At 37.8% G+C, this 71,259-nt stretch overlaps 2 protein-coding genes across 2 annotated transcripts; one reads left to right on the top strand and one right to left on the bottom strand.

The window, feature by feature from the left end:
* The first annotated feature begins 29,949 nt into the window (after positions 1-29,949).
* On the top strand, positions 29,950-30,482 carry LOC143596713 (uncharacterized). The gene is made up of 2 exons (XM_077075424.1): positions 29,950-30,003; positions 30,111-30,482. Exons 1-2 carry the CDS (start codon positions 29,950-29,952, stop codon positions 30,480-30,482), a joined length of 426 nt encoding a protein of 141 aa, XP_076931539.1.
* A 20,646-nt stretch (positions 30,483-51,128) lies between these two features.
* On the bottom strand, positions 51,129-51,662 carry LOC143596723 (uncharacterized). The gene has a single exon (XM_077075429.1). The coding sequence runs from the start codon at positions 51,660-51,662 to the stop codon at positions 51,129-51,131; it is 534 nt and encodes a 177-aa protein (XP_076931544.1).
* Between the last annotated feature and the right edge of the window lie 19,597 nt (positions 51,663-71,259).

The raw sequence follows: 71,259 nt of genomic DNA on the forward strand, positions 1-71,259 counted from the left end.
TTATCGTCCTCAACATATTCAGCTGTAACATCCTACTTTTGGTTATTATAATAAAATAAATTTCATTATTTTATAGTGGGTCGTTATCGGTTTAGATAAATAGAATACGAGTTGGGCTAGTATTGGGTAAATGAATATGGGTTATGGACTTGGGTTAGGAAAGAAAGAAGGAAGGACCATGGGCTTAAGCCCATGATCCATAAATATATAAACCCTTAATCACCATTTAATTTCATTTCACACATATTCCTTACACCACCCAAAACACACACTTAAGCTTCTCTCTAGTTCTCTCTTTTATCTCTAGCCGAAACCAAGAAGGAAACCGAGCACCGACCCGAGGTGATGATAGTTTAATATTGTATGAGCTAAACCCATTAGATATAGTCACGAAACTGTAGGTTCCCAGCCGGATCTACACAGGAGTATCTCGTAACACGAGGGTGCGGAATCCCCACGTAATACGATACGAGCGTAAGATAGATAATACGTTGAACCGATAAACAAACACACGTCACAATACTAATAAACACGATTGTATTGCAACACTTCAACACGTGATATCAATAATCACCAATACACGTTCGGAAAAAACTTGTTTCAAAATAAGCCGAAGTGAGGTTTAAATAAACCTCGACAACTTCGCGTAACATACTAGGCGAAGTTGTCTCCAAGTTCGCCTACATCCCAGGCGAACTTGTGTAAAACAATATTCAATACCAAAACAAACAATCTAACACGATTACAGACACATACAAAACACGAGATACTGAACTACTGACATTATGCACTAACAGACTCCCCCTTGGCAGTAGCTTCATATCTCTATCTTCATTCTCGTGTCTAGTAATCCCAAAAATCTCGTGCCACCCGTCTTCAAGCATGAACGCCCTGTCTTACACAGACAGAGACCACCCTCTGGTACTTCTTGGCTTCATCTTTCAACGCAGGAATGTAGAATATCTTCTTATCGTTTAGTACCTGCAAATCAGCTTGAGACAAATTTACCAATTGCATGGGATCATACACTCTCAGAATCTCCTGTTCGTCTTCATCTTCCATAACAGCTTCAGCTGTTTGATTATCAACGTACCACCACTTGAGACTCTTTAAAACATCCTTGGGCATTATCTTCATCGGCTTTCAAACACCGAATCGGCTTATATTTCATCACCATCCAAGGTTTGCCATCAGCTCGTATTCCTCTTTCCTTATCTTCAACTAGCTTCCCTTTCTGAGGCTTTGACAACTCAAACTTCTTCTCTTTCACACTTTCTTCCACATAATCTTCCCAATTATTCTAGCCATATTGTCATCACTCCTATTAATCAATCTCAATCTAGCCAAATCCCTCACCTCACACTCAGGCAAGGTATTGAGCGATCTCAACGTCCTCTTAAAATACTGAATCCCATCAAAGCGTTTAATCACAAATAACTTTAACTGCTCATCATACAGCCAACAAATAATACCTTTCTTTGACTCAGCATACCCCTTGATATTGTAACTCTTTTTGAACATCGTTGGGACCGCTGGCTTCTTTGTCTTAACAAACCACTGAGCGTAGCCTTCTTTCCATCTCGGCTGTTCTTCCCACTCAGACTCATCAGACACATCCATATCTTGACTCACATTCACCTTGTTAACATCTGGAATATCATGTTCTACACTCTCATCCACAATCTCACCTTCTTCTATCTCACTATCAATCACAATCTGTTCACCTATCTTTTCAATCTCCTCAATAGTTAACACATCATCGGTTAAATCATCATCATCACCCAACATGTCCTCATCATCAACAACCACGACATTTTCACCACCTGCCGTTCCAGTTGACTCCCCCTGAGATGTGGAAGTCCCAAGAATTTGTTCAGTTCTTGGAAACTCACCACCTGCACCTTCCTATGCATTGGGATCATCGTCTCTACCCTGTCTCTTCTTGGTTCTCAACTCGTCGCCCTTGCAGCTCGTCTCCCCCTGAGATGCTAAGAACTGTTTTAGAGCATCAAATAGTTTACCATGTTCAACAAGGAGGGATGATTGGATCTGATTTTCTGCTACAAGTCGCTAGATAGCTTGAGTCTGAATTAGATTGATTCTTGACTGTTCAGCAACAACCCGTTCAAGAGCAGCTATCCTTTTAGTATCAGACAAGGTAGCATCAAAATCAAAACGCATGTGAGAAACGTCTTGAGCATAAGGTGGAGGTATTCCCAAACTAGCTGGAATATCAGAAGTAGTCTGAAAAGTAACTGCGGGTGGTATTAAAACCGGCAACCCCACAGTAGCAACCAACGTTGACTCAACAAATCTTGCAACAACCTCCGATGGAGTGACAGTAGGAGGTGGCAAGCAGACTATCTCCGGAGCAGTAAACTGAAATGTGGTTGGAGGAATACCAAATGATGATGATGTTGTCACCACGGGAACACTTGAGGTCATCGGCACTGTCACAGGCATAGAAGCATGAACCATAGTCATACCAGATAACGAGGGTGGAGAGAAACGAACCATCCTTGAGCTTTCACCAACTCCGGAACCCTCACCAGTTCTGACCTTCTTTGATTGTCGTACCAACTTGTCTAACTCCTCCTCATAGTCAGATTCACTGTCATCTGAGTCTTTCTTTCTCTTGCCATGTATTCTTTCTTGTCTGACCAGAATCTGTTGTGCTTCAGTAATATCGTCAGTGGAGGAGTCAGAGTCGGTTCTCTCAGAATCCGCCACAGACGTAGCGACCATAGAAACATTCACACCAGATGCCTCAACTACTGGAGCTTGAACTTCAGCAGCTGGATCAATTTGTTCCATGTCGAAGAAACCTTGGCCACCAAAGGCTGCTTCAAGATCGACCTGTTCTTCTGGAGTTGCAACAGGATCAGCAGGCAGTGCTTGCTGTTTAGGTGGTTGAGGAACATCAGCCTGTTGCGGTGCCGGGTCACGAAATTCATCTCCTAGAGGAGCAATATATGCCGGATTTACCAGATAACCAAATGGTTCAGTGTGTCGCGGACGAAGCTCTGGTTTGCTACGAGCACTTGACGACCTGCATTGCGCAAAGATTCTCTTACTTACACTCTCAACATAACGGATAAGACGTCGTTGAGGCAGCGTAGGGGCTACTTGATTCAAAATCATCTGTAAAAATCTCGGGTACATTAAAAATCTTTCCCTGGCAACCGCGCGTCTCTGACAATCAATTTCATAAAACACCATCTGACTAAAGCTGTAGGGCTTGTTGTAAGTCAGTGCTGTCATTGCAGATTGCATCGTCGCCCCCATACCGTCAGTACCAGCTTTACGACCAGACATGCACACTATCATCACGTGCATCAGAAAACGCAACTGATCTAATAAAAATCCCTTTCTCCTTTGAGTGTCACCCAACGGACCCTAATAACCCATCCGTAGAAACGCACCATCTCTGAATGGAGCAGGAAAATCTGTTGGATCATTTGTAGTTTCAACCCCGAACTGCAAAGCGACTCTGATTTGATCTGCCGAGAACTGTACCACCTGATTGTTCACTGTAGCGCGCATAACCGGAGGATCAACTCTACAGTCATATTCTACCGTTCGCCAAAAGTCTTCAATATTTGGTAGAGAAATAGGAAGAGTAGTAGTGATGGCATGAAAAATACGTGAGCGAACGAGGAAGGAGATGATCTCGCGATAGTCTTCGATACCACTAGCATCCGGATCCAAAGTAATATACTTGTTGTGACCCGGAAAGAACTGTCGGTTGTTGTCACCACCTTCGTCACCACCAGCACCACCAGCTCCTGCCACAGCAACCATATCTACACAACAAACGGTCTAAGTTAGAACATAGACATAGCAGATCATAACTTCGCCTGTTACCATGAGCGAAGTTATGATAACTTCTAATGTGCAGGCGAAGTTAGCCATATGGCGAAGCTGAATACAACTTCGCCTAAAACCCTAACTTCGCCTGAGAACAAACCAGAACTTTTAAATAAAATAAGCTTGAGCAGGCGAAGTTAAACCTAAGGCGAAGTTGAGTATAACTTCGCCTAACCCTAACTTCGCCTAAATGTGAAACGACGTATTATTATGATCCGATCAAGGTGTTGTCTGAAGTTTTTAGAATCAAAACATGAAAGGATTGTTCTATTGAGATCTAGAAGACTAAATGGGTTACAAACACAGTAGAAACAGATAGTTTATGGGGTGTTTAAAGGGTTGCATAAACTATGTCACAAATCAGACCACAAAGGTTTCTGATTAACACCATTAACGTGAATTACCGGTTAAACCGATCCTACACACCTTGATCACGGACAAGAAACAGATAATAATGAGGTTCGATTCAAGGATTAAGTTCGCCGAGGGAAGAAGTGCAGTTATAAGTTCGCTGAGAGTTTGAAAGTTTGGAAAGAGTTTGACCAAGTTGACCCCTTATATAGGTTTGAAAATACATGGGCGAAGTTAAGGTTAACTTCGCTCCTGTAACAACTTCGCTGGTCAACTTCGCTGTGATAATAACTTCGCTTGATCCAACTTCTTAATAAACAAAATCGCCTTAAAATAGATTAAAGAGAAAGGAATCAAGACTAGTAACCAAGTGTTTATTAAAACGTACAAAGGTGTAAAACGTAAAATAAAGTAAAGATAATTAATTAAACGGGATCAAATTTCAGTCTTGACGAGGACCTGCATGTTTTAGAAAAGATCCAAACAGGAATCATACTAATTAAGTGGTTGTCACATAGATCCATGTTCAGCGATATTATGACATAAAGAAACAAGTTGTAAGCAGGTATAAAACTTAGTATGGTTTTCATCGCTTCTGTGATACGGATTAGGTTCAATTAAGCTCAAACTTTAGATGGACATCACCTGAAAGATTGTGATGCCTCCTATCTATTCTCAAAGCGTATTTGGCTTTCCTCAAGTCACCCCGAGTTGACTTCGACCCGTAGTCTCTGATTAAACAGTAAGCACACATCGATCTTTAGAGTCTTCTTCCCGTTCTCTTTCTTGCCTCTTTATTGATATTTGAAACAACATAAGCTTCAGAAGGCTTAACAACATGTTTTTTTTTTGTTTTTTTTAATAAAGACATTAATACAGCTTCAAATTATAGACAACTGCAAGTCCCGAATCTAGATCACTGCAGGTACTCGACACTATCTTCTCGGGAATCAGAACACTCACAGGCTCGTGTATGACTGGGTAATCACTTTTCTGCCTATCATTCGGAAAGATGTATATGGAGACATGCACAACTCAGAATGATTCTCCACATTAAATCAAGGAGATTTAGTTTGTATCACTTCTACTTTTACGCACCATAGAAAGCTACCCTAACATACAATGGCTGTTCTAGAGTCTTTTAGGCCTAATAACTTCACCAGTTAAGCACACAGAATTAGCGTTTCTATCACTTTCCATGGTTGGATCAATTTTCTTTTAAACATTGTATTGAAACTTCTTACGAAGTTATAGACTTGAAAAATTATATCATCTCCCACAAAAAAATTTTAAATTCTATCGCCCCGATCAAGTCAAAGTCTTCAGGTAAACGGCTATCCTGAAGATCCAATGGATCAGCTGGACCGACCACATACGAGTATGTGTCCTTCTAACTAAGTATGAACGACTATTTTTCAGCGAAAGAATAAAAACCCATCATAAACCGCCCCGGTCACTTTCAGTCATCTGGTTAATGGCTATCCTCATAATCTACTAGTAGAAGTAAGGACCAAACATATCCGAAGATGTGTCCTTCAAACTTAAGCAACCGACATAATTTTAAGCGATAGTGATTTTTTTTAAATAAAAACGGAAAACAAGGTTACTCGGGATTGATCATCCCATTAAGCTCAACAAGATTTTGAAAACGGGATCGATCAAACGCTTTAGTAAAAATATCGGCGAAATTATCCAAAGAATCAACCTTTTCAAGCACAATTAATTTCTTCTCAGCACAATCCCGTATAAAATGATGACGAATGTCAATATGTTTAGTTTTGTTGTGTTTGACGGGATTGTTAGTTACTGAGATTACAGCAGTGTTATCAATGCAAATAAGAGTTTGAGTGAAATTCAGACCGTAATCGCGCAATTGCTGTTGTATCCATAGAACCTGGGAGCAGCAGTTTGATGCTGCCATGTACTCTGCTTCGCAGGTGGAAATGGTTACTGAGGTCTGCTTTTTGCACTGCCACGACACCAATCTTCCTCCCAGAAACTGACATCCACCGGTTGTTGACTTCCTGTTCTGATTGCAACCTCCATAGTCAGAATCTGTGTAAGCTACCAAATCCAGTTCTCCCCCTTTTGTGTACCACAATCCCAACTTAGGCTTGCCTTTGAGATACCGCAATATTCTTTTCACTCCCTTCATGTGAGATTCCTTCGGGCTTGCCTGAAAACGAGCACAAAGACAAACTGCAAACATAATATCAGGTCTAGATGCAGTTAGATACATTAAAGAACCTATGATTGCTCGATATTGGGTGGGATCAACGTCTTCATCACTGTCAGAATCAGCACCCAGTTTGTGATTGACGCAAACTGGAGTATTAAATGGGGTGCTATTGTCCATCTTGAAGCGTTTGAGCACATCATGAACATATTTTGTTTGATGAATAAACATCCCATCTTTCTTCTGATCTACCTGCAATCCCAAAAAGAAAGTTAATTCGCCCATGGCGCTCATTTCAAATTTCTTTTTCATGACTGCTTCAAATTCCTGACACATGGCGACTTTTGATGCAGCAAAAATGATGTCGTCCACATAAACTTGAACTAGTAGAAAATCTCCCCCTTTTCTCTTGACAAACAGCGTGCTATCGATCTTTCCTCTTTCGAACCCATTCTCAAGCAAGTAATCGGACAAGGTTGCGTACCAGGCACGAGGTGCCTGATGTAGCCCATATAAAGCTTTACTCAGTTTGTACACATGATCAGGAAAATCTGGGTCAGCGAATCCCGGAGGTTGTTCAACATACACCACCTCATCGAATTTACCATTAAGAAAGGCACTTTTCACATCTAACTGGAACACTTTCATCTCTTTGTGTGCAGCAAATGCCAAAAATAGTCGAATTGCCTCCAATCTTGCCACAGGAGCAAACACTTTGTTGTAGTCGATTCCTTCTTGCTGATTAAACCCTTTTACTACCAGCCTTGCCTTGTTCCGTATGATTATCCCTTTCTCATCTCTCTTACATTTAAACACCCACTTTGTACCAATAGCAATTACATTCTTTGGTTTTTCAACTAATTTCCATTCTTCCATCTTCTCAAACTGTGCTAATTCTTCTTGCATGGCTTCGACCCACGAGCTATCCTTTAGAGCCATTTGATAATTCTTCGGTTCAATCTGGCTGATGAAGCAGGTGTACAAGCATTCATTTATGATACCCTTGTCTTTAATGCTTGCGTAAACACATGTGTGTTCATCCAAACTTCTTCTTGTTTGAACACCGTCAGACAGATTACCTATCACGTTCTCCAAAGGGTGATTTTTGTGAATTCCAGTAGTCTGAACCGGACCGACTTCCAGATTGTTTTCTAAATTCGAAGAGAGTTCATCAGTGTGTGATTGATGTTGAGAGTGAAATGGATTGTAGAATTCTTCTTCAGTAGAGGCAGCAGGAGTATCAACGGCACTTGACGAGGAAGGTTGATTTTCGTCGTATCGCGGACGTTGCACAATATTCTCCTCCTCATCATACAGAATCTGTGAAGCAATTTTCTCATCAACTTCTGCAAAATCCAAGTAAGGCATATTAAAAGATTTGAATAGTTTATCATAGTCGAAAGCTTCAGCGGGTCCCATGCTAGGCCTTGGTGATTTGTAACTCGTAATGTCAGTGTTACATATCACCTCAACCTTGCTGTTCGATAAATTATAGACTCTTCTGTTGGGAGTCCCAACAACATATCCGACTAAAATACCTTCGTCGGCTTTCTCACCAAATTTTGAGTTTGTCTTTAATATCGAACATGGGGACCCGAAAGGTTCGAGACCATTCAAGTTTGGCTTTCTACCACGCATGAGTTCATAACAAGTTTTATTTAATCTTTTAAAAGTTAAAACACGATTAAGGATATAACAGGCTGTGGCAACAGCGTCAGCCCAGAACACCACGAGAAGTTTAGCATCTGCCAGCATGGTTCTGGCTCCTTCGATTAGCGTTCTATTCTTCCTCTCAGCTACCCCATTTTGTTGCGGAGTATACGGGGCGCTGTACTGATGTTCTATCCCTTTTTGTAAGCAGAACATTTCCATCTGATAGTTCTTGAACTCTGTACCATTATCACTCCTGATATATTTAACCTTTCTCCCAACAATATTTTCAACCTTGGTAATCAAGTTAATTACCAACTGAACTGTCTCATTTTTCGCCTTCAGAAAGTATACCCAAGAGTATCGAGAGTAATCATCGGTTACAACCAAGCGGTATGACGTTCCACCTAGACTCTTTACATTCACGAGACCAAAGAGATCCATGTGAAGTAGGTCTAGTAGACAATTGAGTTAACCTTCTTCGAGTGATGAGGTTTTTTGTGTTGCTTTCCTTTCTTGCACGACAAGCATTGATCTTCAAAGTTAAAATTCTTCAAGGGAACTCCAAGCACCAGCCCATTCTTGACAATGTAATTCATTTTGAGAAGATGTATATGTCCCATTCTTCGATGCCATAACTCTGACTCCGACTCAGTTGCCTTTGACAGAAGACATGACTCTTCTATTGTCATCTCAGTTGACCTCATATCCATCACATACGTGTTCTTTTCTCTTGGAGCTTTCATCACCACCCAGGCCTCTAGTATCTTGAAACCAGGATAAAGAACGATTGCCTCGTTTTTAGTAAAATGCACCGTGTATTCTTTGTCACAAATCTGAGACACACTCAACAAGTTATGCTTCAACTCTTCCACAAAATTCACCTTCTCTAACTTCATTCTTCCATTTGTCACCGTTCCTATACCACTGATTCTACCTCCACTCTCTCCAGCGAAACTAACCCTTCCTCCTTGAACAGATTTCCAGTCACGTAACAAATTCTTGTTACCAGTCATGTGTCGGGAACAACCACTGTCAACAACCCACAGATTGTTGACAGCCCTGTTTGACTGTTCCTGCACAATTAAAGAAATAGATTAAAATCTGGGGGCCCAAGACCTACTGGTCTTGGGTCGATTAAATCTGTTGACCGGCATCCAGTACTTTGGTTGCCCAAAGTCAGTTTGAGGATGGTTTCTGTAAGTTCTGAAAGGAAACCTTCTAGAGGACTGGCTATGAGGCCATTCAAACCTTAGTGAATTAACTGAATTATAATTGTTGGTTTGATAGTTAACTGGGAAAAAATGAGACCGATTTCTTTGAAATCTTGGATTAGTCCAATGTCTGAAATTTGGTGTGTTCGCATTCTTACTAGTATCATAATTAATATTCGTTTTATTCTCAGTTTTCGGAGGCCTCATACCTCTAAATTTTCTCTGTTTTAGAGGACAATCAGCAATAAGGTGTCCTACTTGATTGCATCTAAAACAACTTATGTTTTGAACTTTCGTCTCAACAGTTGTTGCCGATGTCGAGGTTGCATTACTACCCGTTTGTCTAACATATGGTGGGATAAACGGATTTAGGGAAGACTTTTTTTAATCGGGCTTTTATTCCTCCCCACGTTTTAGTAACACTACCTCTTCTTTTATCTCACCCAATTCGGATGACTTGTCCGAATTTGATGAGACAGAGCTAGGGACAGAGATCGCAACGTTAGAACTTGACTTACTCATCTCGCTCTTATTAACTTCAGTTTCTTTTGTAGAACTTTTGATTGGAACTATCTGACTAATCTCAACATTCGCAGATTGCTGATTACTAGGATTATAAGTATAGTTATTGTTATACGGTGGTGGAACTTCAGAAAATACAATTCCCCCTTTGTTAACTAGGGAACATTGAACACTTATGATGTGATCTAGCATTGCTGAAGAATTTCTAAATTGTTCAATTTTTCTGTTTAGTTTCACCACTTTTACTTGGTAATCAGCTATCTGTTTATCTTTTTCAGCAATTAGTTTGGTTTTTTCTTCTAACACTTCATAACTAAGATCAATTACTTGTATTTTTTCAGCTAGACTGGCTTTAAGACTTCTGATATCCTTTTCACTAGCTTTTATTTTTACTGAGTAACTGTTTTCTCTAGTTTTAGTATAGTGATGATCTTCTTTTAACGTTTTAAATTGTGTGTCCAAACTAACAAACTGATCAGTTATTGTTTTCAATTGTTCAGACATATTTTCACATTGTATACAATGAAGTTCAGAACTTACCTCAGAGAGCTGATCGTTCACTTCTGCCATATATGCTTGATTTTCTCCCGTCTCCCTCTCACTTTCTCCAGTTTCGATGTTTACCAAATTAGCCTGTTCGAACACTTCCTCAACTTGTATATTCCAGTTGTATCCACCATTCTGCCTAGATACTATAGCTCTATTCTCACTACCTCCCCCATTCTGTTGTGCAGGCCTGTTCTGACTTCGTTAGACTCTCTCATTTGTACATTCCTTAGCAAAGTGACCATTTTGTTGACAGTTGTAACATCGAACCTTTGATTTATCAAACCCTGGTCTTTCTCCAACGAAATTTCTACCCGTTTTCTTCATGAATCTCTTTACCCTTATTACTATCATAGCCATCTGCCACTGCAGGTCCATCTCTTCCAAATCATCAGCATCAATCTGATCATAGTCGTCATCCAAAGTTGCAGGGTCAACTATTTTACCTTTGATGTAGTTCTCATAAGATGCAATGAAGAATGCGTATAGAGCAAACTGCTGTTCAGCTGATTTAACACTCATGGGCATCTGTGAGTAGTTGTAGTTTGGAACATTTGATGAGAAATTTCCAGTTGTGGATTGAGGTTTTGAAGGATTACTACCTCCAGCTACGAAACATACGTCGCCATCCATATTGAGAATCACATGACCATCTCTAGTTGAGTTTGAGTTTGATTCTCTCTTTGAGTAGTAGGCAGAGGATTCTGATTTTGAACTTGAGCTTGGAGTGACTTTCGCACCATACATTCCCGGATCCTGAACCTGATCAGTTGGTGTCTCCTTCCGAACCATGTTAAGTTCAAAATTTCGTAACTTATTGACTGCTGTTTCCAAATCAATCTTGGCAAAGTCTTTATCCTCTCTCATCAGAACCGTGTACATTTCCCATTTCGGTGGAAGAGCATCAAGAAGTTTCTCTACTATCTCTTCTTCCTTGTATTCAATGGAGTAATTACTAAGTTCGGTCATCAAGTGATAATATCTTGTGATGATATCGTCAAGTGATTCATTTTTCAAATACTTGAATACAGAGAATTGGTTTTTAGCAGCTTTGTCTTGGAAGCACGTATCCCCACATTACCTTCGTATCTATTTTCTAGTGCTTCCCATAGCTCTCTAGCAGTTTTGTACTTCTTGAAGGTATGAAGAATCTCTTGTGGAAGAGCCATTGTTATTGCTGCATGAGCTTTACTCTCTGCCTCATACATTTTCTTTTCCTCCTCTTCCATCTTACTGTACTTCTTAATTTGTTCACGACTTTCAAACAAGGATGTTGGTGGAATGTATCCGTCTTGAATGCAAACCCACATCTTAGCATGTTGATACTTCACATACTGTTCAAACCGATCTTTCCATGCAACGAAATCGGTACCCTTAAGCCTTTTTGGAGCTTTAGTTGCTGAACCGGCTTCAACCTCCATTTTTACCAGTTCTGTAATGTTTATTGAAGTCATAGTTGAAAGAAACACGACTCGAAATACAAAGAAAGTATTTTATTTTTTTTATTTAATTTTTTTAAACAGTGTTCAGATAGCGAAGTTATCAGAACTTCGCTTGTGCTTAACTTCGCTTGTGCTTATCTTTGCTTGGACTTAACTTCGCTTACTTAACTTCACTTACTTAACTTCGCTTGTGCTTATCTTCGCTTGTTCTTAACTTCGCCTTCACTATAACTTCGCTTAAACCCTACGAAAGATGATGGCAACTTCGCCTGATGAACACGAGTTTTTGCAGGTTTTAATTGGATGTATTGCGAGGTATGCGAAGGTGTATTGGGTTATATTTGATGGTGGGAGATGGGCAAGACAAAAAAACTAGGTATTTCAACGTAAACTCGTTCCGCGAATAGTCAAACGGAACGATCTTTACACCCGTGTGATAATCCCGAACCACACAATCACGAGCAAATGCTCTGATACCAATTGTAGGTTCCCAGCCGAATCTACACAGGAGTATCTCGTAACACGAGGGTGCGGAATCCCCACGTAATACGATACGAGTGTAAGATAGATAATACGTTGAACCGATAAACAAACACACGTCACAATACTAATAAACACGATTGTATTGCAACACTTCAACACGTGATATCAATAATCACCAATACACGTTCGGAAAAAAACTTGTTTCAAAATAAACCGAAGTGAGGTTTAAATAAACCTCGACAACTTCGCCTAACATGCTAGGCGAAGTTGTCATAACTTCGCTTATCTCCAAGTTCGCCTACATCCCAGGCGAACTTGTGTAAAACAATATTCAATACCAAAACAAACAATCTAACACGATTACAGACATATACAAAACACGAGATACTGAACTACTGACATTATGCACCAACAGAAATGACGAGCCGACACCGTTAAACCGTTTAAGTCACGAGATCCGGGTGGAATCGGGTATAAACCGAACCTATGATGAGCTTAGGGGTCACCCTAGCTCAGATCTGGATCGAACGGGACGAAAAACAGGAAAAACGAGTTAAAACCCGTTTTTCCGACGTGTTCGCGGTTTTCCGGCGGCTTTCCGGCAATGGCGGCGCTGGAAAAGTTAATACGAGGATAGGGGTGTCAGGGAATGTTCTTACATTCCCTGACCTAGCCCTAGTTCGCTAGGGAGTAATTGACGAATTAGAAGCAATTCGCTAGCTGATTTGTCTAAGGGAATATAACGAACTAGCTTTGATTCGTGTACTAATTCGTTAGGGAAAGACTGACGAACTAGCTTCAGTTCGTTAAGTCTAATTCGTTATGAGGATTGGTTCGCTATAAGGGTTCAATTCGCCAAGAAGACTAATTCGTTAAGCAGACCAACCGAATATGGACCAATTCGCTAAAAAGGCCAATTCATTATGAAGTGACGAATTAGCCAGTTCGTTATGGAGGAAAGAAGTAACGAATGAACCCCAATTCGCTAAGAGCATCTTAACGAATTAGAACTTTGAAAGAATGACAGAACAGTCCTTGGGCTTATAAAAGAATGAATTAATTACAATTGAGCCCTTGAACCTTTTAAGTTAGTAAATTAATAATGATTCAAAATTCTAATGGAAAATGTGTTAAGACAGTTCTGTCAGGGGCTCTGCCCCTTGGACCCTGCTAGGGGCTGCCGCCCCTAGACCCCGCTGCCAGGGGCGCTGCCCCCGGACCCCCGTTCGTTGAGGGTTATAATTAGAATAGAAACGTGATATGGCTAGTGATAGATAATTGATACGAGTAATTGTTATACAGTTTGTCGCCCATAGCTAAAGAAGGGAATAACTATTAACGGTGAACTAACCGACTTCAGGTGAGTTTCTAGCCCCATTCCTTGTTATGTTTTTGGGGCTGTGTGCATACTCGATGTGATTAGTTAATACACTTATCCTAAGTGATAAGTGTATGCCATATATGTATTATGTGAAATGTATGAATGGTTTCTTGTCGATACATGAACGATCTTCGGAATAGCATGTATTTCCAAGAAATGGTTGATGTTATACGTATGTTATGAGATGAAGATTGAATGATGTATGTATGAAACTTACGATTATGTATATGGAAAAGTATGTTAAAAAGGTATGGAAGAAAGGGTACTGGACCCTGATAATATCCGAGGATGAAGGGTACCGGACCCTGATAATATCCGAGGATGAAGGGTACCAGACCCTAATAATATCCGAGGATGGAGGGTACCGGACCCTAATAATATCCGAGGATGGAGGGCACCAGACCCTAATAATATCCGAGAATGGAGGGTACCAGACCCTAATAATATCCGAGGTATGTAGGGCGAATGCTTTTATAACGTAAGGTTAGATATGTATGTGTATGAAAGATTGATGAACAGGTTAAGTATGTATTGCGTACCTACGGGCACGTGTATGTGTATGTAAAGTAAGTTATGTGATTAACTAGAACTCACTCAGCGTAGCTTACTTTTAGTATGCACGCAGGCAAATAGGTTGAGGCAGCTAGCATGATTGAAGACACATGGCATGGAATCGAAGATACTGGCATCCCGAAGAAAATGTTATGATGTTTTCAAAGACAATGTTTTATGTTTAAATAAATTTGAATGTTGTTAAGACAAGATTTGACAGTTTTGTAATATGTTATGGTTGAAGTTATATTCTGCGTAAAGTTTTAATTAACTATGATATTTAGAACTGCGTTTATGAGTAAATCCAACACCAATTGTAGGGCTACCGGTAACGGGGCCTTACATCAGCTGTGTTCCAAAATTGTCTGATAATACTCAGATACACTTTAGGTCTAGCAGTTATAGCATAGTGTATCACTGAGCGTCGTAAGAAGGCTAACAAATCCACATTTACCACATCTTGATTCACGTAAGCACAGATATTACGTTTCTTGTCAAATGGTAGTAAAATAACATCGTCTTGTTGCTCTTGTTGTGGTGGTTGAACTTGTTGCCCTTGATCGGCAATTGGTGGATCTTGATTTACTTGATCAGCCATGTTTACTGTATAAATATAAACATATATGAGAAATGTGAAGACGTAATATGTATTAAACATCAATATATGTCTAGTTATTTATAAATGGTGTATATTCAGTGTCAAAAGATAGGTGTATTTAATTTATTTATGCGTTTAGACGATTTAAATACTTATAATTATTTAACTAAGATTGAATGTCATTCGTTAAATATCTCACTGATTCGTTACTATTCAGTAACGAATCGTGCGATTCGCTATCAGGTAAATAAGCTAACGAAGTAGTCTTAGGGAATTACTATTCAAAATGACGAACTAAGGATCTAGTTCGTTATACTTTTAATGAATCCACATCTGATTCGTGAACTCCATTCTTCGCTAAGCTAGTTCGTATATGTCCTTAACAAATTGGACACGAAACAGTTTCAATTCGCTAAGGAGAACGAATGGTCCATTAATTAGACTTAATCTTTGACCTTCAAAGTCAAAGTCAAAATTGCGATGAACACAAATAGTCAACAATATGAACCCAGAAGCAATTAGTCCATAACTATCGTTGAATCATCAAGACAATGAACGTGTTGAACTCGGAAACACACAATGAAGCTCATGGTGATGAGATTGAGACTCAAAACCCAGAGATACTGAGGTTAACCGAAGCAAACAGAAACACAGAAACTATGTAAACATAATCAACCCGGCAAACTATAATCAAACGTCGATTAAAGTCCACCAAGGGTATCGGAAATGCATTCCGATTTCATTGAAACATAAATAATCAAGTTCATCAACACAAATCATAAATAAAATGGGTTTATAAACTCGGAAAACTCTTAGACCACAAAAATCCATAATTAGACTATCAAAGCTCAGTCATTTTTGACGAAAATCATATCGCCATGAGCATCTATACCTTAGACACACAGAGATATCCTTGAAATGTCGAAAAGTGAAAGTCGAAATTTCAGGAAAAATTTGAATAGGGTGACTTTAGTGTGAAGGAAGAAGACGAACAGTGAAGGACTGTTCGTGTTTCTTGTCCTATATAACTTAACACGCTACCCGAGGTACACAGTGTATGAATTACGCAATTCGTTTGAATTTTAAATAACGAATTAGCTAATTCGCTATTCCAGTTCGTTACCTTTATTGTAGCGAATGAGACATAATTCGTGTCTGTGATTCGTTAAATATGCATAACAAAGAAAGGATGATTCGTTACAGAGTGCAGAAGCGAATTAGGTGAGCGAACTAGAAACCGGTTCGCTAAAGAATCACCTAATTCGTTATCCATAAATAACGAAGTAGCTTTTAACGAATTAAAATCTTTATTTAATTTTAAATTAAATTAAATGAATTAATGTAACATCCTACTTTCGGTTATATTAATAAAATAAAGTTCGTTTATTTTATAGCGGGTCGTTATCGGTTTAGTTGAATAGAATACGAGATGGACTTGTGTTGGGTAAACGGATATGGGTTATGGACTTGGGTTATGGAGGAATGAAGAAAAGACCATGGGCTTAAGCCCATGATCAAAAATATATATACCCTTAATCCTCCATTTAATTCATTTACACATATCCCTTACACCATCCAAAACACACACTCAAGATTCTCTCTCTAATTCTCTCTCTCTCTAAACCGATATCAAGAAGGAAACCGAGAACCGACCCGAGGTAATGATAGTATTTTATTGTTTAAGCTTAAATCCGTTAGATATAAGCATGAAACGACGAGCCGACACCGTTAAACCGTTTAAGTCATGAGATCCGGGTGCAATCGGGTATAAACCAAACCTAATATGAGATTAGGAGTCACCCTAGCTCAGATCTGGATCGAACGGGACGAACAACGATGAAAAACGGTGAAGATACGTTTTTCCGGTGAGTTTTTCGGCAACGGCGGCGCCGGAAAAACGTGTACGAGGTTGTCAGGGAATGTTCTGACAAATCTGACTTAACCCTAGTTCGCTAAGAAATAACTAGCGAATTATAGGTAATTCGCTAGCTGATTCGCTAAGGAAAGATTAACGAACTAGCTGTAGTTCGTATCCAATTTGTTAAGGGAAAAGGGTAACGAATTACCCTTGATTCGTTATGACCAGTTCGTTAAAGGAGGTAACTAATTAGAAGGTCCAATTCGCTACATGGACTGATTCGTTAAAAGTCCAGTTCGTTAAAAGTCCAATTCGTGTAAGTAACCAGGTCGTTAAAGGTTCCAATTCGTTACAAGAACTAGTTCGTCATGGCAAGTCAGTTCGTTAAGGATAAGTAACGAATTAGAAGTTTAACAGAATGACAGAATGGTCCCTGGACTTAGAAAAGAATGATTTAATTACAAATAAGCCCTTGAACTTTTAAGTAGCATATTATCCAATGATTCAAAATGCTAATGGAAAATGTGTTAAGACAGTTAATCAAAATGCTTAACCCCATCCAGGGGCTCTGCCCCTTGGACCCCGCTGCCAGGGGCGCTGCCCCCGGACCCCTGTTCGTTGAGGGTAATAATTAAACGAGAAAGGCGATATGTGTAGTGATAGTTTACTGAAACGTATAATTATTATACAGTTAGTCGTGCACAGCTCAAGAAGGGAATAACCGTAAACGGTGAACGCAACCGCATTGAGGTGAGTTTCTAGCCCCACTTCCTTGTTATGTTTCGGGGCTGTGTGCATACTCGATGTGATAGTTAATACACTTACCTTAAGTGGTAAGTGTATGCCTTGTATGATGTATGTATGATGATTGCTTGACGGTACGTGAACGATCTTCGGATATTGCATGTACCGTCAGGTGGTAGCTAAAGACGTGATTGCTATGTATGATGTAAGATAAGATGCATGTATGAATATTTATGATGTATGCATAATTGTAACATCCCGAAATTTCAAAGGTAATATTAATTACATTACTTATTAATAGATGGGAAGTTTACTCGGGTTATCAGGGAATAAATAAAAGAATAGGAGTTGGTATGGGTCGGGCTAATGTCGGGTAATGGAAGTGGGTTATGGACTTGGGTTAATTGAGATAGGTTAAATGAGAATGGGATTTCAGGGATATAAATACCCCCAAAATCCCAAAATATCTCATTTTCTCACCAAACTCCCTAACACACACTCCTTACACCCTCAAAACACACACATTCTAACCGATCAAGATTCGGAGCCGAGACCCGAGGTTTTGTTGATAGATCTGCGTTGGTAAGGTAAGAACATATCCAACAAAGCTAATATTACTGAAAATGGTTAGGATTGGATGGGTTAAACCGGACCCGAACCCAAACTGCCCAAATCGGACCTCTAAAACGTCGATTTTAGGCCGATTTGATGGTTAGGGTTTGTAGGCGCCGATCATACGATTCCGTGGGTACCAAAATCGAGTTATTTGGCTAAGAAACGAAGGAGTTATGGGCAAACAGATCTGCAGCGCGACAACTTCGCCTTCATCTGGGCAACTTCGCCTTCAAGCGATGAACTTCGCCTGCAAGCTAAGTTCGCCTGATGAACTTCGCCTGCAAGCCAAGTTCGCCTGATAAGTTCGCCTGAAGCCAAGTTCGCCTGATGGCAACTTCGCCTAAATGGTAACTTCGCCTAAAAGCCAAGTTCGCCTAAGGTTTAACTTCGCCTGAAGCCAAGTTCGCCAAAGGTTTAACTTCGCCTGAAGCCAAGTTCGCCTGAGGTTTAACTTCGCCTAAAAGCCAAGTTCGCCTGAGGTTTAACTTCGCCTGAAGCCAAGTTCGCCTGAGGTTTAACTTCGCCTGAAGCCAAGTTCGCCTGAGGTTTAACTTCGCCTGAAGCCAAGTTCGCCTAAGGTTTAACTTCGCCTGAAGCTAAGTTCGCCCGAAGGGTTAACTTCGCCTAAAGCCAAGTTTGATTAGAAAATAAATTATAAAGCGATAAGTTAAAGTAAGCTAATACTAGGCCACCAGATTAGGTCAGGCGAGTATTGATACGTGTAACTTGTACAGTTAGCCGAGCTCAGTTAAAGAAGGGATTTACAGCTCTCAGAAAAAGAAGCAGTATTCAGGTGAGTTTCTAGCCCCATTCCTTGTTATGTTTTCGGGGCTGTGTGCATACTCGATGTGTTGTTAATACATTTATCCTAAGTGATAAGTGTATGTCATATGTGAAATGTGTGATAGATATGAATGATTGTTTGTCGGTACGCGAACGATCTTCGGATATTGCGCGTACTGTCAGGTTAAAAATAAAGGTACGAATATTATATATCGTAGATGTATGAATGTTCAAATGAATACTTGTCGGGGCGTGAACGATCTTCGGATATTGCACGTAACGACAAGGGGTATGGTTGTTAATGAATGAGGTAAAGAATGCCTAGAGTGTTCTTATGTTATAATGTAAGTATGTGTGTATAGGTACACGAATGGTATGTGATATGTGTGATATGTATGAATGATTGCTTGATGGTACGTGAACGATCTTCGGATATTGTACGTACTGTCAGGTTGTAACGTTATAAATATGGTAAGTATGATATGTATGTTTATGTATATGAACGTAATAAAGTTAATAAAAGAAGGAAATGACGGTTGTATGGTTGTATAGTCACGAAAAGGGTACCGAGCCCTAATAATACTCGAGGTAGGATGTATGGTTGTATGGTAATGAAGAGGGAATCGAACCCTACTAATATTCGAAAACCAAGGGACCAGACCCTTATAATATCTGTGATGTTAGGGACCAGACCCTTATAATATCTGTGATGTTAGGGACCAGACCCTTATAATATCTGTGATGTTAGGGACCAGACCCTTATAATATCTGTGATGTTAGGGACCAGACCCTTATAATATCTGTGATGATAGGGACCAGACCCTTATAATATCTGTGATGTTAGGGACCAGACCCTTATAATATCTGTGATGATAGGGACCAGACCCTTATAATATCTGTGATGTTAGGGAATCGAACCCTTCTAATATTCGAAAACTAGGGACCAGACCCTTATAATATCTGTGAGGTTATAGGGCGAAAGGCTCTTTAAAACGTATGATTATGAATGTAAAGAAAGTATGTAAGTAAGAAAGAAAGTATGTAAGTAAGAAAGAAAGTATGTAAGTAAGAATGATGGTATGAGTACTTATGTGTGTATGAAAGAAAGTTATGAGGTTAAGTACGTATGTATGTAAGAAGGTATTGCATGATATTGTATGATTAACTAGAACTCACTCAGCGTAGCTGACTTTTAGTATGCACGCAGGTGAGCTGATTATAGAGTTAGCATGAGGATGACACACGGCATGGATTGAACGGCTGGCATCTGAAGAAAGAAGTAAAGATGTTTTAAATATAAAGTTTTGTGTTATGGTATCAAAGAAAAGATTTAATGTTTGGTAACAAATGATTGATGTTTTATATTCCGCGAAAAGTTTTAATAAACTCTGATTTGAAGAACTGTGTTTATGAGTAAATCCGACGCTAAAGTAGGGTCACCGGGTTCGGGGCCTTACAATAATGTACGTATGATAAGTTTATGGTACGTGAACGCTCTTTGGAGATTGCACGTATTGTTAGGAAAAATATTTAAGGACAGGTATAGTGTGAAGCTATGGAAGAAAGGGTACCGGACCCTAATAATATCCGAGGATGAAGGGAACCGGACCCTAATAATATCCAAGGATGAAGGGTGACCGGACCCTAATAATATCCGAGGATGAAGGGTGACCGGACCCTAATAATATCCGAGGATGGAGGGTACCGGACCCTAAAAATATCCGAGGTATGTAGGGTGAAACGCCCTTTATAAAGTATGGTTAGATATGAATGTGTATGGACGAATGCTGATCTTGATATGTTGTAATGCGTACCTTCGGGCACGTATATGTGTATGAAAAGTAAGTTATGTGATTAACTAGAACTCACTCAGCATAGCTGACTTTTAGTATGCACACATGCAAATAGGTTGAGGCAGCTCGCGTGACTGAAGACACATGGCATGGAAATCAAAGATACTGACATCTCGAAGAAATGTTGTGATGTTTTAAAGACTATGTTGTGTTTTAATTGACTACGAATGTTTTATAAGACATGATTTGATGGTTATGTAAAATGTTATGGTTGAAGTTTTATTATTCCGCGAAATTTTTTGTTAACTCTGATATTTAGAACTGCGTTTATGAGTAAATCCAACGTTAAAGTAGGGCTACTGGTAACGGGGCCTTACAATTAAATAAATAAAATTTTAACTTAAAAGAATTACCGAGAACCGTTTTATCCCGATAACTAAGTACCTTAAAAACCGTTTCATTTTTACGAAACATAACTTAAAAGCATTAAATAATATGTAAAGTATGAAAAATAAAATATTTTTGGTATTTTGTAAAAAATTAAAGAATGTATTTACAAAAGAATATCCGAACATTAAAAATAGACAATCTTTTTGTGTTTTTTCAATGATTTATCAAAAACAAAACATATTTTTGTAATTTTGATGAGTTTGAGCAGAGAATCATATTGACCAAAATGCCCTTCCATCACAGTTTTATATTTTAGCGATATTATGACTGGCATTAAGTCGGTCATTGATATTGTTGTCCACTTAAATCTTATAACAAACCTTCGAGCATTTTTGTGATATGATTTATGGTTCAATTAGCGCACAGAATATCAGAAACTATCAGCCCCTTATCTCGGTTCAAGCTTAATTTGATTTTTGCCAAATCACCCCAACTTGACTTAAATCATTATAACGTTGATCAAAATTTGAAATTTTTGAATATTTGAGCAATGCATCAAGTTTCCTTTACTGTGAGTGAATATGCACGAGTCCATCTGTCGGCTTACATACATTGTATCCCCTGGGGTCCGTTTCTTATTGGTATTGAGACACACGCAAGGGAGGAACAATTGTATGACTAACAACAGATTTTGATCAAGTCAGTAATTTAGATTGTACAAAGTACAGCAGTGATCAAGTTTAATGACTTTGGGTTTGCTCTAGAAAGCGAGTGAAATATTCATGCTTATGAATACCCAGATTATTAAGCCGCATAAAGACTCACAGTGTCCAGAATCCTAACGCTTGTTATTTACATTATTATATTTTTGGGTGATCAACAATTATAAGGCTTGAGTATGACTGGTTATTACATTTCTGCCATCTTTACCGATACTTTTGCTAGAGACTAACACCTCTTTCAATTTGGCTTTTCTTTCAGTTTATATCACTTACTTTACTCTAGCAGCTTGTTTAAGACCTATCAATGCACCAATGATTAAACACACAGTCTTTTAAGCTTATTTCTTTCTGGATTTGGGGTCAAATAATCAATGTACTATCATTTTCTCTTTTTGCTTCAAAAACTCAAAATTTTGAGGAGTATGAAATAAAATGATTTAAATTGCCCCAGTTAAGTTAAGTTCATAAATTAATGGCTATCCTATTCATCTACAAGTAGAGAACGGGACCAAACATGCAAGCACGCTTCACAAACTTAAATAACTGACTAAATTCTCAGCTAAAAGTAAAGTAGAATGCTTAAAGAACGCCCCAAGTACTATCCATTCGTCAGGTAAATGACTAACCCGAAGATTTACAAGAAATAATCAGGACTAAACATATACAAGTATATGTCCTTCAAAATAGAAGCAAATGACATAATTTTCAGCGATCATAAGCAAAAATCTTTTTGGTTTTTCTCTTTACAAACTAAAAAAAAACACAATCTTTTTGTCTTTTCGGAATTTTCTTAACAAAAACAAAATTCACATTCTTTTTGACTTTTTCAGAAATTTTTCTGTACAAACAGAAATCACAATCTTTTTGAAATTTTCTAATTTTAAAATGTTTTTGGTTTTTCAGATTTTTTTTTAAAATAAAACAAGAAATAACAAATATTTTTGATCTTTTTTAAAGTTTTCTAATGTTTTTGGGTTTTATCTATACAAACTCAAAACACAATATTTTTGTATTTTCTAGAATTCACCCCCTAAAACCTAAAAACAGAATGGAATTTAAACAAGAATAAAAACTGAAAATAAAGATAATTATCCTAATTTAAACAAGATTATGTCATCAACATAGATCTGAACAAGTAGAAGATCATCACCAATATTTTTATAAAATAAAGTGCAGTCAACAGTTCCACGTCTGAAGCCGTTATCCGTCAGATTGTCGGCGAGCGTGCCATACCAAGCTCTCGGGGCTTGATGTAGACCATATAATGCCTTGTTCAATCGGTAAACACGGTCAGGATAATCAGGATCTTCAAAGCCTGGAGGCTGTAAAACAAACACTTCCTCGTGAAGTTCACCATTCAAAAAAGCACTCTTAACATCCATTTGATACACTTTGATATTCTTGTAAGCAGCATATGCCAGGAAGATTCGAATCGACTCTAATCTTGCAACTGGAGCATAAACCTCAGTGTAATTAATACCCTCTTGCTGATGAAAGCCTTGCACCACCAAACGTGCTTTGTTTCTCACAATTACTCCACGATCATCTTTCTTACACTTATATACCCACTTAGTCGGAATTGCCTTCTTGACTCTAGCAAGTTTGTCAATAAGATCCCAAACACCTAAACGTGCAAATTGTTGTAATTCTTCTTGCATAGCTTCTACCCAAGAAGGATCTTGCAGAGCCACACGAGGAGTTGTAGGCTCACCTTGAGATAGAAAACAAGTAAATTTAGCAACAGTTGCAATTTCAGATTCGTGTAAGTCAGCATGAGCATATAGAGCATTATTGTCAATTGAAGAGGCAATTTGATGTCGTGTCTGAACCCCTACATCAAGATCAATAATGTTTTCTTGTGGATGATAATCATGAATTCTGAGAGTAGGATTTTCAGAAACAACAACGTTTTCAAATAAGTTAGTATAATGTTCATCCAATTCAGGAGATGAAACATAATCCTCATTCACAATTGCATTATCATCAGATGAAGACGAAGCAGTATCATAATGAACAAGAGAATCATGATCAGGTTCTTCAGTTGGAGCAACAAATGGAGCTTCAACATCATTGGAACTTGCAAATCTTGGAATTTCCAAATGTTCTTCAAAATAAGCACGGACTAAATCTTCATCTGGATGATCGATTGATGGAGTAAATGTATTAAATAAGCTATCGTAGTCAAACATCCAATCGGGACCTTTCCCTTGAGGAGGAGTAGTAGACCGTTGACAGTCCACATGGAACCATTCCTCAACACAACCAGATGTAAAATTATATACCCTTTTCTTTGGAGATGCATACCCCAAGAAATAACCTTCGATCGCTTTTTCCTCAAATTTACCCGCATCCTTCTTCAAAATTGCACAAGGACACCCAAAGGGTTCCAGGTACTTTAAGTTAGGCTTTTGATTGTTCAAGAGCTCATAACTTGTCTTCTTGAGTCGTTTAACAGTCAAAACCCGTTTAAGCGTATAACAAGCTGTGTTCACTGCCTCATTACAGAATTGGACAGGAAGCTTAGAATCAGCGAGCATAGTTCTTGCAGCTTCAATCAAGGTTCTATTCTTTCGTTCTGCAACACCATTTTGTTGAGGTACATAAGGTGCACTATATTCACGGTGAATTCCCTTTTGAACACAAAAGAAATCCAATATAGTGTTTTTGAATTCAGTTCCATTATCACTTCGAATTCTCCTCACCTTTTGTTTGTAAAGTGATTCGATTTTAGTGATAAGATTTTGTACCAAAACAGGCGTTTGATCTTTTGAACTCATAAACAAGACCCATGAGTATCTCGAATAATCATCAGTCACAACTAGACAATACCAGTCTCCAGAAATACTCGCACGATTCACTGGACCGAATAAATCCATATGAAGTCGTTCAAGCGGAGTATCAATGGAATTCAATATCTTAGATGGGTGCGATTTCTTCTTCTGTTTGCCCTTTTTACAAGCAACACAGTGATCTGATAACTTAAAATTTTTCAACGACACCCCCTCTACCAAATCGTTTGCCATTAAATAATTCATCTTTCGAACATGTATGTGACCCATTCTTCGATGCCAAAGTACGGAGTCTTTCTCGGTTGCTTTCGAGACAAAACACGTTTCGATTGATGTAGATACTTTAGAATTCATATTCAAGACATAAATATCATTTGATCATGGTGATCGCATGCCAACCATGTCCTCGGGAATCACGTAACCCGGTTTCAAAATAAGACACTCTTTATCTGTAAATACTGTAGTGTATTGCTTATCACAGATTTGCGACACACTAAATAAATTATGGTCCACTTTATCACAATAGTTAACTTTCTCAAATGTAATCTTCCCATTCGAAACATCACCTTCCTGTGTAATCATACCCCCAGAATTCCCAGCAAAAGCCACATAACCTCCTTGAATATTTCTCAATTTGATAAGAGATTGAGATTTCCTGTAATATGACGAGAACATCCACTGTCCATAATCCAGTTTTCACCAGAAATGGTCTTGGATGTACCCTACACAAAAAAGAAAATGATTAGTTCAAAAAGGTAGCCCAGGCCTCAGTCTTGGGCACCTTTTGGTTTTCTTGAGAAAAGTTAACCCTAGTTGCATTGAATTGTTGTTCAGCAACTTGAGAATAAGTTACAGGTTTCTTAGACTTTCGTCTTAGATACGCAGCTTGAACCACATTTGAATTAACATTTTTGCATTGTGGTTCAGTAGGAATAAACTTAGGTTTAACGGAACCATGAGTTTCATTCATATGAACAACTTTTCGAGGATGTATATTCGAAAACATAATATGAGTATCGTCAGCATACGACACAGGTCGTTTCAGAATCTCCTTTACCAACGGAATCGGTTTCGAGTGATCCTTGATAAAAGGATGAAGATTCTGTTTGTTCTGTTGATTACAATTTCTCACTACATGACCTTGTTGACCGCAAAGAAAACAACTTCGCATATCAACATGATGATGATGAGAATTTGTTTGAGCATGTGACACAGAGAATGATTGATGACTCACATTTTTAGTCATGCTTTTAGCAAAATCATCAGATAACTCAGATTTCTTTTTCAAATAAAAATCTAAGTTAGAACAATTTGAAAAACTTTTCAAACTGTCAGTTCCGGTTGACTTTACAAATTTAACTTGCTTAGCTTGTTTTAAAACTTGCTTTGCTCTTGTCATTGGATCTGATGAAACTGATGTTTTCACTTGAGCATATTGACGTTCAAGTTCACGAACTTTGGAAGTTTTATTGTAAAACACACTCTCAGTCAGTTCAGGTTTAATGATACTAAGAGGAATGTCTTTTTCAGTGAACATAGTATCCATCCCCTTTAACTTAAAAACACGAGCAGATGACGGCTTAATTGCATTAGGATTTATAAAACGCAACAAATCCTCATCAGAAATTTTGGGTTTTTCTGGTTTCTTAGCCTTCACTGGTTTGACAAACACATCTTGCTTCATCTTAGTTGTGTGCGAACCATACACTGCCTCCTCAAATTCATGAGGTTCACACAGTATGTTATTAGAACTTGGAATGTTCTTGTTCTTGTGTATAATCTCAGGTTCAAACACATCCTCGATGATAACTTTGTCAACATTTTCAACAAAAACTTTGTTGCTTTGAACATGAGGTTTCTGAGAAACAAACTGGGCTTTAACAGTTTCAGAATTAACATGAGGTTTACTTTATTTAGAATTTTCTGAAATCACAGGCTTTTTAAGAATAACATCTTCTTCAGTTGGAGCGAAAGGATTAATTTTATAATCATTGTGAAATGGTGGTGGAATTTCAACAAAACCTATACCTTTCTTTGAATCCTTTTGTTTTCCGGAAACTTCAATAATTTCATTCAACAAAAACGAGGAGTTTCGAAATTTACCCAATTTGTTCTTCAACTCAAGAACCTCATTTTCAAGTTCGGTTATTTTTGAACGATGTTTCAAGATTTCTTGAAACTTTTGGTCATTGATTGTCATTTTCACAGATAACTCTGCTTTAAGATCATGATTGCTTATAGTCAATGCCTCAATTTTCTCTCTCGAGTTGATTTGAGAGGTCAAGGATTGCCTATAAGTATCTTTTAAAGACACAATCTCTTTTAACAGATTATCATTTTGAAGTTTTAATGAGTCTATCTTTGACTTATTATACTCACAATCAACACATGATAATTTAGAATTTGAATTACTAACCTCGCTTTGTTTGGCCATGCAAGCAGATGTAGCAGAATCACTGATCTTAGCCATACAAGCAAAGCTAGTTGGGAGATTTTCACTTTGATTATCAGATTCAGACTCAGTTTTAGCGTCAGAAGAAACTTCACTTCCACTTATATCTTGTGTGTATTCAGGAAACCCAAACATAGCTAGATTAGCTTGATTATCATTGCACAATAGTCGTTATGACCAATCACCTCCATCAGCTAACACTGCATGTGACCCAGAAGTAGACGGTTTCTTTTCAGTATCATTGACCCGTGGTGTAGAAGAGTTTTGATTTTGACCACGAGGACCAGTATACTCCTTCTTTGTTCGCAAAGTGTCCGAATTATTGACAATTATAACACTTTACCTTCAACTTGTCAAAACCCAACTTCTTATTCAGAGCAGGAAGATCTTTTCCGGTCCTTTGAATAAATCTTTTACCTTACGAACAATCATTGCCATGTTCCATTTTAAATCCATGAGTTTAAGATCATCGGGATCAATTTGATCATAGTCTTCATCGGTTAAATCACTTGTTGCAATCTTGCTACTACCAAATTCTCGTAAGAAGACATAAAGGCAGACAAAAATGCAAAGTTTTGTTCAGCTTCCTTTATGTTTACATTAGTTTGAGATGAGAATTGACTTGTAGAACAATTCGTACCAATTCGTATCAATCTAATAACTATAACAAGAACAGATCTCAGATCTGTGGATAATCGATTAATACGTTTATATAGATCTAGCTCATAATTACCTTAGATTAAGTGTTGTATGTGTTTATATATTATCAGTAGTTTGTATAATGTTAGGTTGAAGATCGAGAGAGCGATTGGACTGGGATTCGATAATTAAAATCTCAAAACTTTTAATTAACAGTGAACAGTGAACAGTGTTCACTATATATAGAAGGAGGTCTAGTTCGCTAACATCCCTAGCGAACCAGACACTGCTTCGTTACATACATTAATTTAGACGAAACACCCCCTGATTCGTTAACATCCCCTAATGAATCAGGAGGGAATACACTTAATGTCTTAGTTCGCTAACATCCCCTAGCAAACTAGACTTTAAACCTAACGAACTAGATAATAATTTAACTAATTATTACATTAAATAATAAACAAAACATTAACGATAATTACAAAGACTCAAGACGCAAAACCGTGCACTAACACTATCAAAAACTTTCGAAAAAAGATTGCAGCAGCAAAAGATGCTAACATCTTCATCAAGTGTACCTCTACACTCCCATATTGGCATCAAGGAAAGACTTTCCAAAGTTACCATCATCTGGAAATCGGTCTTGCTAAAACAAGAACCGTAAATCCATCCAAAGTCATGGAAGAAAAATATGAAGATCCGAGCAACTGGGTTGAAATAAGGGTCAAGAGTTTTCTAAAAATACTTGAAAACTTGCAAAAAATAAAAGCTGGAAGCTTTAATAAAGTAAACTATTACAGTCACCACTGTGTAATTACCAGCTTTAGTAGTCTTCCACTACCAAAGCACGAGAAAGAAGCTTTAGAAAAGATGGAGCAAAGAATCATCTTTAATAAAGTAGAAGTAGGGCCAGTCACAAAAGAAATACTATGTCAGGAGCTTCAGCGCACTTATGAAAATCATAATTGCGAATACTGTCCAGACAGTACAAAAGAAGATAATAGCTCTCAACTTTACAGCTATTACTCGGATGAAGACACCAGGGAACTGGACCCAACACATGGGTATGTCGATTAAAAACGTCATGCATGACGAATTAAGAAGGGCATTTTTGTCCATTGTATAAACCGCAAGCCATCCTACAAGAAAGAGAACACAAAATATGAATTCTCTATGACCTATCATAAAGGGATACCTAATTCCGATAAAAATAATGGTAGTTCAACTGAAATTAGCACCATAAAAATTGATTGTATTTTTGATTTTAATCAAAGAAAAGAAACAATCGACAAATGGAATACTGAAATTAGTCTGATTATCCAGTCTAATCCATAAGAATTTTCCAATGCCAAGGCCTTATTGTTACTAATAGAACATAAGTCCGCAAGAATAGTCCAAGATTTTATTAAAGGAACAACTTGGAATGAAGATTTACATGGGGATGATCTCTTTGATCAAATTATCAATGCCATGTATTTGATGTTCTTAGGTCTTGATTTTCTTACAAATACAGATCATGAGAACCAAAAATTGCTTGAAAAGGCAAGACAAATATTAACCCAATCACAACTTTGTGATATATGTCTTTTAGATGACTTTACTTGTCTTTTTGAACAAAACTTATATAAGCTAAGCACAGGTGAATATCATTCTTGGATAGAAGTTTACCTAATGAAAATTCCTATTGTTGGCGAAAAAGCTAAAGAACGATGGAATAAATAAAAGAACGACTTAACAAAGCACTCGCTAAGTTTTGCTACAAGAATTGTTTAAGAAGAAATTGCTGTTTACTGCGATTTTTCCAACAAGCAAAAACAGTTAAAAAGATTTAACAAAAATTGTTGTCATAAAATTACTGATACACCTCAACTATCTTTTGGGTATCAGAGCCTCGTGCTCGTTTTTAAAAAAAGTGGGATTAGTATCCAAAAATTAGATGAATTTTAACATAAATCATAAAGAAATTGATTGTGAAACATCAAACAATCAAGAAATAACCGAAGTAATAAAATTTTGAGAAAATGTAAACGGTTTTACTTCAAATTATATGATTAATTTTAATCAACTAGAAAAAATTAACAAGCTTAAATTCAAGCTTGACACTAAAACGGTTTTTAATCAACCTAGTCACTTATAGAGTTTAGTCTCAAGGGCTTTCTCTAGAAAAAATAAGATTTTCTACTGCTTCAATACTGAAGAACTTTCAGTAGATATAAAAGATACCTCAGGAGAAGTATATCTACATCTTCTAACTAAAGGAGAAATAGCAAAAAGACTTTTGACTATGAAACCTGAGTTAAGAAGAACCATGAGGTGCATGTAGGAGCTGTAAAAATTCTTCTAAAAGCACTATTTAGAGATGGAATTAATTTTCTTATAAAAATGGCTCTAGTTGACAATAGAATTGTTAACAGACAAGATGCTCTTTTAGGAGCAGTACAAGGAAATTTAGCATATGGAAATTTATGTTTACCATATATCCTAAATTTGCCTTACATCGAGATTCAAAAGATTTCAATAAAACATTAAGTTTCATACATCAGTGTGAAAGAACCGACCTTATGGAACCGGGTAATAAAGTATTTACGATTAATTATTTAATTTCGTATGCTTTAACAAATAGTACTCATTCAATTGAGTATAAAGAGAAAGAGAGTATAACCATCGAAGATATATTCTCAGAAATTGGAACTGTCGAAGGAAGTAAATTTTCTGAACCTTCACAGTTACAAGAAGATTGGGCAGTTAATATTGCTCGTAATAAACAACCTCTAGTGTCCCGACCTAGACACAGTTTTACTGGAAACCCTTTAAGAATAGGAGAATCCAGTTTTACTGAATCACAATTAATAAGATCTATGTCTGAAAAGGTTGACAGATATGGTGAAATTCTTAAGGAAATAGCTGGGAAATGACATCGTCACAGCCAATCCTTAAAAATTTAGAGCTTCTAAATGAAGGAATCATCTCAGAAGAAGCTTCAATATATATTCTTCTTATAAGAATAGAGCAAGTTAGAGTAGATATTATGACAAGTCATAAAACAAAAACTCTAAAAATAAAAGCTTTGAAAGAAGAAATTTTGGCTATTAAAAAGAATATTAATAATCTCAAGGCTAGAAAAGCAATAATTTCTATAGCATGAGTCTAATAAAGATCGAAGAATCGATTAGAGAATTAATCAAAAAGGTAGAAGAATTAACTACCAACGAAGGTCTATCCGGTAAAATTCCTGGTAAGGACAGATAATAAAAACTTCACTTATTTCCTTAATACAAAAATTTCTGGAAATAATAAGCAAGGCCGTTTAGTCAGATGGCAAATGTGGTTTTCTAGATATTCTTTCGACATTGAGCATCTCAAGGAAACCAAGAACGTGCTGGCTGACTGCCTGACACGAGACTTTCAATAAACGTGAAAACTATTCACACCTTCTTTCACCTATTTAAGGAGCTAAAAACCCCTCAAATTGGTATAAACAATTCTTTTCCACAAAAAGAAAAATCTCATGGAAGAACTCAAGGCATTACGCCTCAAAGAAAAAATTCTTCTTATAGAATTAAAGTCTATTCAAGAAAAAATAGCACTCTATGACGAAAGTCTAGAAACAACTGCTAATTCAAAGCAGGAATCCGAAAGGAGACTTTCCGCATTTATAAGCAATTTATTCATCTCTAAATGTTTGAGCTGTTGCTACTGTCTGAAGATGAATCATTCGTTATTTCAAATGAATATACCTGCATATAGTCATCAAAAATATTTTCGGAAGGATAATAACCTTCAGTTTCTGCTTCAGAAATGAGTTTTACCTTTTCCGGAAACTTTTGTCTATTAGGACATTCGTTGGCATAATGCCCTTCTTCCGCGCAGATCCAGCAACGACATTTTCTTTTTTCCTTGGGGACAAACCTTAGGTTTTTATTTTGAAAAGTATTTTCCAGGGATGAATTTTCTTTTCTTTGGTTTCCAAAACCTTCTTTTAGTTTTGTATTTTCTTTTATATTTCTTTTTGAAATATCTATTTTTATCCTCATTACACCCAAAAGATAATTGAGGTGTATCAGTAATTTTATGACAACAATTTTTGTTAAATCTTTTTAACTGTTTTTGCTTGGTGGAAAAATCGCAGTAAACAACAATTTCTTCTTTAACAATTCTTGTAGCAAAACCTAGCGAGTGCTTTGTTAAGTCGTTCTTTTCTTTATTCCATCGTTCTTTAGCATTTTCGCCAACAATAGGAATTTTCATTAGGTAAACTTCTATCCAAGAATGGTATTCACCTGTGCTTAGCTTATATAAGTTTTGTTCAAAAAGACAAGTAAAGTCATCTAAAAGACATATATCACAAAGTTGTGATTGGGTTAATATTTGTCTTGCCTTTTCAAGCAATTTTTGGTTCTCATGATCTTTATTTGTAAGAAAATCAAGACCTAAGAACATCATATACATGGCATTGATAATTTGATCAAAGAGATCATCCCCATGTAAATCTTCATTCCAAGTTGTTCCTTTAATAAAATCTTGGACTATTCCTGCGGACTTATGTTCTATTAGTAACAATAAGGCCTTGGCATTGGAAAATTCTTCTGGATTAGGCTGGATAATTAGACTAATTTCAGTATTCCATTTGTCGATTGTTTCTTTTCTTTGATTAAAATCAAAAATACAATCAATTTTTATGGTGCCAATTTCAGTTGAACTACCATTATTTTTATCGGAATTAGGTATCCCTTTATGATAGGGCACAGAGAATTCATATTTTGTGTTCTCTTTCCTGTAGGATGGCTTGCGGTTACTACTACAAGCAGCACTGGATTGATTCATCCTATATTTTGGAACTTCTTCTTCCGAAGAATTTTCTTCTTCAGTTTCTGGTTCTTTTATAGCAAAGATGTTTTCTTTGTTTTCTAGAAAATATTTTTCTTTTAATTTTTTATTTTCAGAAAATTTCTTTTCGCACTCTTGATCGCTTAAGGTCATTTGAACGAGTTCTTGTATTTGTTCGGCTGAATAATTTTCCACCTGTTCGTCAAAAATTTGTTCTAATCTTTGTGTGATAGAACTCAATTATTTACAAGACAAAATAGCTTTATTATTTTGAAGATCTTGTATTTCTCTTTCGGAATTTCGTTTTTGTTGCATCAAAAGATCTCGTTTTTTAAGCCTACCCCATGATGGATGCTTAAGTCATTTTATAGCTCGTTTATTTTTTAAAAGATATTTTGAAGATTAGAATAATTCATTCAAATTTCTGGATTTATCTTTTGATTAGGATTTCTCATCTGACTTTTATTAGTCTTTTGAGGTAGATCCGAAAGGCCACTCCAACGCATTTGAACTTTTAGAACTTCCTAATGAAGGGTTTCCAACATTAAAATTGGGAAAAGGGTATTTTTGAAATCTCTTTTTCTCTTCAGAAGTATTTTCTGTATGTTTTTCGGGTTTTGGCGTTTCGTCTTTAATTTTATCAATTTTGTCCGAGACATCTTTGATAATTTTTGCCGCTATGGCTTCTAGACCTTCGTTGGTAGTTAATTCTTCTACCTTTTTGATTAATTCTCTAATCGATTCTTCGATCTTTATTAGACTCATGCTATAGAAATTATTGCTTTTCTAGCCTTGAGATTATTAATATTCTTTTTAATATCAAAAATTCTTCTTTCAAAGCTTTTATTTTTAGAGTTTTTGTTTTATGAATTGTCATAATATCTACTCTAACTTGCTCTATTCTTATAAGAAGAATATGTATTGAAGCTTCTTCTGAGATGATTTCTTCATTTAGAAGCTCTAAATTTTTAAGGATTGGCTGTGACGATGTCATTTCCCAGCTATTTTGTGGGTTCCCCGCCTCGGGGGCGTCGCTGATCGATACGAGATCCGCACGAGGTCTAGGAGTGCGGAATCCTTCTAGACTCGTTTAATGATGTAGAAGACGAAGAACACGATTACACACCAACACAGACACGAACAAACACACGAACGGGATAAACACATCTGCAGATCTCTTATAATAATCAAAACCATGTTACATACCGAACGTAAACAGAAACACGGCCGACCCGAGGTGAGCTCTACCTCGGGTCGTCCCACACGACTCTCCCTCTCGGTTTCTCTCTAGACAATTGAATTTAACACTCAAAACTCTAACTTTTCTGGATTCACAAACCTAACCCAGACACACACATATATATAAACAACTTCACGGGCTTGGGCTTGTAGGCGAAGTTGTTACAACTTCGCCTAAGGCGAAGTTTGTTCTAACTTCGCCTATGGCGAAGTTGTCCTAACTTCGTACATCGTTTCCGCTGATAAGAATTGCATAGCGACGGTCACAAAATGCACCAACAGACTCCCCTTTGACCGTTGCTCTCAATTCTAACAAACACAAAAGATCATCTGTAACAAAACATGCACCAACAGACTCCCTCTTAACTGATGATCTTCTGTTTGCTCTTCAACCAGCCGTGTCTGAAACTGTCTTGTAGCTTCACAAATCTACCAATCACCCAGCGTTTTCCATATCCGATCTCCCCTTCAGTGTAAGCTTCTCCGACTATATAGATTGAGGTCTTTGAAATGCATGCATCCCCGTGCCTAATTGATCATCTCAACCAATCACGTGAGTCCTTCTGACTTCACAACACGTGAAGTTCTTCTAACTTCACCAACACGTGAAGTTGGGCTCCCTCCACAACTTCACCAACACGTCGGCATACGATAAGGTTTAATCTTCAACTACTCAACATCAAGTGATCAATTTCATCACAAAACCACCTTGACAGAATCTAACACACATGACCATTAATTAATCCGAAGCATCTTCAATCACCAGGGATAACGATCAAGAACATAAACACTTTAATTCCCGATTAAATCCAACTTGTTCCAGAATTTTCACTTTAATAAATAAGCATCACGTTTCAGGATCCAATTCTCGAACGCCTTGAAAATAACATAAATAATATGCTCTGACCGCAATCCAGTAATGACGAAAACCTTCAGTTCAATTTGACTTTCTTCAGTTGGTCAACCTCGAACAACAACAATTTCATTTCCCATAAACACCCAACTATGTGTCAATATCCAGTTTCCATCAATATCCCATTCACAACCTCAACTCCATATCCAGAGTTGACACGTATTTGTTCACACGTAAGACCAAGAGATAACAAGTTTCACTCGTTGACGAAACAACGTCTTCGGTCTCACAATAATCGTGTACACCTGGCCAAACAGACGAAAACTCTTTTTTTTTTTTTTGGCTTCGCCGAAAGTCAACTTCGCCTAAAGGTCAACTTCGCCCCTCCTTAACTTCGCCTGTCCATAACTTCGCCTGAGATAAGCGAACTTGTGAGGTAGGCGAAGTTGTGAATAACTTCGCTTAACCTTATATCTTCGCCTAAACCCTAAAATTTAAGCGACAACTTCGCCTGAACCCCATAACTTCGCCTGCGGCGGCTATTTGGCCAGAAACGCATCAGAAACGTGCCAGAAACACCAAAACGCAGATCTCCAACCATAGCATAAGAGCCTAAGGCTCTGATACCACTTTTAAGTCCCCCCGGGGGGCTTCGCCGATCGATACTAGATCCGCACGAGGTCTAGGAGTGCGGAATCCTCCTAGACTCGTTTATTGGTGTAGAAGACGAAGAACACGATTACACACATACAAACACACGAACAAACACACGAAGGGATAAACACATCTGCAGATCTTTTATATAATAACCAAACACGTTACGTACCGAACATAAACAGAAACACGGCCGACAAGAGGTAAGCTCTACCTCGGGCCGTCCCACACGACTCTCCCTCTCGGTTTCTCTCTAGACAAATGAACTGTAACACAAAACTCTCTAACTTTTCGGATTCACAAACCTAACCAAGACACATATATATATATATATAAACAACTTCACGGGCTTGGGCCTGTAGGCGAAGTTGTCACAACTTCGCCTAAGGCAAAGTTGTTACAACTTCGCCTAAGGCGAAGTTGTTCTAACTTCGCCTATGGCAGAAGTTGTTACAACTTTGCCTATGGCGAAGTTGTTCTAACTTCGCCTATGGCGAAGTTGTCCTAACTTCGTACATCGTTGCCGCTGATCAGAATTGCATAGCGACGGTCACAAAATGCACCAACATATTTCCTTAAGAATTTCACCATATCTGTCAACTTTTTCAGACATAGATCTTATTAATTGTGATTCTGTAAAACTGGATTCTCCTATTCTTAAAGGGTTTCCAGTAAAACTGTGTCTAGGTCGGGACACTAGAGGTTGTTTATTACGAGCAATATTAATTGCCCAATCTTCTTGTAACTGTGAAGGTTCAGAAAATTTACTTCCTTCGACAGTTCCAATTTCTGAGAATATATCTTCGATGGTTATACTCTCTTTCTCTTTATACTCAATTGAATGAGTACTATTTGTTAGAGCATACGAAATTAAATAATTAATCGTAAATACTTTATTACCCGGTTCCATAAGGTCGGTTCTTTCACATTGATGTATGAAACTTAATGTTTTATCGAAATCTTTTGAATCTCGATGCAAGGAAAATTTAGGATATATGGTAAACATAAATTTTCCATATGCTAAAGTTCCTTGTACTGCTCCTAAAAGAGCATCTTGTCTGTTAAAAATTCTATTGTCAACTATAGCCATTTTTATAAGAAAATTAATTCCATCTCTAAATTGTGTTTTTAGAAGAATTTTTACTGCTCCTATATGCACCATGTTCATGGTTCTTCTTAACTCAGGTTTCATAGTCAAAAGTCTTTTTGCTATTTCTCCTTTAGTTAGAAGAGGTAGATATACTTCTCCGGAAGTATCTTTTATATCTACTGAAAGTTCTTCAGTATTGAAGCAGTAGAAAATCTTATTTTTTTTAGAGAAAGTTATTAAGACTAAACTTTGTAAGTGATTAGGTTGATTAAAAACCGTTTTTGTGTCAAGTTTGAATTTAAGCTTGTTATTTTTCCTAGTTGATTAAAATTAATCATATAATCTGAAGTAAAACCGTTTTCATTTTCTCTAAAGTTTATTACTTTGGTTATTTCTTGATTGTTTGATGTTTCACAATCAGATTCTTTATGATTTATGTTAAAACTGATCTAATTTTTTGGTTACTATTCCCACTTTTTTAAAAAACGAGCACGAGGCTCTGATACCAGAATGCGGAAAGTCTATTATGCCGTTAAGCAATTTATAAATGCGGAAAGTCTGTTATGCCGTTAAGCAATTTATAAAATCGGAAAGTCTGTTATGCCGTTAAGCAATTTATAAATGTCTATTATGCCGTTAAGCAATTTATGAATGTTTGTTAAGCCGTTAAGCAATTTATAAATGTTTGTAAACCATTTTTTGAAAATGGGTTTTATATTCAACATGTTTTGTTTATAGAATTCTTTATCTATGAAAGACATAAAAAAGTCTTCAAATGCATGAAAGTTATCTGACAACTCGTTTATTGATATTGTCTTTGTAAGAGACATGGCTAAATTTTTTAATTGAAAAGTTGTTTAACAACTCTTAACAATTCTTTTTTTATTAATTTTTGTAAGACATGTGTATATGTCTTTAGATTCATGAAAGACGTGAAGTCTTTATTTATTTTCTTAGGTTTATTAGGTTCCCAATGAGAAATCATTTAGTTTCGATAAAGATTAATCGAGTTTTGTTTTGAGAAATCAAATTTTTGGTCACTTGAAAAATTTAAAAGATTCTCTTAGCTGGATAAGAAGAAGAGGTATGATTTATTTTATGATTGTTAATTTACTTCAAAAGTAATTATTATAATCTCTCCTTAAGCATTTTTACAAAAAAATGATTTCTCAAAACAAAACTCGATTAATCTTTATCGAAACTAAATGATTTCTCACTGGGAACCTAATAAACCTAAGAAAATAAATAAAGACTTCACGTCTTTCATGAATCTAAAGACATATACACATGTCTTACAAAAATTAATAAACAAAGAATTGTTAAGAGTTGTTAAACAACTTTTCAATTAAAAAATTTAGTCATGTCTCTTACAAAGACAATATCAATAAACGAGTTGTCAGATAACTTTCATGCATTTGAAGACTTTTTTATGTCTTTCATAGATAAAGAATTCTATAAACAAAACATGTTGAATATAAAACCCATTTTCAAAAAATGGTTTACAAACATTTATAAATTGCTTAACGGCTTAACAAACATTCATAAATTGCTTAACGGCATAATAGACATTTATAAATTGCTTAACGGCATAACAGACTTTCCGATTTTATAAATTGCTTAACGGCATAACAGACTTTCCGCATTCTGGTATCAGAGCCTCGTGCTCGTTTTTAAAAAAAATGGGATTTCTATCCAAAAATTAGATGAATTTTAACATAAATCATAAAGAAACTGATTGTGAAACATCAAACAATCAAGAAATAACCGAAGTAATAAACTTTAGAGAAAATGAAACGGTTTTACTTCAGATTATATGATTAATTTTAATCAACAAGAAAAAATTAACAAGATTAAATTCAAGCTTGACACAAAAACGGTTTTTAATCAACCTAATCACCTACAGAGTTTAGTCTCAAGAGCTTTCTCTAGAAAAAATAAGATTTTCTACTGCTTCAATACTGAAGAACTTTCAGTAGATGTAAAAGATACTTCCGGAGAAGTATATCTACCTCTTCTAACTAAAGGAGAAATAGCAAAAAGACTTTTGACTATGAAACCTGAGTTAAGAAGAACCATGAACATGGTGCATATAGGAGCTGTAAAAATTCTTCTAAAAGCACTATTTAGAGATGGAATTAATTTTCCTATAAAAATGGCTCTAGTCGACAATAGAATTGTTAACAGACAAGATGCTCTTTTAGGAGCAGTACAAGGAAATTTAGCATATGGAAATTTATGTTTACCATATATCCTAAATTTGCCTTACATCGAGATTCAAAAGATTTCAATAAAACATTAAGTTTCATACATCAGTGTGAAAGAACCGACCTTATGGAACCGGGTAATAAAGTATTTACGATTAATTATTTAATTTCGTATGCTTTAACAAATAGTACTCATTCAATTGAGTATAAAGAGAAAGAGAGTATAACCATCGAAGATATATTCTCAGAAATTGGAACTGTCGAAGGAAGTAAATTTTTTGAACCTTCACAGTTACAAGAAGATTGGGCAGTTAATATTGCTCGTAATAAACAACCTCTAGTGTCCCGACCTAGACACAGTTTTACTGGAAACCCTTTAAGAATAGGAGAATCCAGTTTTACTGAATCACAATTAATAAGATCTATGTCTGACAAGATACTGAACTACTGACATCATGCACCAACACTATCATAAAGGGATACCTAATTCCGTTAAAAATAATGGTAGTTCAACTGAAATTGGCACCATAAAAATTGATTGTATTTTTTATTTTAATCAAAGAAAAGAAACAATCAACAAATGGAATACTGAAATTAGTCTGATTATCCAGTCTAATCCAGAAGAATTTTCCAATGCCAAGGCCTTATTGTTACTAATAGAACATAAGTCCCCAGGAATAGACCAAGATTTTATTAAAGGAACAACTTGGAATGAAGATTTACATGGGGATGATCTCTTTGATCAAATTATCAATGCCATGTATATGATGTTCTTAGGTCTTGATTTTCTTACAAATAAAGATCATGAGAACCAAAAATTGCTTGAAAAGGCAAGACAAATATTAACCCAATCACAACTTTGTGATATATGTCTTTTAGATGACTTTACTTGTCTTTTTGAACAAAACTTATATAAGCTAAGAACAAGTGAATATCATTCTTGGATAGAATTTTACCTAATGAAAATTCCTATTTGTAAGGCCCCGTTACCGGTAGCCCTACTTTCGTGTTGGATTTACTCATAAACGCAGTTCTAAATATCATAGTTAATTAAAACATTCGCGGAACATTAAAAACATTCAAACCATTACATTCCATAACCATAATTCTTGTCTTATCGAGCATTCATAGTCATTTAAAAACAAAACATAGTCTTTTAAAATAAAACATCATAGCAAAATCTTCAGATGCCAGCTTCGTCCAACTATGTCATGTGTCCTCCTCAAGCTACCTGCCTCATTCTACTCACCTGCGTGCATACTAAAAGTCAGCTACGCTGAGTGAGTTCTAGTTAATCACATAATCATACAATACCTTCTTACATTTCATACTTAACCTCTTAACTTTCTTTCATACACACATAAGTGCATATACTTTCATTCTTACCTTCATACTTTCTTTACATACATAATCATACGTTTTAAAGAGCCTTTCGCCCTATAACCTCACAGATATTATAAGGGTCTTGTCCCTAACATCACAGATATTATAAGGGTCTGGTCCCTAACATCACAGATATTATTAGGGTCTGGTCCCTAACATCACAGATATTATTAGGGTATGGTCCCTAACATCACATATATTATTAGGGTCTGGTCTCTAACATCACAGATATTATTAGGGTCTGGTCCCTAACATCACAGATATTATTAGGGTCTGGTCCCTCTTCGTTACCATACAACCATGCCTTTCCTTCGTTTGTTAACTTTATCGCATTCATACATATAAGCAAATACATTATACTTACCTTATACGTAACACTACAAATTGACAGTACGTGCAATATCCGAAGATCGTTTACGTACTAACAAGCAATCATTCATACATTTCACATCATTCATATAAGGCATACACTTATCACTTAGGATAAGTGTATTAACAAACATATCGAGTATTCACACAACCCCGAAAACATAACACAGAAGTGGGGCTAGAAACTCACCTGTAGTCGGTTACGTTCACCGTTAATTGTTTTTCCTTTCTTCAGTTGGGCGCGGCTAACTGTATAACAATTACTCGTATTAATTATCTATTACTAGCCATATCACTAGCTTATTTGTAATTAATTCATTCCATTCTAAGTTCAGGGACCATTCTGTCCTTCTGTTAAACTTCAGTTCGTTACTTTGGTCTTAGCGAATTAGACCTTCTAATTCGTTATCTTTGTTAACGAATGGTCTTAAAGAATCAAGGGTAATTCGTTTCCCTTTTCCTTAACGAATCGGATAAAGAATCAAGCCTAGTTCGTTAGGCTTCCTTATGCGAATCAGCTAAAGAATCACCCTCTGGTTCTCTAAGTTCCCTTAGCGAATCAGCTAAAGAATCACCCTCTAATTCTCTAAGTTTCCTTAGCGAACTCGCTAAAGAATCACCCTCTGATTCTCTAAGTTTCCTTAGCGAACTAGCTAAAGAATCACCCTCTAGTTCTCTAAGTTTCCTTAGCGAACTAGCTAAAGAATCACCCTCTAGTTCTCTAAGTTTCCTTAGCGAACTAGCTAAAGAATCACCCTCTAGTTCTCTAAGTTTCCTTAGCGAACTAGGGTTAGGTCAGGGAACATTCCCAGACACCTTTATCTTTTCCGGCGCCGCCTTTCCGGCGCCGTCATCGCCGGAAAACCGCGTTTTCGCCGGAAAAACGAGATCTCACTCGTTCTTCCACCATTTTCATCGTTTTTCGTCCCGTTTGATCCAGATTTGAGCTAGGGTGATCCCTAAACTCATCTTAGGTCCGGTTTATACCCGATTCCACCTGGATCTTGTGATTTAAACGGTTTAACGGTGTCGGCTCATCGTTACGCGACTATAACTAACGTTTTAGGCTCGTACAATATTAAACTATCATTACCTCGGGTCGGTGCTCGGTTTCCTTCTTGATTTCTGCTAGAGATAAGGAAGAACTAGAGAGAAATCTTAAGTGTGTGTTTTGGGTGGTGTATGGAATATGTGTGAATGAGGATTAAATGGATATTAAGGGTTTATATATTTATGGATCATGGGCTTAAGCCCATGGTCTTTCCTTCTTTCTTTCCTAACCCAAGTCCATAACCTATATTCATTTACCCAACACTAGCCCAACTCGTATTCTATTTATCTAAACCGATAACGACCCACTATGAAATAACGAAATTTATTTTTATTATAATAACCGAAAGTAGGATGTTACAAGTCTTCCCTCCTTAAAAAGGTTTCATCCCCGAAACCTAACTATTACATAAACAAATTTGGGTAAAACTTGCGCATCTCATCCTCCGCTTCCCAAGTAGCATCTGGACCTTTGCGATGCTTCCATATCACCTTCACTAAAGGTATAACCTTGTGACAAAGCTGCTTCTCCTTGCGGTCAATTATCTCGATCGGTTGCTCAATGTAGTTCAACTGTTCATCAACCTCAATGTCCATTAATGGCACGTGGGACGTGTCATCAGCTAGACATTTTCTCAGATGAGAAACATGGAAGGTTGAATGAATTCCTTCTAACTCTTCTGGCAAGTCTAGTTTATAAGCCACTTCGCCTACACGATCTATAATTTTAAACGGTCCAATGTACCTCGGACTCAACTTCCCCCTCTTCCTAAAACGGATAATTCCTTTCCAAGGAGAGACCTTGAGCATCACATTGTCACCAACATTAAACTCAATCGGTCGTCGCCGTTTATCAGCATACGACTTCTGCCTGTCTTGAGCAGCTTTCATTCTTGCCTTGATCTGATCGAACTTCGAAGAGGTTTCTTGCACAACTTCTAGGCTTCCCATCTCTTTCTGGCCAATCTCTCCCCAACACACCGGGTTCCTATATCGTCTATCGTAAAGCATCTCAAACGGTGGCGCACCAATACTTGAATGGTAGCTGTTGTTATAGGAAAACTCTGCTAGATGCAGATGATCATCCTAACCTCCTCCAAAGTCTAAAACACAAGCACGTAGCATATCCTCAAGGGTTTGGATCGTCCTTTCAGACTGTCCATCTGTTTGAGGATGATACACCGTACTGATGTTCAATCTCGTTCTCATAGCTTCATGGAACTTCTTCCAGAACCTCGAAGTGAATCGAGTATCTCTATCAGACACGATTGATAATGGCACTCCATGCTTGGCTACAACCTCTTTTATGAACAAATTTGCTAACGTTTCTGACGAGATGACCTCTCGTATGGGCAGAAAGTGAGCACTTTTGGTCAAACGGTCCACTATCACCCAGATGGTATCATGATGCTTAGTTGTACGAGGTAGCTTAGTTATGAAATCCATAGTGATGTGTTCCCATTTACACTCTGGTATCTCTAGAGGCTGCATTTTTCCATAAGGCTTCTGATGTTCGGCTTTGACTTGTAAGCAAGTTAAGCACTTACTGACATAATCTACTACCTCATTCTTCATTCCCGACCACCAATAGTCTCTTTTTAAATCTTGATACATCTTAGTAGCTCCTGGATGGATTGAGTACCTTGACTTATAAGCTTCATTTAAGATTCGACTTCTAAGATCACCATGGCGTGGGATCCACACACGGTCAAACCTAGTCTTAACTCCATGAGTGTTTTCCATCAACTCATCTTGCTGGCCATAAATCCTTTCTTTCTTTACTAACCCTTCATCTACTAACACCTCTGACTGCACCTTGATGATTTCTTCAAAAAAGACTTGAGTTCATGATCAACTGGTATGACTTTACTGTTGCAAGGACTTCCTCATTCTTACGACTTAGCGCATCAGCGACCACGTTAGCTTTACCGGGGTAGTACTTAATGTCGCAGTCATAATCCTTAATCAACTCCAACCATCTTCTCTGCCTCATGTTCAATTCTTTCTGCTCGAAGAAGTACTTTAAACTCTTATGATCTGTATAGATAGTACACTTAGTACCGTACAGATAATGCCTCCATATCTTAAGAGCATGCACTACAGCTGCTAACTCTAAATCATGCATCGGATAAGTACTCTCATGGACTTTCAACTGTCTAGACGCGTAAGCTATCACCTTCCCTCGTTGCATCAACACGCAACCTAGCCCTTGATGCGGGGCATCAGCACAAACAACTAATTCCTCGTCACCATCGGGTAGAGCAAGGATTGGAGCTTGCGTGAGTCTCTTCTTTAATTCCTCAAAGGCTTCTTCTTGAAACTTTCCCCAACTGAATACTACCGACTTTCGGGTCATACCGGTCAACGGTGCGGCTTTCTTGGAGAAACCCTCGATGAATCTTCTATAGTTGCCAGCTAACCCTAAGAAGCTTCGTATATCAGTCGGATTCTGTGGAGTCTTCCAATTCGTTATTGCCTCAATCTTAGCTGGGTCCACGGTAATCCCTTCAGAATTTATCACGTGACCAAGAAATTGCACTTCTCGCAACCAGAACGCGCATTTCATAAACTTAGCATACAACTTCTCTTTCTTCAGAGTTTCCAATACTTCTCTTAGATGCTCGGCATGGTCAGACTCGCTCTTTGAATAAATCAGTATATCGTCGATGAAAACAATAACTGACTTATCCAACATGGGCCGACACACCCTATTCATCATGTCCATAAATGCTGCGGGAGCATTTGTTAGACCGAATGATATTACGAGGAACTCGTAGTGTCCATACCACGTTCGAAACGATGTTTTAGGGATGTCTGCCTCTTTCACTTTTAGCTGATGGTAACCGGATCTGAGATCTATCCGTGAGAACCAACTTGTACCTTGCAGTTGGTCAAACAGATCGTCAATCCTTGGCAAAGGATATCTATTCTTTACCGTAAGCTTGTTCAGCTCGCGATAATCTATGCACATTCTCATGCTTTCGTCCTTCTTCTTCACGAATAACACTGGTGCGCCCCACGGGGAAACACTTGGTCTAATAAAACCCTTATCGAGGAGTTCTTACAGTTGGGACATTAATTCTTTCATCTCGGATGGCGCTAGACGGTAAGGCGCTTTCGCGACAGGCTGGGCTCCTGGTACTAAATCTATTTGGAATTCTATCTCTCGCTCCGGTGGCAACCCCGGAAGATCCTCAGGGAATACTTCTGGGTAGTCGCACACAATAGGAACATCTTTCATTTCTTTCGACTCGGCCGTAGCGTTTACGACATACGCCAGGTAGGCACCACACCCTCGCCTTAACAATCATTCGGCTTTTATCATCGAAATGACATTAAGCCCATAACTTTCCTTATCACCATAAACCGTCACCGCACTACCATCCAAGGACTTTAACCTTATTATCCTACTCTTACACACTATCTGAGCTTCATACTCAGACAACCAATCCATTCCCAAAACCGCATCGAACCATCATAAGGTCATTACAAACAAGGTAGCAGGGAACTCATGTCCCTCTAATTCTATCTTACAATTTTTAACCACTTTCATTATTTTAATCGAAGTGTCACTAGAGGTTTCTACTATAAAGGTTTCGAACACTCGACAACATTTCATTTTAGCTAATTTACTAAACGGCGTGGCTACGAAACTTTTGTTCGCACTCGAATCAAACAATACTGAAGCGGAAATACCGTTTACTAGAAACGTACCTGTGACGACATCGGGAATCTGCTTGGCTTGCTCTTGGGTCAACATGTAGGCCCTAGTCCTCGGCCTTGCTTGGTCAGCATCTTTCTTCCCACTACCTCCAGCCTCACCATCGGTGCACTCTCTCGCCATGTGGCCTGTCTTGCCACATTTGTAACATGCTGGCTTCGCACTGCACTCATTGGCATAATGCCCTACCTTCCCACACTTATAACACACATCCGGCATTCTCCACCGCGAGTCTTTCCACATTTGCTACAAACCTCAGAACTCCTACTCCACTTACACTCACCACCATGCATCTTTCCGCAGGTCTTACACAATCTCTTCTCCCACACTTTCTGCTTCTTATCTTTGGAGTTCCATAACTGAGTACCGGGTCGCTTAACAGGAGCAACCCACTTCTTATCTTTCTTCTCTTCTCCTTCTACTACAATATCATCCGCAGCCAGGTCTGCATAAACCATCTCTGCTAGTTCGACAGCAGAGTCGAAAATAGCAGGTTTACTCGTCCTGACTAGCATGCGGACTTTTTGTGGCAATCCCCTCACATAACACTTGATTCTCTTGGCCTCAGTGTTAACCATATCGGGTACCAACCTAGACATTCGATTGAACTCGGTGGTGTACTCACGATGTGTCATTGTCCCAACTTTCAAGTTCAGGAACTTCATCTCCGCCCTCTCAACCTCGGCGTCAGCACAGAACTTCTTCATCACTAACTCATTCAGATCCTCCCACTTCATCGCTTTGATCTCTTCACGGGTCTTCCTCTGCTCCACACTCTCCCACCAATACATAGCCTCATCCTCGAATGATTGAGTAGCATAACCTATCGCTTGGTCGGGACGGCACTCGCTAATGCGGATAATTTTATCCATGGCGGTTATCCATTTAAGAGTAGCGATTGCGTCTCCTAAACCAGTCAGCTTAGGCGGGTCACAACCTTTGAAGGACTTACAGTTGCAACCGCCTCGGCCCCTCTTCCTATCATCAACTTTCACATACCTTACCTCACTTGAATCACCCTTTTCCCTCTCATCATCTTTCCTACCATCACCACCTGCCCCTTCGGTAGTTCTTTCACGGCTTCCAGCAGACCCTCCAGGAGTTATATTCTTCACAGCAGTAGCTACGGCTTGAACAATAGCTGCTTGAATCACGGGATCCAGTTGGACTCCTTCGTTGTTCTCCGGGTTTCTTCCAACTGCGCTTCCTTCAGCTTCGGTGTCGGAAGCTGTTTCTACCGAAGGTCGTTGGGCACGACGAGGCCTGCCGCGTCTTCGACCTCCCGCTTCCACATTTCCTCCTGTTCCAGCCATCGTATTCTAAAAGGGAAAACACAAACATCATCACTCAAGGAACTATTTAGTACAAGGATAGTAAGGCTAACAGGTAATAACAGTGGCCAATTGTGATTAGCTGATCACGTTACTTTCCATGTCCTATACACTTCCCCTTATGAGTCTATTTGTGCTGGTTCTATTCTAAACAGTTAATCAATCAAATAATCCTATCCCTAACATTCACATATCCTTTCTTTAGCAATCAAGCTAACATTAACATACATATTTATCCATACACTTTACCGTTACTGTGTTTGCTTGAGTGACACATGGCATTCTTGAACTGGCATCTTCTTTCTTTCTTACTTTAATCCCATTCTCTGTTCGAGTCTAAGCATATAGGATGCTTAAATCTCTCGAACTTTGCTCTGATACCAACTTGTAAGGCCCCGTTACCGGTAGCCCTACTTTCGTGTTGGATTTACTCATAAACGCAGTTCTAAATATCATAGTTAATTAAAACATTCGCGGAACATTAAAAACATTCAAACCATTAAATTCCATAACCATAATTCTTGTCTTATCGAGCATTCATAGTCATTTAAAAACAAAACATAGTCTTTTAAAATAAAACATCATAGCAAAATCTTCAGATGCCAGCTTCGTCCAACTCTGTCATGTGTCCTCCTCAAGCTACCTGCCTCATTCTACTCACCTGCGTGCATACTAAAAGTCAGCTACGCTGAGTGAGTTCTAGTTAATCACATAATCATACAATACCTTCTTACATTTCATACTTAACCTCTTAAATTTCTTTCATACAACCATAAGTGCATATACTTTCATTCTTACCTTCATTCTTTCTTTACATACATAATCATACGTTTTAAAGAGCCTTTCGCCCTATAACCTCACAGATATTATAAGGGTCTGGTCCCTAACATCACAGATATTATAAGGGCCTGGTCCCTAACATCACAGATATTATTAGGTTCTGGTCCCTAACATCACAGATATTATTAGGGTCTGGTCCCTAATAATGTCGTTGGGTGTGATGAGGATAAAAACAAATATTTCAAAAAGGAATATAAAAGAAAATACAAAACTAAAAGAAGGTTTTGGATACCCAAGAAAAGAAAATTCATCCCTGGAAAATACTTTTCAAAAGAAAAACCTAAGGTTTGTCTCCAAGGAAAAAAGAAATGTCGTTGCTGGATCTGCGCGGAAGAAGGGCATTATTCCAACGAATGTCCTAATAGACAAAAGTTTCCGGAAAAGGTAAAACTCATTTCTGAATCAGAAATTGAAGGTTATTATCCTTCCGAAAATATTTTTGATGACTATATGCAGGTATATTCATTTGAAATAACGTATGATTCATCTTCAGACAGTAGCAACAGCTCCAATGTTTGAAGGATTGGCTCTAAAGTAATTAGATCTATTAAAAGTTTTATTTTATTTCATCTCTTAAATGTACTACATATCCTAAATTTTTGTATACTCTCATTTTTTTAAATAGCACTTTCTTGCTTGTTAAATTAGGGAAGAACCCAACCAACTTGTTCCCATAAAAGAAGTTATGGGTAATTTGAGAGTAACTTGGTCTTAGTGAGATATATAGTACAATTGGGATTTTCTGGTCTCTGGGTAATTTGAGAGTAACTTGGTCTTAGTGAGACCTCTTCAGTTTTTGGCAAACTGTCAGCCATCAACGGATTTGATTTGTCTTAACCAGAGCCGTTTGCTTCTGGACTAGATGAAGATCTTAGTTCTTCATTAACTTTTCTTTTGCTTTTTTCCAAAGCAACAGGAGTAAACAGACTTGTCTTTTCTTTACCATTTGCCGTTTGTAAGGGAATAGATTCAGATTGTCTCCTTTCGGATTCCTGCTCTGAATTAGCAGTTGTTTATAGACTTTCGTCATAGAGTGCTATTTTTTCTTGAATAGACTTTAATTCTATAAGAAGAATTTTTTCTTTGAGGCGTAATGCCTTGAGTTCTTCCATGAGATTTTTCTTTTTATGGAAAAGAATTGTTTATACCAATTTGAGGGGTTTTTAGCTCCTTAAATAGGTGAAAAAAGGTGTGAATAGTTTTCACGTTTATTGAAAGTCTCATGTCAGGCAGTCAGCCATCACGTTCTTGGTTTCCTCGAGATGCTCAATGTCGAAAGAATATCTAGAAAACTACATTTGCCATCTGACTAGACGGCCTTGCTTATTATCTCCAGAAATTTTTGTTTTAAGGAAATAAGTGAAGTTTTTATTATCTGTCCTTACCAGGAATATTACTGGGGTTAGATAGATAGAAAATTTTGAAATAGTGTTTTTTACTGCTAGTAATTCTTTTTCATTACTATGGTAATTTTGTTCCGCTTGTTTAAAGCTTCCCAAAGTGTATTTACATATTTCTTCTCTTTCGACAGTTTTAGCCTTCAACACACCTCCCCAATAATCTTGAGAAGCATCTGTTTTTATGATTAAAAAATCATTTTCTTTTTGTAGATAAATTTTTGGAAAACTGATTAAGTTTTTCTTTATCTTTTTAATATAACCTGTATCGGATTGTTTCCATTCCCATACATAATCTTTTTTTAATTTTACCTGCAGTGGTTTTCTAAGCTCTGCAAGTTTAGGAATATAACTTTCAGCATAAGTTAAAATTCCCAAAAATCGTTGAAGATGTTTTTTTTCTTCTAAAACATCTGGAAACTTGTGTAAATTTTCTAAGATATGTTTTTGCGGACAATGAGTCCCTTGGTCTATTTCAAGACCTAAAAAATTTACTTTTGTTTTGAAAATATTAGCTTTCTTTTTTGATAAGATAATTCCATATTTTTCTATAGTCTTTAAGACTGATAAAACATGAAAATAGTGCTTATCTTCTGAGTTAGAGAAAACTATGATATCGTCGACGTAGACGGTACAATAATTTTCTAAACCTCTTAAAGCATTTTGCATATGTCTTTGAAATATGCTTGGTGCTTTTTTTAGTCCAAAAGGAACTACCTTCCATTGGTAATGACCATCAGGACATGTAAATGTTGTCAACAACTGAGACTCTTCATCTAACAGTACCTGCCAGAAACCGCTTTTACAATCGAAAGTAGAAAAATAATTTTTTCCCCTTAAGAGTGTTATTAATTCCTGCATGCAAGGCAGATTATGGCTATCGCCTTTGGTAGCTGCATTAATTGCTTTATAGTTAACTACCATTCTCTTTTTTCCTCTTCTTCTTTCAGCCTCATTTTCCACTAAAAATGCTGGAGACATGTGAGGTGATTTACTTGGGACAATAAGTTTAAGTCGAGTAACTCTTTTATCTGTCTGCTAAATTCTTTTCTGTCCTGTGGGTTGTACTTCATAGGTTTTACTCTGATTACAGTCTTAGGATCAATAAGTTCTATTGATGCTTTCATCCATTTCTTGGATTTTTCCGGATCAATAGGATTTTCTGAGCATACTTTTTCAAGTAATTCTTCTATTTTTTGGTATTTCTGTATTTCAAGAAAATATCTTTCGAGGAAATATGTCTCCTCTGGTTTTATAACTTCTTTACTTATATTAGAACCTGGGATTTGTTTTGTTTTTGAATCATTTTTCATTGATTCTAGAAATCCTGGTTTTCCAACTTGAAAAGCTTTTGTTATCTTTTTTATCAAAATCATTTTCTGATTAAGGTGAAAAGATATTCCATCTAACCATTGGGTGAAAGGCCCATATAGTTGACAGAAATTATTTCCAAGGAGTAAATCTATTCCTGTTTCCTGTTGATAAATTGTAGGAATGGGGAATGGTTCTCCTGAGAAATACACTATGAGGTTTCTACAAACCTTATTTATTTTAATTGTATCTTGATTTGCAATTGTTACGCTGATGTCTTTGGGAGTATTTTCCCATAGCTCTTCAGGTATAACATGTTTGCTTGCTATACAAAGACTTGCCCCTGTATCTACATAACAGTGTAGAGTTATTATTTTATATCCTTTTAGGAAAATTTTTCCTTTGATATAAATGGAATTTGGATTAGTTACATTTGAATAAACTAATTCATTTTACTTTTGAAGATTTTTGCAAAAAGGTATATAGTTTGGGTCTTCATCTTCATCCCCCCATTTAAAAGTTTTTATTTTATTCATCTCGGACTATTCTCTGAAAATGAATCATACTTTATATTTCTTTTTGAAATATTTTTTGTTTTTCTCCTTATCAAAAGATAATTGAGGTGTTCAATAATTTTATTGCAACAACTTTTGTTAAATTTTTGTAACTGTTTTTGCTTGTAATAAATAGCAATTTCTTCTTTAACAATTCTTGTAGCAAAACCAAGAGACTGCTTTGTTAAGTCGTTCTTTTATTTATTCCATCGTTCTTTGGCTTTCTCGCCAACAATAGGAATTTTCATTAGGTAATCTTCTATCCAAGAATGATATTCACCTATGCTTAGCTTATATAAGTTTTGTTAAAAAAGATAAGTAAAATCATCTAAAATACATATATCACAAAGTTGTGATCGGGTTAATGTTTGTCTTGCCTTTTCAAGCAATTTTTGGTTCTCATGATCTTTATTTGTAAGAAAATCAAGACCTAAGAACATCATATATATATGGCATTGATAATTTGATCAAAGAGATCATCCCCGTGTAAATCTTCATTCCAAGTTGTTCCTTTAATAAAATCTTGGACTATTCCTGCGGACTTATGTTCTCTTAGTAACAATAAGGCCTTGGTATTGGAAAATTCTTCTGGATTAGACTGGATAATCAGACTAATTTCAGTATTCCATTTTTCGATTGTTTCTTTTCTTTGATTAAAGTCAAAGATACAATCAATTTTTATGGTACCTACTTCTTTATTTAGAAGCTCTAAATTTTTAAGGATTGGCTGCGATGATTTCATTTCACAGCTATTTCCTTAAGAATTTCACCATATCTGTCAACCTTTTCAGACATAGATCTTATTAATTGTGATTCAGTAAAACCGGATTCTCCTATTCTCAAAGGGTTTCCAGTAAAACTGTGTCTAGATCGGGACACTAGAGGTTGTTTATTACGAGCAAAATTAATTGCCCAATCTTCTTGTAATTGTGAAGGTTCAGAAAATTTACTTCCTTCGATAGTTCCAATTTCTGAGAATATATCTTCGATGGTTATACTCTCTTTCTCTTTATACTCAATAGAATGAGTACTATTTGTTAAGGCATACGGAATTAAATAATTAATCGTAAATACTTTATTACCCGGTTCCATAACGTCGGTTCTTTCACACTGATGTATGAAATTTAATGTTTTATCAAAATCTTTTGAATCTCGATGCAAGGCAAATTTAGGATATATAGTAAACATAAATTTTCCATATGCTAAATTTCCTTTTACTGCTCCTAAAAGAGCATATTGTCTGTTAACAATTCTATTGTCAACTAGAGCCATTTTTATAGAAAAATTAATTCTATCTCTAAATTGTGTTTTTAGAAATATTTTTACAGCTCCTATATGCACCATGTTCATGGTTCTTCTTAACTCAGGTTTCATAGTCAAAAGTCTTTTTGCTATTTCTCCTTTAGTTAGAAGAGGTAGATATACTTCTCCGGAAGTATCTTTTACATATACTGAAAGTTCTTTAGTATTGAAGCAGTAGAAAATCTTATTTTTTCTAGAGAAAGCCCTTGAGACTAAATTCTGTAAGTGATTAGGTTGATTGAAAATCGTTTTTGTGTCAAGCTTGAATTTAAGCTTGTTAATTAGATGGAGTTAATTATGGACCAAAAAGGAAAGATGGGCCTTAGGTCCATGGGCTTAAGGGAGTATAAATACCCCTTAAACCCTAATCCTTTCCATTATCATACATCTCTACACCATAGCCTCCACCATCAAAACACACACTTAACTCAATTCCTGTTTTTGAGAAAACCACCCGCAATGACACAAAGATTCCCGGAGATCTAGCCGTCGGATCGGTCCCAAATTTTAACTGAGTATTCATGGTATATAAATGAAGATTTCCACTGATTAGATCTTTGATCAGAGGTCGGGAAGTACGGTTTTTATCAGCAAAACCGTAGCAGCTCAAAATGAGGATTTACGGCCACTGTTTCACTATTCCGGCGACTGTAGAGGAGGTTTTCGGAGAAGGTGAGCTGATGGGTTTGTAAATCGGGACGAGACGGTTCCGTGGCCGCTTGAATCACTCAAATCGGAGTTCGTTTGATATGGTTTTGAGCATCCCGAGTGATTTCAAACAAAATCTCAAAGGTACGTTTTTGTTAAAAAGGTTTACTTTTCATGAACGGATTTACATGAAAATTGGTAGGATGATAGATCGGGTCTATACAAATCGTAAAGTTGCAAACTTGAAGATTAAAATGGACTTAACGAACTCATGGCTATGTATGGCTCGTTTAAATAAACCATAGATTTAGTATTGAACGTTTTTAGCTAAAAGGTCCAAACTTTATATTTTTCCGGGCCGAGTTTTACCCGAAATTGATCATGGGGATGTTCACGGGTTTGGTTAATATCATATCAAGGGGTTACAAGTTAAAACGAAGATGATTATGGGGGTTGAGAAACCCGTAGCTGCTGCTGTAACTTCGCCTTAATTTAAGTTAGCGGGTTGTTAAGTTCGCCTGATATGTAAGTTCGCTTATATATCTAAGTTCGCTTATATATCTAAGTTCGCTTATCAATAAGTTCGTTTACATCTAAGTTTGCTTATCAATAAGTTCGCTTATATCTAAGTTCTCTTATCAATAAGTTAGCTTAATATATAAGTTCGCTCATGTATAAGTTCGGTTAATATATAAGTTTGCTTATGTCTAAGTTCGCTTATGCCTAAGTTCGCTTATATCAAGACTTGGATACATGGCGACTGGTATATGTAGACATATATGTGTACACGCATGATGGTATGCATTGTAAGGACTAAAGAGATAAAATACAATAAAGTTAAAATAAAGGGGAAACCATAAAAATGATAAGTAAATGTAAGCTATTGCTAGGCCACTAGATTAGATCAGACGAGTATTGATACGTGTAACTTTTACAGTCAGCCGAGCTCAGTTAAAGAAGGGATTAACAACTATCGGAGAAAGAAGCAGAGTTCAGGTGAGTTTCTAGCCCCATTTAACTTGTTATGTTTTCGGGGCTGTGTGCATACTCGATGTGAAGTGTGAATACACTTACCTTAAGTGGTAAGTGTATGCTATAGATGTTATACGAGGTAGCTATTATATAATGCTTGTCGGTACATGAACGATCTTCGGATATTGCACGTATCGCCAAGAATAGTGATTGCTAAGTGGTTGTTAGTGTGTATGAATGTTATGATGTGACTTGCTTATTATGTAAATAATATATTGATATGAAGTGTGATGTAGACAAGTAGAGGTAGAGTGTGTTAGAAGTGGCAAGAGTCTAGTAAGAGTGTTAATGGCATGACGATAGCACGTGGTAGGGTAAGCCTATACGTGACTTCGTTATTACAGTGGCAAAGTGGCGAAATGGCATAACGCTATACGTTATCAAAGTGGCAAAGTGGCATAACGTTATACGTTATTAAAGTGGCAAAGTGGCATAACGTCATTCGTTATTAAGTGGCTAAGTGGTAGGGGTAAATAAGAGGTTAAGTGGTAAGGTGAGCAGGTCAGATAGTGGGCTAAGTGTCTTCGGATACATATATGATATATGTAGTGGTTGTATGATAAGTTGCTTGATTAACTAGAACTCACTCAGCGTAGCTGACTTTTAGTATGCACGCAGGTGAGCTGATTATAGAGTTAGCATGAGGACGGCACATGGCATGGATTGAACGGCTGGCATCTGAAGATAGAAGTAAAGATGTTTTAAATATAATGTTTTGTGTTATGGTATCAAAGAAAAGATTTAATGTTTTGTAACGAATGGTTGATGTTTTATATTCCGCGAAAAGTTTTAATTAACTCTGATTTGTAAGAACTATGTTTATGAGTAAATCCGACGCTAAAGTAGGGCTACCGGTAACGGGGCTTTACAGCAATTTATAAATGTTTGTAAACCATTTTTTGAAAATTGGTTTTATATTCAACATGTTTTGTTTATGGAATTCTTTATCTATGAAAGACATAAAAAGTGTAGGTCCCCCCGGGGACGTCGCCGATCGATACGAGATCCGCACGAGGTCTAGGAGTGCGTAATCCTCCTAGACTCGTTTATTGGTGTAAAGATAAAGAACACAAACACGTACACGAACAAATACACGAACAAATACAAGAACGGGATAAACAAATCTGCAGATTCTTATATAATAATCAAAACGAATTACATACCAAACTCGTAAACAAATGACGGCCGACCCGAGGTGAGCTCTACCTCGGGTCGTCCCACACGACTCTCACTCTCGGTCTCTCTTTAGACAAATAAACTGTAACACACAATACTCTAATTTTTGGATTCAAAACCTAAACAAGACACACATATATAGACAAAACATCTTCTCGGGCTTGGGCTTGGGCCAGTTCGCCGTTGGCGAAGTTGTTCTAACTTCCCCTAAGGCGAAGTTGTGCTAACTTCGCCTGTGGCGTTCCGCTGGTCTGAATTGCATAGCGACGGTCACAAAATGCACCAACAGTCTCCCCTTTGACCGTTGCTCTGAATTCTAACAAACACAAAAGATCATCTGTTACAAAACATGCACCAACAGACTCCCTCTTAACTGATGATCTTCTGTTTGCTCATCAACCAGCCGTGTCTGAAACTGTCCTATAGCTTCACAAATCTACCAGTCACCCAGCGTCTTCCATATCAGATCTCCCCTTCAGTGTAAGCTTCTCCGACTATAACGATTGAGGTCTTTGAAATGCATGAATCCTCGTGCCAATAGATCATCTCAACCAATCACGTGAGTCCATCTGACTTCACCAACACGTGAAGTTGGGCTTCCTCCACAACTTCACCAACTCGTCGGCATACGATAAGGTTTAATCTTCAACTACTCAACATCAAGTGATCAATTTCATCACAAAACCACCTTGACAGAATCTAACACATGACCATTAATTAATCCGAAGCATCTTCAATCACCAGGGATAACGATCAAGAACATAAACACTTTAGTTCCCGATTAAATCCAACTTGTTCCAGAATTTTCACTCTAATAAATAAGCATCACGTTTCAGGATCCAATTCTCGAACGCTTTGAAAGTAACATAAATAATATGCTCTGACCGCAATCCAGTAATGACAAAAACCTTCAGTTCAATTTGACTTTCTTCATTTGGTCACCTCGAACAACAACAATTTCATTGCCCACAAACACCCAAATATGTGTCAATATCCAGTTTCAATCAATATCCCATTCACAAACTCAACTTCATATCCAGAGTTGACACGTATTTGTTCACACGTAAGACCCAGAGATAACAAGTTTCACTCGTTGACGGAACAACATCTCCGGTCTCACAATAATCGTGTACACCTGGCCATACAGACGAAAACACCAAAATACTTTTTTTTTCTCGTTAATTTCGCCTAAAGTTAACTTCGTCTGTCCATAACTTCGCCTGGCTATAACTTCGCCGAGAAGTCAACTTCGCCTAAAGTCAACTTCGCCTAAAGTCAACTTCGCCTGTTCATAACTTCGCCAGACCTTATATCTTCGCTGAAACCCTACGAACAGTGACGGAAACTTCGCCTGATGAACAATAACTTCGCCTACGGCGCTGTTCGGCCAAAAACGCACAGAAACGTGCCAGAAACACCAAAACGCAGATCTCGAACCATAGCATAAGAGCCTAAGGCTCTGATACCACTTGTAGGTCCCCCCGGGGACGTCGCCGATCGATACGAGATCCGCACGAGGTCTAGGAGTGCGGAATCCTCCTAGACTCGTTTATTGGTGTAAAGATAAAGAACACAAACACGTACACGAACAAATACAAGAACGGGATAAACAAATCTGCAGATTCTTATATAATAATCAAAACGAATTACATACCAAACTCGTAAACAAATGACGGCCGACCCGAGGTGAGCTCTACCTCGGGTCGTCCCACACGACTCTCACTCTCGGTCTCTCTTTAGACAAATAAACTGTAACACACAATACTCTAATTTTTGGATTCAAAACCTAAACAAGACACACATATATATACACAAAACATCTTCTCGGGCTTGGGCTTGGGCTTGGGCTTGGGCCAGTAGGCGAAGTTGTTCTAACTTCGCCTAAGGCGAAGTTGTGCTAACTTCGCCTGTGGCGTTCCGCTGGTCTGAATTGCATAGCGACGGTCACAAAATGCACCAACAGTCTCCCCTTTGACCGTTGCTCTCAATTCTAACAAACACAAAAGATCATCTGTTACAAAACATGCACCAACAAAAAGTCTTCAAATGCATGAAAGTTATCTGACAACTCGTTTATTGATATTGTCTTTGTAAGAGACATGACCTAATTTTTTAATTGAAAAGTTGTTCAACAACTCTTAACAATTCTTTGTTTATTAATTTTTGTAAGACATGTGTATATGTCTTTAGATTCATGAAAGACATGAAGTCTTTATTTATTTTCTTAGGTTTATTAGGTTCCCAATGAGAAATCATTTAGTTTCGATAAAGATTAATCGAGATTTGATTTGAGAAATCAAATTTTTGTAAAAATGCTTAAGGGGAGATTATAATAAATACTTTTGAAGTAAATTAACAGTCATAAAATAAATCATAACTCTTCTTCTTATCCACCAAAGAGAATCTTTTAAATTTTTCAAGTGACCAACCCAACCAATTTGTTCCCTAAGGCCTCCTGCTTCAACGGTACTCTTATGGCGCCAGGGCTCCAGGTTTTGCAAAATTCTTAAAGATAAACTTGATGGATAATAAGAACTGATATATTTATTTCACAACTGTTCTTCCCGAGGGAGAACTTCTTAGTACTTACATAATACTCTCCTTTAGCAAGGAGATTACTCACTATTACACATGATTACAAGTAGAGAAAAGAAAGATAGGTAAGAGTGCGACTAAGAATGAGATACATAATTAGATGCCTAAACTAAAGAATCGTTCTCCTTTATATAGGAGGAGAAGATTTATACAATGGACAAAAATGCCCTTCTTAATTCGTCATGCATGACGTTTTTAATCGACATTTCCATGTGTTGGGTCCAGTTCCCTGGTGTCTTCATCCGAGTAATAGCTGTAAAGTTGAGAGATATTATCTTCTTTTGTACTGTCTGGACAGTATTCGCAATTATGATTTTCATAAGTGCGCTGAAGCTCTTGACATAGTCTTTCTTTTGTGACTGGCCCTGCTTCTACTTTATTAAAGATGATTCTTTGCTCCATCTTTTCTAAATCTTCTTTCTCGTGCTTTCGTAGTGGAAGACTACTAAAGCGGGTAATTACACAGTGGTGACTATAATAGTTTACTTTATTAAAGCTTCCAGCTTTTATTTTTTGCAATTTTCAAGTATTTTTAGAAAACTCTTGACCCTTATTTCAACCCAATAGCTTGGATCTTCATATTTTTCTTCCATGACTTTGGAAGGATTTACGGTTCTAGTTTTAGCAAGACCGATTTCCAGATGATGGTAACTTTGGAAAGTCTTTCCTTGATGCCAATCTGGGAGTGTAGAGGTACACTTGATGAAGATGTTAGCATCTTTTGCTGCTGCAATCTTTTTTCGAAAGTTTTTGATAGCTTTCTTCATTCCTTCGGCCATTAAATTAATTTCTTGTAAATTACAGGAAGGGTAAATATACTTAGCTAACCCAGCAGAGAATGCTGAGGAGATAAGTTATGGGCTTGCGCCTGGACAAAAGACAATTAAACTTTTAGTAGCTTTATCTTCTGTGTAAATGTGCTTGGTTTCAAAGTCATCTTGACTTAAGGACCGCGCTTTAGACCATAATAATCTAAATTCATCAAGAGATACAATCTCCGAGGATTCTTCCTCTTCTTTTTTCTCAGAAAATTTTGTTTTTGAGAGAAATGGTGAAGCTTTTCTGAACTCAACGGTTCTTTCTTTTTTTCCTGGTTTTAAAGGTTCAGGAAAAATTGTTACCTTCAAAGGTATTTCCCTCTTTCCAAAATTTGCTGAATAGCGGGTGACTTCTTGTTGGGCTTGTGCTAACGTCCCAAATTTTTGAATGGATGGCTGCTGACCAGTCTTTGTATATCCCTCTATGCTCACCGTCAAAAATGACATAAAACCTTGTTTTGGGATTTTCTGGTCTCTGGGTAATTTGAGAGTAACTTGGTCTTAGTGAGACCTCTTCAGTATTTGGCAAACTGTCAGCCATCAACGGATTTGATTTGTCTTTACCAGAGCCGTTTGCTTCTGGACTAGATGAAGATCTTAGTTTTTCATTAACTTTTCTTTTGCTTTTTTCCAAAGCAACAGGAGTAAACGGACTTGTTTTTTCTTTACCCTTTGCCGTTTGAAAGAGAATAGATTCAGATTGTCTCCTTTCGGATTCCTGCTCTGAAATAGCAGTTGTTACTAGACTTTCGTCATAGAGTGCTATTTTTTCTTGAATAGACTTTAATTCTATAAGAAGAATTTTTTCTTTGAGGCGTAATGCCTTAAGTTCTTCCATGAGATTTTTCTTTTTATGGAAAAGAATTGTTTATACCAATTTGAGGGGTTTTTAGCTCCTTAAATAGGTGAAAAAAGGTGTGAATAGTTTTCACGTTTATTGAAAGTCTCGTGTCAGGCAGTCAGCCAGCAAGTTCTTAGTTCCCTCGAGATGCTCAATGTAGAAAGAATATCTAGAAAACCTCCCAAAAATTTTGTTATAAAATTTTTATTTTCTGGGATTTTTGTCTTCTACCCCCCTTTTAAAAGTTTTATTTTTATTCATCTTTTAAATGTTTGAGCTGTTGCTACTGTCTGAAGACGAATCATTCGTTATTTCAAATGAATATACCTGCATATAGTCATCAAAAATATTTTCGGAAGGATAATAACCTTCAATTTCTGCTTCAGAAATGAGTTTTACCTTTTCCGGAAACTTTTGTCTATTAGGACATTCGTTGGCGTAAAGCCCTTCTTCCACGCAGATCCAGTAACGACATTTCTTTTTTCCTTGGTGACAAACCTTAGGTTTTTCTTTTGAAAAGTATTTTTTAGTGTTAGGACATGAAATGTCATATATATGTCCCCAGTTCTATCAGGGTAGGTCGGCGTGAGACTAAAGATAGTGAAACCTAGTTAACGTATTGTAAATGTCAAACGAAAACTGGTTCGATCGAACAAAAGGTTGATTCGATCGAACCAGGCTCATTCGATCGAACAAAGCTTCACTCGATCGAATGAGAGACTCATCCGATCGAATGAGTCTTCGATATATAAACGTTACTTAGGGATTTTCAGAAAAGAGCACACATAACACACATACACAGCCGACCTGTTCCCCGGAAATCCTCTCTGCCCGTCAACCCCTTCGGTCCTTTCCTCCGCACCTGGTCGTCATATCATCCTAGGAATTGCTACCGTTTGTGTCGTTGATTACCACCGAGTCGCCGTGTTAGTAGGATTCCGCACTCTAACACGTTGCCCCCGAGAATCGTTGGGAAACCGTCTCCCGATCGGTCCTAACAAAGTGGCATCAGAGCCTTTGGTTCTTGATTCTCGGTAGATTCGTGGTAAAAATTGCGTTTTTAGAGTCAAATTCGTTATTTTTACGTAAAATTTCCGGTAAAATCTTGGTTTTTGGTCTTGTGTTCATCGGTTTTGTGTCAAAAACAGTTAATATTGTCATATTTTGGTTTTTGATCAAAGGATTTCGTGTTAAAATTCGGGTTTTCGTCAAGAACGTTCTTCGCGTTCTTCGTGTTCTTCGAGTTTTTGGTTGTTTTGATCCGTTTTTGGGTTGGAATTAAGTTGTGTTTATGTTATAAGTTTAAAAATAGTCATAAAGTGGTCCTCGATCGTCAAGATTTCTTGTTTTTGTTTCAAAATCCGAATTTTCGTCAAAATCTTCTAATTTTGGAAAATCCAGATTTCTCGATCGAATCAGTCTATTTTTGGAACCCATTCGATCGAATAGCCCTCCTATTCGATCGAACAAGTTTAAACGTTGACCGAACCAGCTTTTCCCGCCTCAACATACGCTCCCTTCGTTCGATCGAATAAGTCCCAATCATTCGATCGAACCAGTACCCAACCGATCGACTTAGTCACCCATTTGATCAACCCATTCGATCAGTGTCAAATTCGATTGTCATAACCCATCCGATCGACTAAGTCACCATCAGAACCGAACCAAGACCCCATTCGATCGAACTAGTTCCCAATCGATCGAACAAGATACACAACCCGTTTCGTTCGAACCAGATACTTATCCGACCGAACCTAACACCCTATTCGATCGAAAAAGTTCCCATTCGATCGAATCAGCCTCATAACACCAGAACCTTAACCCAAACAGACATTCGATCGAGTCAGCTCACACCCGATCGAATAGACCACTCATCCGATCGAATACAACACATTCGATCAGCAGACTGTTTTTTCAACACTTAGCAAATTTTAAGTGTTTTTCAGTCTTCTCGGTGTTAAGCAAACATGTCTTCAAGTACAAGCTCAACCAAGAGGATCCAGTCAATCCTCGAAAGTGACTCGGAATCGGGAAGCTATAACAAGCCTCCTAAGCTAATGGCGTTAAACGAGTTCAACACTTGGAAGACTAGATTTCAGATTCACATAACCGGTGTGAATCCTGGATTATGGGAAGCTGTTCAAACAGCTTGGGTTCATCCAACCAACGACGATGGTGAAGCTTTAAGCTATTTCAGGCTGTCTGATGAACAGAAGACAGCATTTGAAGCTGAAAAGAAGGCTTTCTCACTATTATCACAAGCCCTTTCCAGCGATTTGTTTCACCAGTTCAACCAATTCACTACAGCGTCAACACTATGGAACGCCTTGGTTGAAAGATGTGAAGGGTCGGATTCACTGAGAGATATTCACGCTAGGGAACTAAAGCGTGAATTCGATTTGTTTGGTCCGGAATCAGGAGAAGATATCGAGTCACTGCTGTCGAGATTTTATCATCTCATGTCTGAGCTCAAGGCCTACAACGTTAGAACTACTGGCACTGAGAAAGTGAGATGTCTGGCACAAGGTCTCCCACCCAGTTGGAGCACCTTTCTAACGGTGATGAGAAGAAGTCACCAACTCGAAACACTTCTTCTCTCTGATTTCATTAAAGAGATCAGACAAGAGGATGCTGAACTGAGAGCCTCCTCAAGAAAGCCAAGATCAACACCTGACAAATCGTTATACATGTCAAAATCTCCGTTGTCAGATGTAAATGATCATGCACCGATCAAGACTGCTTTCGTCTCCTCAGTGTCGAATTCAAAGGGGACTGAAACAAGATCGTCTGTTCCACCACCGTCAACTCCCGGTAATGCAAGTACAAACTCCGGAACCAAGCCCATGGAAAAAGCAACGTTAAATACAGAGGGCTTGGGAGCTGTAACTGTTGAGGTTGCCAAAGAACACATGGCAACTCTGGGTACGATTATAGAGTCATACAGTTTGATGGTAGCTGGAAAGTTGGGAAATAGTCATCTGGACAGCGATGACTACGAACAATTGGATGAAGACGACATGGAACGCATAGATATTATGTGGGCACTTGGCAGTGCGTTCCGAAGGGCCAAGAAATGGACAAAGAAAACCGGTCAGGCCCTCACTATCAACAACAAATCCAAGTTCGGCTTTGACAAAAACAAAGTCAAATGTTACAACTGTGGTGAACTTGGTCACTTCGCCAAGGAGTGTTCGAAGCCCAGACGGGAAGGTCATCAATACCCTTTCCGAACCACTTCTTCAACATCCACTCCTACGGCTGCTGCTGCAAATGTCAATCTTGAGAGACAACAGGTCCCTCAAAACCCAACAGCAACAAACAACATCAACAATGAAACTGCTCTTGCAGTTCAAGGAGATGAGGGTGAAACTTGGAACTTCAACATAAATATGGCTGATCTAGATGGAGACTCAGATTCTGGGTCTGTGGTTTCCTCGAAAAACGAAGCATATATAGTCGAGGAACCAGCTACTGAAGTTCAAGTAGTAGATGCAGAGGCTGAAGTGGTAGTTACGGAGATGAAAGAGGATCATGAGAACGAGTCAAACACTCCTCAAACATCTCAAAGTTCAACAATTCACAAGGAGACTGCTAAAGATGAAGAAGTCAAAGAAGCAGAAATTAAAGTAACTTCTCCATCGTTTTTGGGGTAGAGCGGGGAAACTATGCTCCGCGTTCATGGCAGACACTTCAAGTAATGCCAAGGTAAGTTCTAACCCTTCAACTCCTAAATCTGTAAATGTTAAATGTTTAAAATGTGAGTTGTATGAACAAGAAATTCAATCTCTAAAAGAGAGAATTGAAGATCTCGAGGCTTACAAACAAGCAGCCTCAAGATCTTTAATGGAACTGACTGACGCGCTTGCACAGAATAAGGCTTGGAAGCAGAAAGAGTCTGCTTTTAAAGAAAAGATTGATGGCCTTAAGCGTCAGAACAAGGAACTTGAAATATGTGTTCTTAATCAACAAGATTCTATCAATTTTCACATAAATAAGAATAATGTTTTGAAAAAAGAATTGGAAAACTTGAAAGCTGATTTTGAATCATTAAATTTCAAATTAAAAAGTTATTCAAATTCATCTTATTTATTAGAACACATTATTCCCGAGTTCCGAGGCAAAAAGGAAAAAGGAGTGGGATACAACAATGTCCCACCCCCGATCCTGAATCAATTTGCAAGCACACCAGGAGCTGTGCCGGATGATGAATCAAATGATTATATACCCGAGGACACAAACCAAATTTCTAAGTCTAAGGGTAAAGAAGTCATTGACCCGGCTCCTGAGTCCAAACAAAATGTTGATGCCACAGACTTAGGTTCTACAACTAAATCGGGCCCACCACCATCTAAGTCAAAGGCAACAACAACAAGAAGTTCTCAGAAGAAAAAGTTTATTCCTAAATCTGAGAAAGTCTATGTGGAACATAGTACCCAGTTTGTAAAGGAGGGTAACGTTAATGAAAAACATAATTTCCCAAAACACCCTCCTAGACAAACTCCACCCCAAAATGTCAAATCCAGGGGGGTACTATGATAACAGACAAAACCAGAGTTATTTCTCTCCACCAAGTCAAAGGGGGAGAAACTACTGTTTTTCGTGTGGAGAGGTAGGGCATATAGCAAGATTTTGCTATAAGTACACGGATCCTAAGCAGTACATATCGACTCCGGATCCGAGGTATGTCAAGTCACCTCCTAGGAGGAGACCGACCATTGACATTCAAGGTCAAGAACGGTTTCACACACCGAGGTCGGTTTCTTCTCGGAAACCTCAGCCAACCTCACCACACCAATTCTCAAACCCATCAGTTTCAAAGGTTTCCACTTCGACAAGTGAAACCCAGTCTTCAACCAGCTATCTCAAACATGTTGAGAAGAAGACTGACTTTTGGAAACCAAAGAAAACTAACACTGTTGATAACAACGTCAAATCTGAAAACAGTGTTAATGAGGGTAAATGGATTGAATTGTTCATTCGTGATGAAGATGGAAAACCCAAGACCTTAAGGGCTTGGGTTTCCAATGATATTTAAACCTTTTGTCTTTGTGTGCAGGTTGCTCGATATGATCCAAGATTCAACATGTGGATCATAGACTCAGGAGCTTCCAGGCACATGACTGGAAACATGAATCTTCTTTCAAATGTCAGACAAATAAAAGGAGGTGCAGTTTCCTTTGCAGGAAATCAAGGAGGTTTTATCACGGCCCAAGGAATTGTGTCTAATGGGCGAGTTTCGTTTGAGAAAGTTAATTTCATCAAAGAGTTGGAGAACAACCTGTTGTCCATAAGTCAAATCTGCGACAAAGGTTTCAAAGTAATGTTTGATGAACGAGACTGCCACATCTTGTCTAAGGACGTCAACTTTCCTGAAGACAAAGTTCTAATGTCAGCCGCACGCCAGAGTGATCTCTACATTCTGGATATGGCTAAGGCAGGGTCATCATCTCCAACTGCAACATGTTTTGTGTCCAAGGCATCCGAACGTGATACTGTCATTTGGCATAAACGGATGGGACACATAAACGTCAGGAACATGAACAAGCTGGTGCACAATAGAATGGTTGAGGGAGTCAATCTAAGAAGTTTTCATCTCCCTGATTCATGCGTTCAGTGTAAAGCCGGAAAACAACGAAAAAGGTCCCACAAGTCTAAGAGTTTCCACTCCATTGATATGCCGTTGGAACTTCTACATATGGATCTTTTTGGCCCAATCAGCGTCAAAAGTATTGCTGGGCACTCATACTGTCTAGTGGTCACTGATGAATATTCAAGATTCTCATGGGTGTTTTTCCTAAAAGCGAAGTCTGAAACTTTTGGGTGTATTAGTCTGCTAGTCACGACTCTTGAGTCGCAATACAAGCTGAAGGTTCGAAGAATTCGGTCAGATAACGGTACAGAGTTTAAGAACGCAAACGTTGATACTTACTGCAAAGAAAAAGGCATCGTTCAAGAATTCAGTGCTCCGTATGTTCCACAAATGAACGGGGTTGCTGAAAGGAAAAACCGTACGTTAATCGAGACAGCAAGAACCATGTTAGCTGACTCAGTGTTGCCAGTCACGTTTTGGAATGAGGCAATTGCCAACGCCTGTTTCACACTGAATCGGGTTGGCATTGTCAAGCGCCACGGCAAGACTAGTTTCGAGCTTCTTCAACGTCGAAGGCCTAACTTAGAGCACCTGGAACCATTTGGGGCTCTCTGCACGTTACTCAAAAGGCAAGTTGATAACAAGTTCGAGGAGAAGATTATTAAGGGTTACTTTCTGGGTTATAGCGTTCCTCTCAAAAGGGTCTACAACCGATCAACAAAATTGGTTGAAGAATGGTACCACGTTGATGTTCAACGCTACACAGAACCAGCCAAAGGGACAGGTGAAGACTGGTTGTTTGACTTTGACAAATGGGTCAAGTCATTCAATCTGAATGATGTTGCTATTCAAATGATGTATGAGGCGCAAAATGCACCTCCTGATGAATCACAGCAACGCTCATCTCATCCTGGTCCGTCAACGTCTTCTTCCACAGAGTCAACAGAACAAGTTCTTGAGTCATCTGATTCCGAATCTGAAGATGAAACACCAACAGACTCTGTACGACCGGCACCGACACATGTTATTTCACAACCGTCCTCGTCAAATCAAGATGTGTCTATCACAGATCCGCCTCTAACGTCTACTTCAGAGGCAGCACCACAATTCGCTCCAGTTCCTGAGCTGAACACAAACAACATGGAACAAACCGCTCCAGTTCCTGAGCCGAACTTAACTAACTTGGAACAAAATGTTGTCGTTCCTGACAATCCGGTTGTTAGGACTGAACGTGATCATCCACAAGACAACATTATAGGGGACATTCAACAGGGTGTCAAAACTCGTCGACAGCTGAATTTTGGTCTCTACACAGAAATGATGGAGTCAGGATTAGTTGCTCTTAATGCCCATGAATGCTTCTTAGCACAAGAAGAACCACACAGCACCACCGATGCGCTGAAAGATCCCAACTGGGTCACAGCCATGCAAGAGGAATTATTGCAGTTTAAAAGACTTGGTGTGTGGAAGCTGGTGGATCTCCCCAAAGGTCAGAAGAAAATTGGCACTAAGTGGGTACTAAAATGTAAACGTGATGATTGTGGAGTGATTGTTCGCAACAAAGCCCGCCTGGTGGTCCAAGGGTTTAGGCAAATCGAAGGCCTAGACTACAATGAGGTATATGCTCCGGTTGCTCGTTTGGAGGCAATCCGGATGTTCTTGGCGTATGCATCTTTCAAGAAATTCAAAGTATATCAGATGGACGTCAAGAGTGCCTTTTTGTACGGTCACATCGAAGAGACCGTATATGTGGCACAACCTCCAGGTTTTGAAGACCCATATCACAAGGACAAAGCCTATCTGCTCAACAAGGCTTTGTACGGTCTTCACCAAGCCCCGAGAGCTTGGTATAAAGAACTATCCAAACACCTTCTGAACAACGGGTTTAGAAGGGGAACCATTGACTGCACGCTATTCACAAAAGAAAAAGAAGGAGATCTAATTATGGTACAAGTGTACGTGGACGACATCATCTTCGGGTCCACGAATAAAACACTTTGTAAGGAGTTCGAACAAGTGATGAAAGAAAAATTTGAAATGAGCTCCATGGGTGAGATGAAGTTCTTCTTAGGACTTCAAGTTGATCAAAAAGATTCCGGTATCTTCATTCACCAGACAAAATACGTCAATGACATCTTGAAACGGTTTGAGATGTTGAGTTCTTCTTCACAGGGAACTCCTTTAGAGGTTAATCACGGGATTAATCCTGACGAGAAGGGTGAATTGATCAATCCAACTCACTATAGAGGGATCATCGGATCTCTAATGTACCTGACTGCTTCTCGGCCAGACATAATGTTTGCTACGTGTCTCTGTGCACGTTATCAGTCAAAGCCGAAGGTCTCCCATCTGATTGCAGTCAAAAGAATTTTGCGTTATCTGAAGGGTACTCCAGATTGGGGTCTTTGGTATCCTTATGATGATAACTTTGATCTACATGCGTATAGTGATTCGGACTATGGTGGTTGTAAACTCGATTACAAATCAACAACAGCAGGATGTCAGTTCTTTGGAAGTCGTTTAGTAACGTGGCAATGCAAAAAGCAGACGTCAGTCTCCACTTCAACAGCTGAGGCGGAATATATTGCGGCTGCCAGTTGCTGTTCTCAAGTTATTTGGATTCAGCAACAAATGCGTGACTACGGTATTGAATGCTCTACTACTCCCATATATATTGATAATTCTGCTGCAATATCAATTACCAAAAATCCGGTTCATTTTAGCAAAACGAAGCACATCGAAATTCGATATCACTTCCTTCGTGATTGCTACGAAAAGAAGTTAATCGATGTGATAAAAATCCCCACTCAGGAACAACGCGCTGATCTCTTCACTAAAGCATTTGATAAACCACGGTTTTTATATTTACTAGAGATCAACGGCGTTAAACGTATATCAGATGATGTTCCTGAAGATATCATTTAAATTGTTTTCATTTTTTCTTTTCTTAAAAATTTGAAAAAGTCCAAAAAGATTTTGTTTTTTATAAATTCTAGGGGGAGAAAAGGTTCAAGAAAAACCAAAAACAATATAAAATACAAAAACCCAAAAACAAAAAAAAAAAAACTTTCAAAATTTTGAGAAGTTGATCTTGTTACAAGAAAGGTGATAGTACACAGACGCTATCATACTGAGACATCAAAAAGATTTGCTATTTCTGTACAGCTTATTTTCATTTTTCTTATATTAAATTTTTATACATCACTATCGCTTAAAATTATGTCGGTTACCTCAGTTTGATGGACACATTTTCGGATGTGTTTTGGTCCTTATTTCTACTAGTAGATTATGAGGATAGCCATTAACCAGATGACTGAAAGTGATCGGGGCGGGTTTTGATGGTTTTTATTCTTTCGCTGAAAAATAGTCGGTTATACTTAGTTAGAAGGACACATACTCGTATGTGGTCGGTCCAGTTGATCCATTGGATCTTCAGGATAGCCGTTTACCTGAAGACTTTGACTTGATCGGGGCGAAATAATTTAAACGTTTTTTTAAAGACATTCATTTATATTCAGAAAATGAGAAATTGATCCAACCTTGGAAAATGATAGATATACTGATTCTGTGTGCTTAACTAGTGAAGTTATTAGGCTTAAAAGGCTTTAGAACAGTCATTGTGTGTCATGGTAGCTTTTTATGGTGCGTAAAAGTAGATGTGATACAAACTAAATCTACTCGATTTTACGTGGAAACTCCTTAAGAGTTTTGTTTGTCTTCATATATATCTTTCCGAATGATAGGCAGAAAAGCGATTACCCAGTCATACACGAGCCCATAAGTGTTCTGATTCCCGTAAAGATAGTGCATGAAGAAACTGCAGTGATCCAGATTCGGGACTTGCAATTGTTTTACTACTCTGAAGTCTATGTAACATTCAAAAAAAAAAAAAAAAAAAAAAAAAAAAAAAAAAAAAAAAAAAAAAAAAAAAAAAAAATGATTCTTTATGAGTTATTGAAACATTCTAGAGTTAATAATGTCAAGACTTCTCAATTATGGAGTAAGAAAGAAAACGGGAAGCAGATGAAGACACTTACAACCTTAATCAGACACTATGGGTCAAAGTCAATTCGGGGTGACTTGGGGAAAGCCAAATACGCTTTGAGAATAGATAGGAGGCATCATAATCTCTGAGTTGTTATTCACTTAAATTTTGAGACATAATTGAACCTAACTCGTATCACAGAAACGATGAAAACCATTTTAAGTTATTTTCATGCTCATAACCTGTTTCTTTATGTCATAATACAGCTCAACACGGATCTATGTGACAGTCACTTAATTAGTATGATTCCTGTTCGGATCTTTCTCACAAAAAGAATATTCATTATGTCTTGTTCAACTTCGTATATTAAAAAAAAAAAAAAAAAAAAAAAAAATCTCAAAAAGTCTCAGTAGATAGTCATATACGTCTGTATGATTTCTTATTATAGATCCTTCTCAACCAAAAATAATGTGTTTTAAATTTTTGTACAGATGTTTATTTCAGTCTGAATATTATAAAAAGAAACAAGAAAAAAAATTCAAAAACATTTTTAATTTGAATTAATTTTTCTTTAATTTTATTCTGCTTTGAAAGTCGATGAGAAATCATTGTGACAGGTAGTCTGATCCCTGTCCCTCCCTGTAAATAAATAATTAAGATTTTATTTTTGGTTATTTTATTTTATTCTTAATGTTTGAAAGTCGATGAGAAATCATTGTGACAGGTAGTCTGATTCCTGTCTGTTCCTACTAAATGTTTATTCAGTGTGTAGGAATGAAAGAAAAACTCATGCAGGTTGCTAAACGTTTATCTGCGCAACCAAGTGTGTAATGAGAGAAGGAAGAAGTTGCAATAAAACCGAAGTTGGTTGGACCTGATATTTTCTGTGTGTTTACTAACGTTTTATGATCTTTATGTTCTACAGGAACTGAGCTCACAAAATCGGAAAATTTCTATGCTAACTAACCAAATGTCAAAAGTTTAAGTTTTCTTGCAGGTTCAAAAGCACCGTGATCGATGACGGGGAATAAGAAGTTTAAAAGTCAAATTTTTCTAAAACTTTTCCTCATTCGATCGAACATGTAGCCATTCGATCGAGTCAGTCAATCGAATGTGCCAAATCGATCGGATAAGTTATTGTGAAAAATCAGTTTGAGGGAAGAAATCCATCCGATCGAATAGTGTGTCTCATTCGATCGGATGAGTCAAGCGAACAAGTTTATTCGATCGGATGAGTCAAAAATCTGTATAAATAGCAGAAGTCATTCGATCGGACATTTTCATCCGAAAAGAATTTGAAATTTCCCTCTCAAAATCGATCGTGCTAAAACCTCTTTTTGATCCGACCAGTTTATTCACTTTTTCGCGTAGATTTCAAAAATGTAAGTTTTATTGATTTTCGTCCGCGTTTCGATAGGTTTTCGGGCCGTTTTTGGTGTCGGAAACGGTCCCGACAATAAAACTGAGTTTTTTTTGAGTTTTCGGGTCATGAGGGTCATTGGAAAACATGTAAACAACATCTTTCAATGTTTCGCACATGTTGATTGTGGTTAATCGGTCGAAAAACCGATTCGGGTCTCGTTGAAATCTGGTTTCTGGTTGAAGGAATCGAATGAGTCCATTCGATCGAACCAGTCTAAATCGATCGAATATATGTCTCACTCGATCGGATGATTAGTTCATTCGATCGAATCCTTTATAATTCGATCGAACCAGTCCAGAAGTTTAAAAAAAAAAAAAAAAAAAAAAAAAAATAAAAAAAAAAAAAAAAAAAAAAAAAAAAAAAAAAAAAAAAAAAAAAAAAAAAAAAAAAATTTTTTTTTTTTTTTAACAAATTCAGTCTTTTAGATATCTGTCTGTTTTAACATGTCTATGTATACAGATTCAATGGCTGAAGCTGCACAGGTTATTGCTCCGTACAAAACGTCGATCAAACACAACATTGTGGCATTTTTAGATGAAAAATCAAGTCACGGCAAGGACTTTGCGCAGATGATTAAGTTTTTAAAGAGGTCAAGGATCTTCATTCCTATCTCAAGGATCGTTGAGCCGATAATGTCGGTTCAACAGGAGTTTTGGAGAAACGCCACGCACGACAAGTCCGTCGAGCCGTCGGTGATACGCTCCACAGTCCGAGGGCATCAAATTGTTGTTTCTGCCCAGATTCTTAGAGATGTCTGCGGGTTTGCAGATACAGACTCTGACCCGACCACATTACATCCTGCAGCAACGAGAGGATGTTTCGCACGCATGAAGTATGACGGCGATCTCAATGCCGGTCTGCTTCTCAAAGCAAATTTGTGCCCAGAATTCAAATATCTGGCGCACGTGGTGATGCACTGTCTGGGTCCTCAACGTACAAGTTTTGATAAGATAAGGGAGAGCATGCAATTCACCGTGGCAGCACTCGTGATGAACTGCCCCTTCAATTTCTCTCAAATGACATTCAGTCACATGGTGGAAAACCTCACCATAAAACAAGGGGCGGGTGAGAAGTTTCTACGGTACCCGAGGTTTGTGCAGATGATAGTTGATGACCAGGCACCGGGGCTGTTGAAAGAGAATGACGGAGATGTGGTAAAGCTAGACCACATGAAGAATGAGACTTTGAACCGTCTCAAGTCATACAAGGATCGTCCAACAAGGCCCCCACACAAACGTTGTTTTGGGCATGTGGCGAATCCTTTTTATCAGGCTCCACCAAAGAGGAAGTGGAGGAACACCTCAAGTGACTCAGATGTCGAGGACCTTCCGTATCAGAAAACCAGTGATGAATCAGACACTGAAGACGAAGTAGTCCCTGAGGACACCAGGACTGATGCAGAGAAGGAAGCTGATACCTACTTAAATGTTGAAGATTTGGAAACCGGTGAAGAAGTAGT

The sequence above is a fragment of the Bidens hawaiensis genome, unplaced genomic scaffold (genome assembly GCF_021521415.1).
Source record: "Bidens hawaiensis isolate Kalapana, Puna unplaced genomic scaffold, B.hawaiensis_p1.1 tig00001721_1, whole genome shotgun sequence".
Taxonomy (NCBI): Eukaryota; Viridiplantae; Streptophyta; class Magnoliopsida; order Asterales; family Asteraceae; genus Bidens; species Bidens hawaiensis.

What these genes read in the sequence shown, in the direction of transcription:
- LOC143596713 (XM_077075424.1), top strand. Translation starts at nt 29,950, where the DNA reads ATGGCTCTAGTTGACAATAGAATTGTTAACAGACAAGATGCTCTTTTA. An exon ending in AAGATGCTCTTTTAGGAGCA is followed by an intron (nt 30,004 to 30,110) that starts GTACAAGGAAAT and finishes TTCATACATCAG; the next exon opens with TGTGAAAGAACCGACCTTAT.
- LOC143596723 (XM_077075429.1), bottom strand. Translation starts at nt 51,662, where the DNA reads ATGGCTCTAGTTGACAATAGAATTGTTAACAGACAATATGCTCTTTTA.